Raw genomic sequence first — 72,089 nt, 5'->3', positions numbered from 1 at the left:
TTATTACATTCAAACAAACTACTTGTAGTAGATAACGTACATTATTCAAAAGTTTACATTACATTTGAATAATAACACGGGAGAAACGGAGCCTCTCTTTTCCCCTCTTCCTCCCCCTCTCTCCTGACAGCACGTCAGTTTCTCATGCAGCTCCTGCAGCTCGCTAAACAGAGGGCGGGGCTTCAGGTGATTATGCAGAGCTGCGTGTCTCGGTCAGACTCAGCAGCCGATCTGATCTCTCTCTCTCGTCCGGTTACACTTCACTCGCGTTTATGTCCATATCGATCAGATCCAGCTCTCCTGATCGGCCTTTATAGAGAGCACCGATCAAACTATTAAGAGTGAATATCGGCCGATAATGACTGACGGCCGATCGATCGGAGCCTCCCTAATTATTACCAGACATTTTGACCGGCAGGTTTTGAATTGACCGGTTTTTAATAAATTGTACCAGCTAAAAACCGATAAATACCGGCTAACGGAAACCCTGCTACAGGGGTCTCCTCTTTGTGTCCTGGCCATCCCTCCAGCACGACAGACTTAAGTGTTTGAAGACACACATCCTCCTCAGTGTGTGTCCGAATCTGTTGCCCCTTTCACACCAGCGCCTTTTCAGCTCCGGCTCGGAGCTAGAGCCTGAAAAGCGCCGGGTTTTCCAGTTCACACCGGAGCTGCGCCGGCTCTTAGCTCCGGAATCCGCTTCATTTCCAGCTCCAAAAAATTGTCGGTCCAGAGGCAAGAGCTTTGGAGCTAAGAGGTGACGTCGCTTACGTCTCTCTTACGTCGAGGCGTGCAGGAAACTAAACCCACCTCCCATGGGTCGACTGTTATGCCTGCCTACAAGCAGTAGTGCCTATAAACACACTTTATAAAGTCAGGCAACACTAACCAGGCTTCGTGTGATTCTGTTTATTTGTGCCTTACTTTGACCATCCGTTCGCTGTTATCGATCATTGTGGAGAGAGGCAGACGTGTTGTTTTGTATTATTGCAGCTATCGGATGCAAGTAGTCAGTTTAGCTTCGGTTGCTATGCCAACATCACCCGTTTGATACCAGAGAAACTTTCATAACAGCGTTGTGATACCAAACAGTGTCAATTCAGACTGACACACATTCACTTAGGCTAAGGGGAACTGGGGATATGCATCAGCTGCTTGTGTGAGTCGGACAGTGAATACTTTAGAGCGGCCGCTGCAGTGTGAGCTAACCGGGAGCTAACGGGAGAATAAACTCCCGTGGAAGAGCAGCACTGCAGCGGTCGGTAAATGCTGCAGAAACACATGAATAAACAATGAACCACGGCACTCTGGAGAAAAGTATAAGGTTGGAGAAGTCGTTATTCAATTTATTCTGGCTTCGTGTGATTAAAAGCAACACGATCATCGACCCGACGCAGTTGTTGTTGTTGTGAGCTGCCGTTGGGGGGCAAATCAGCGATGTAAACGGTGACGTCATGACGCAGCAAGGGCAGCTCTGGGGCGCCAGTGGGCGGTGTGAACAGAGCGGGAGCTGAAAAGGGAAACCGGAGCTGAACCAGAAAAGCTCCCGCTCGGAGCTAGAAACTGAAAAGCGCTGGTGTGAAAGCCGCATGTGTCAGGCGTTGGCTGCTGACATTTAAATAGTCTGCCTGCTGAATGGCCGCCGCGTCACCCTGCTCCTGCTGCATGCTGCAGACCATTTCACGTTGGTACAGTGTGTCTGTTCTCTGTGGCGGGGGGGTGGCTCTTCTGAGCGTGTCACTTATGTACATCTCAGGGCCTGGCTTGTATACCACCGCAAGGCAGTAGTTCTGAAGTGTGAGGAGCATGCTCTGAAGGCGCTTTGGCGCACTGAGGAGGGGCTTGGTGAAGATGGACACCAGCGGGCGGTGGTCGGTCTCTGCAGTCACATCACTCCTCCCATATAGGTAGTAGTGGAAGCGTTGGCAGGCGAATACGATGCTCAGGCACTCCTTTTCAATCTGTGCGTAATTTTGCTCTGTTTGGGTCAATGCCCGGGAGGCCAATGCGACAGGCTGTCCCCCTTGAAGCAAGCAGCAGCCCAGACCCGCCTGACTGGAGTCGCTCTGTACGGTGACTGGCTTGAGGACGTCATAGTACCTTAGGACTGGCACCGCCGTGACCAGTGCCTTGATTTCCTTCATGGCGGCATCATGTTTGGGCAGCCAGTGCCACATCACATCCTTGTCCAGCAGTCTCCTCAGCGGCTCACATACCGCTGACAAGCGTGGCATGAATCTGGACAGATAGTTCACAAATCCGACACACCGCTGGACCCCTTTTGCATCTGTGGGGTTTGGCATGTCCAGAACCGCCCTGACTTTTTCAGGGTCAGCCTTGAGGCCCTCCGCGGACAGTATGTGGCCGTGGAAGCGGACCTCCTTCACTCGGAACTGCAGCTTTTTCAGGCCCAGTCTCAGTTTTACTTCCCTGCATCTGTCCATCAGAGCGATGAGGTTTGTGTCATGGTCGCGATTGGCCTCATCCTCTGTGTCCCCACAGCCGACTATAAGGATGTCATCGGCTATGGGCTCAATCCCTGTCAAGCCGGCCAGCAGCTCATGCTGCTTCCTTTGATACAGCTCCGGGGCAACTGACACACCGAAAGGGAGTTTCAGCCAGCGTTTCCTACCCCACGGTGTCCAGAATGTTGTCATCAGGCTGCTTTCTTCATCCAAGCGGCACTGCAGGAATGCATCACGTGCATCCACCAGGGTGAATATACGTGCCTTCGGCAGCTTATACAACACGTCATCTAAAGTGGGCATAAGGTAGTGGGACCGTTTCAGAGCACGGTTGAGAGCCTTCGGGTCAATGCATAGTCTCAATTTGTCTGGCTTTTTCACTATGACTAGATTGCTAATCCAGTCCGTGGGTTGAGTGACTGTGGTTAAGTGTCCCTCCTCTTCATATCGATCAAGCTGAGCCTTAACAGCTGCCTTGAGGGCCACTGGAACATTCCTGGGAGCACGCTGCACCGGTGCCACAGTGCTGTCCAGCTCAAAGTGAATATCACCGGGCAGAGACTCAACAGGGCTGGTGAACACGTCGTGGTAGGTGCTGACCAGACACTCCTTGGTCAGGTCTCCCTTCCTGCAGTGCTCCACCTTATTCAGCTCCTCAGGAATGGTGAAGCGTATCAGACCAAGTCTCTCACATGTCTCACCCGAAAGCAAGGGCCTCTGGCCAGTATGCACAATCTCAAAGTCCAGTCTGTGCGTATTACCCCTAATGACGCATTGTGTGCTGTACACACCTTATGAGCTCATCCACTCACTGTTGTATAGTTTTAGTCTGGTGAGACTCTTCAGAAGAGGGGTTCTAGGCGCCAGTGTCGTCTTGTCCTTGATGCTCATCACATTGCAAGTGGCTCCAGAGTCGAGCTGGCACCTCTGAACCCCACTTTGCAGTGGCAGGTTGACAAACCACTTTTTACCTTGAGTGTTCACAGCCCCCACGCTCTCCGCTGTGTACACGTCTCTCTCATCGCTGTCCTCCAGTTCCCCTGGCAACGGCATCCACAGCATTCAACTGACGTGCCTGCTGGCCTCTTTTCATGCATACTTTTGCAAAATGGTTAGCAGTGCCACACGAGCGGCACGATTTACCAAAAGCAGGGCACAGGTCCCGCCCATGCTTGTGCCACAGTACTTGCATTCGCCAGCGTCTCTCATGCTCTGTGGTTGTGCAGATGTGTTGGTGGACTCGGATGGCCTGCTGCCAGACCTCCGTCCATATCGCTGTCCTTGTGTGGCATTAATGCTGTCCCCAGGTCCAGAGCTGCCCAGTGACATGGTTTTTAACTTGCTGTCCATGACCTCGGCTGCACGGCAAATTTTAATGGCCTCGTCTAATTTAAGGTCCTTTTCCCTTAGTAAGCGACGTCTAGCACCCTCGTCAGTTATCCCGAGAACAAGCCTGTCCCTTATGAGTTCATCTTTTATAGCTCCATATTCACAAGAGGCAGCCTTTTCCCTCAGCCTGGTAGCAAACGCATCCAATAGCTCTCCATCCTCTTGTTTAAGGTTGCCAAAAACGTACCTCTCAAAGATTACGTTCTTTGCGGGTGTGAAGTATTGCTCCAGTGCCACCAGTATAGCACCCGCATCTTTTTGTTGGTCCGCGGTGAGTCCCAGGTTGTGTTTGTAAACATGTCGGCAGTCGTTCCCCATTAGCCTCCTGCTTGTACCGGCTTTACTTTCTCGCTGAGCCCGGTCGCAAGCAGATAGTCCTCAAATTCTGCTCGAAAGCTCACCCAGTTCCCGTGGATGTCCCCCGCCATCTTCATAGGCTCCGGAGGTGGGATGCTGGATGCCATTGTTCCAACGTGACGCTAATGCTAACAGGCTAACTGAAACTGCTAAACCTCACCAAAACAAATAAACGCACTCTGTCTCAGCGACGGACAGTAGCATGCAATCCACAGCTGGGTCCTATTTGAGCTTCTGACACCATGTTTGTAGATGTATGTGCATTAATGAACAAGGCAACTCAGGCTGTGTCTCAACGCCGTGTATTCACATTGAGCAGGCAATCATACAACTGAGGTATATTCACGTGAGGCAGATATATCTATAACACAGGCACAATACGTCCACAGGGTGGAGCTGCAACCTAGCCTAAACCCAGCCTGTCCTCCTACAAAAAACGACCATATAGAGAGGCGAAGTCACGCCCATCTACTTCCGGCCCATGGGACCCCGGAAGCGAAAAATTAACATTGAATTCAATGGAGAGAGAACACGTATCTTTTGATCCCGTTTGAATTGTGCCACGAACTACACATATGATGTTTGTCAATCTTAAACAATAAGTTCCATGTCAAAAAAGTCACATTTTGTCGTAAAACTGTTGAAATATAAGACTATGAAAAATACGCGACTACAAAGACTACAAATCCCAAATCCCATTCTGGCTCGCGTAAGTGATGTCACAGGCGATAATGCTCCAAGTGGTTGCGACTCGTAATTAAAGCGAAGAAGAAGAAGAAGATCTCATAACTGATTTATTCCCTCCAATAAATAAGAGATTGCTAACAATAAATTCACTTTTACAAGATGCCTGTGTGCTTTGTACCAGGTTGTAATCACATAAGTGATCATACTTATAGATCATAGCTCGTTCTATCGCTTCCCGTCTGATGAAAGGACCAGGAGTCGTTGGACCAAACATATCAGGTAATACACATGTTGTGCATGGAACACAGTCAAGCTAGCTACATAGCTAGTAGCGAGCACGTTAGTTAGCATCACATTACTTAGCCTTGTCATTTGTATTAGCCTTAACATGAAGTGAACCCAAATGTTAAACAGTAAGAGTAGTCATGATGTTAAGTATTTTGTGAAACGTTTGAAGAGGAGCCTATCGCCAGGTGCTAAGGGGGCGGGAGGTAGGCTAACGGCAGATTAGCATCTGCGATCTTTTCTACTTAATGCTATCTGCTCAAATGGTTAACATTGAACATTAAAAGATCAGGCCGTTCAGGGAGAGTCGAAGGAAGGAAGGAAGGCAGGCAGCTTTGCATGACATGTATTTATTTATAGAAGGACCATGCATACAAAAACATTAATCTCAGCAAAGAGAAGAGATGCAATATGCCAGATTATAGCTAATAGCTAATTTCCATCTGTGGTCCATTCTTCTGGACGTGTTTCATTGTGATGATAGTGAGTCAATCTGTTTGTTGGAAAGACAGTAGTTGAGTGATTACTGATAGAACATTATTAAAAGAGATAATTATTCAAAGTGTTGTTACTTTAAAGTGTTGTTACTGACCTTTTTCTCTTTTATTTTCTTTACCTCACCTGTAACTGCTGAGACCCTGAGGAACATGCACACTGGACTGACCTGCTCTGGCAACCTGATTTCCACTGTACGTAATAGTATTTGGTTATGGTATATTATTTATATACATCAAAGGCACAATGCACCCCCCAGAGACACACATGTATTGAGTGTGATATTGTGCATAGGTCAAGTGAAATCATCTTTACATACTAGAAAACTGTAGGAGCGGCAACTTGTTTTGAAATTGAATTTTTAATATCCGATAATAAAGTTGATCTGTTTTCTTTATTCTTCTCTCTTCCCAGCTCCATCCATCACCGTGCTCTGTTCCTGCAGATCCTGCTTGCTAATCAATGCTTTATTTTTTTACACAATTACAAATAAAGTCAATGTGTTGTATGACATGAAGTTGTGCTTCATTCGGAGTCAATAATACATTCATTCTGCCTTCAACTGCACAATGATTGTGGACTGCACCGACATCCATGTAGCTGCCCCCCAGTAAGATGAACCAAGCAAAGAGGGTCAACATCATGCCCAAGGACATCCAGCCGCATCCGCGAGAGAGGGCTTAGACTGACCTGAGACCAGCACACCCAAATACAACGGCTCTTTTAAGAGCCACCTACAGTTTCAAAGAGTTGCAATCCTACGTTATTATAATTATTAAACTGGTTCATGTGTCACTTAGTTTACTGAACCGTGATGAAAGAAATGAGTGAGGTAGTGGTTTACTGAAGTTACAAAGACATTAATATATGAGTGACAGGTCAGTGTAAACACAAGCTTCTGTCAATTATGGATCACTCAAACTATTTATATAAAAATATGTAATAAAGTTCTAAAACAAGTATTCGGTATATTCCTTGATAGCTTTTGGAGAAGGTTGTTTTTAAGTTTACTGAAATCTATCGTTTCAACCGTTTCACTTTATAAAAAGGAACAGGTGAGTAGAGCATTGAGTTTCTTATTCTGTCAGTAAATTATCCAAATTAAATGTTTATCATTATTTTATTCAACCCTAAACAAATTGATTGTACCTTTTTAATAATGACCTTACATGGTTAAGTTAAATTAACTTCAGAAAATCAAATCTGTTCTGAGAAAAAACTAATAAATGTTTAAAGATAGGAACTTGCCATCCCACTGAAAAACAGTCCGTAGAGATTTAAAGGCGTAGTTGTAGTTCAGTCCAACGTTTCATTTGGATTCATTTCTCCAACAGTCAACTATTTTCATAAAGAATATATATATTTTTCAAAGTCAACTTTATTGTCAATCTTACTCAGTTTGTGTTTATAGACAGAGATCAAAAATACTTTTAAATCAAATAAAATTATACAATTTACAGATATGTATACAAATATATATATATATATCCTATATAATGATGGTGGACACTTCACCTCCAGCAGGGCAGATGGCTGCACAAGTCCATCGGGGGATGCTCCCAAAACACCGACTCACTCACAAAGAGACCAGACTCGAACACTGTCTCCTGAGAGGCCTGCACAAAAGCCTTCACCCCTTCGGCCTCGTTTAAAACCCCCCAGTTGACAGCCATGACTCCGTCCAAGTTGTACCCCCCGAGCACCCTCTTCATGAGGGACGCGCATGGAGTGGATGAAAGTCCCGACCGCAGCACAGAACCAAACTTGCTGGCTGTCAACCTGCCCCGCCTGTGTAACTGCCACTTTGTCCGCTGTCCTCCGGTGGCTGTCTGGATGGCAGCTTGCTGGTCTCTGCTCAGTCGCATTGAGGCAAGAATTGCCTCAAGCCCCCGACCCCCTTCACCAGCTCCGGCACGGTGACAATGGCCTGATGTTGAGGCCGCGGCTCTGGCTCAGGTGACAAAAGCCATGCCATGCCACACTGTGCGCCCCTCAGTGCAGACCTGAACCAGCCTACATCCTGAGTGGCGATGTCTCTGGCCAGTGGGTTGTATGTCTCCTCTCACTGTTGGTAAAGTTGAGACACCGGCTGGACTACTTTGGAAGTGCCAGGCTTCCTCCACTGGCACTCAACATCTGTGGAGCTGATCTGCCACATGGCACATATTGCCAATGCTGCAGCGTGACTGCATTTGTACATCCCCCGTGCACAATCACAGACAGCGCTCTGCATCGCGCCATCGTCTCCCATGCAGATCTGTACAAATAAAGAAAGTACCATGTTTGTTAGCATGCTATAATAGATTGAATGAGCAATAATACAAGGATGGTCCGGATCTGGGGGTGGGAGGGGTTATTTTTCCATAGTTTTGTCTGATTGTTGTTATTGTTTGTTTTTTCTGTATTTTTTGTAATGTGTGTTGTACTGGTTGTGATTGTACATTGTATTTTTCTAAATGTGTATGAATACATTTTTGAAAAACATTTGATCAACAATAAAAAAGGATTTGGTCAGGATCTAGACTCAGTGTGTAGTTTATTAATTAATCAATGCTCTCTACATTAGGAAAACACATAGCAGTGCACCAGAGGGAGTCACACACAGCTGTGCCTGGATAACCAAACAAATTGACAAGATAACCAAAACCCTTGAATCTACACACAGCAAATAAACACAAATGACACAACGAGATGTAAAAGGAGATCACACATACAGTATAGTCGATATAAAACTGGCCGTTTCAATCTAAAGAGCAACTAAAACAAAACACGGGAGTATACCTTGTTCTTGTGAACACTAATGTTATCCACAGCACCCACAGACCACGAAGTTCGAAAGGAGAACACTAGTTACTGAAACAAAACACGTTAGTGTACCTTGTTAGCTAATGTTAGCTAGCTGACATTAACGTTACACATTGCACTCATATTACTCACCAACATCTTGTAAAGCCGGTCCCGCTGCTCTTACAGAACCGACTAACTCCCCTTTCGTGTATGTACAGCTCTCAACGTGTCCAGACTTGTAGTCACCTCGTTTTATACTTTTATTCTCATTCTGAAAGAAACAGGTGACATTTGCTAACGTGACGGCCATCTTTGTGATGGTGACGCGTATTGTGCGAGACCAAGAGACCTGTAGTTCACTCAGCGGTTTCACACAAAAAAATGTGTAACTTCACAGTTTTACGACACATTTTAATTTTTTTGACTTGCAAAATATTCTTTTAAATTGACAAACATCATATGTGTCATTCATGGCACAATTCAAACGGGATCAAAAGATAACCTTTCTCTCTCCATTGACTTCAATGTATAATTTTACGCTTCCGGGGTCCCATGGAGGCTCCCGGAAAGGGAGGGACTTCGCCTCTCTATAGGTCGATTGTTCAGCAGCTAAATACGACCTAGAGACACGTTTTAAAGTGTAGCCCCTCTAGTGGTCGTGTAAGAAACAACATGCTCCTGTCGATTGCAAACGCTCCGGAGGGTCGTTTATTCACAAATAACCCTCTCTGGAAAATCCTAAATTGTGGAATAGTTTGGCCATTAAAATGCTTTTTTATTAGATTTCTAGCGAGAAGTGTATATTTTACTTTTATAATCTATGTCCAGTGGATGTGTAGGATCTACAGTTTGATAGATATACGAAGATGATTTGAGGTCTCGCCAGGAGAACGTGTACTGTATATGGGGCAACTTCCATGTAAAGTTAGCGTGGGTGAAAACAGTATTTCCGGTCTCGAAGTTTTCATAATAAAACCGGAAGTATTCCCCACACTGTCAAATGATTACGCAGTGATATCTCCATTACTTATCCACTAAAAAACATCAGTTTATCCTTGTTAAATATATACTTCTCGCTAGAAATCTAATCATAAAGCGTTTTAATGGACAAACTATCCTACAATTTAGGATTTTACAGAGAGGGTTATTTGTGAATAAACAACCCTCTGTAACGTTTGCATTCAACGGGAGCACTCGAGGCCGACAATTTTCAAACGTAATTATAGGTCGTATTAAGCGCTTCAACAAACGACATATTTGGTCGTAATAAGGGCTTAAACAATCGACCCATTTGGTCGTATGAGTTGGAGGACTTGTTGCCTAAACCACCCTGTAACACTATGTGGCTTTTATCCTGGATAAAGTGTTAAAGTCATGGATGTTTAAAGTTTAACTTCTTCATATGTCTAATATTATAGTTGACTTTTCATTCAGGAAGTATGACGCTGCGCTGTCAGTATGCTTCTCCATGTTTGTGATTGGTCGAATGCTCCAGATACCACCCCTTTCATGTGAACGCGCACTTAACTAGATAGGAAACGGCTGGCTTGAGCGATCCACTTGATAACCCGCGTCGTAGTACCGTTTAGCGAGAGCGCGTATGTTTTGGATTAGGCCAACCGGCTAACTCAAACATATCCAGGTTAGGTTGAACCAGCTTCGTAGTACAGGTCCCTGGTCTCCTTTCCAGGATGTTGTCAAGTTAAATTATAATTCACATTTTCTGTGGCTGTACTTAATTTAGAATTTGAAGTTAAAAATGTGACAAGATGCCCAGGTCCCCCCCTAAATGTTATCATTTCATTCCACTGGATATTTCAGCATGAACTGGAGCTTTAACTTTCAAATGTAAATGTGAAGCAGACCTCGAGTCTGAGCCCTCATGTTGAGGCACTCAGTCATTTTTACTTCACTACAATTTCGGGGGAAATATTGTAATTTTTACACCACTGAGTTTATTTGACAGCTTTGAAGATTCTAATTAATAATATAAAATAAACCAACACATTATTATACATTACGAAAACGTTATGGAATCATTGGAAACATTCACAAGCTCCCCAGCAGTATTGTAATACCTGTTAAAACAACACACTCTCACTCCCTAAGCGTCCAATAGCGACGTTTGGTCAGTGTCCGTGGCGTCCAATTGTGACGCTCCTAGGCTCCTTCAGCGTCATAAAGGGACGCAAATAGCTTTCAACTGATTGCAATGTATTCCCATCTGCGTCGGGATTTGACAATCATGGAAGCACGGCATTCGTTTGTGTCGGCTGCCCTTAAAGGTAATGTGAGCGTCCATTCCCATTGGATAACGGAGAATTGTACACCCGGATGTAAGTATTCCTCTTACTGTCGATTGATTTTACAGTGATATCTGCACTACTCATCGACTAAAAAGCACCAGATTATCCTTGTTAATTACACAACATTGATTGGCTTAAATTGTGTGCAATGCTTTTGTATTTTTCCCCTTCGATTCGGAGAAACAAATATTTGTTCTGAGTCAAGGATGGCAGAAGACACTACACTACCCAGAATCCCCAGCTCGTTTGGACTACACCATGTGCTCTGTTTGACAAACCCTGTGATAGTCCTCAAGCTCTGTGATTGGAGAGTGTGCTCCGAGGGTTAAGCCGATTCTCGAACAGCACTTGAAATGGGATGGAACCACGGCAGACTGTCCAAAACTGGATTTGAACGGGTCCACCGCGTCCCCCCCTCCCCCACCCTGTCCCCAGAACTACACATGCTGGCTATTCTGTTTCGCAACATGTTCTCTATGGCACGTCTCTACTGGGAGTTGTAGTTTTAAAAGACGTTTTCGTATTTCCCATAATAAGAAGTTGCCAGTATTAAACTGTGTACATCCCTGGAGGTTTAGGGGACAGGAAACACCCACATTTAAAACATATAATTAATAAATGGGTGAAAATTGCTTGTGCCCATTATGGGCAGTATTAATATATATACCCACATGCCAGCTAAGGTCAGAAGAGCTTTATTTAACAGCTGGTCTTATGTGTGTGACCCCTGTGATAACATTACATTACATTAATTGATAAGCCTGAAACATGCACTTGTCAAGGTTCAGAGGCACATTTTGCAAATATGGCAGTAGCCATCGATCAGCTTAAGATAAGATATACTTTATTGATCCCAAGTTGGAACATTTGCGTTACATCAGCATGTGTAACAGTTAAATATGCAGTTGTGTTTATTTGAAAATCATTTAGTATAATCACACAAATTCTGTGTTTTATATTCAACAATTCTGTGTTCTTTATTTATTGATTGTTCAATACCTGACAAGGCCGGAGATGAAATATCTACATACATCTTATAAGAGTATAATACATGATGTATAATATCATTTAAAATAAGTGCTTCAACATAGTTAACATTGCTGGAGGTATGCACAAATATTGATAGATGTCTTGTAATGCACTATTGAGGAACCTGCAACCCAAGTTTTTCATTCAGTGCAGAACGACACCACAGTTGTGTAGGCCTATATGATATGTCAATAAACCTTAGAAAATCTTGAAAGGGATGTGCAAAATAGTCATTATATACAGTCTTTAATTAACTATTAGTAGAGAATAACGAGTAATGAATATACTTTATAGGGATCGTATTAATATCTAATAATAAAAATAATTAAATTCAATAACATGCTTTAACCACCAGGTGTCCCTTTATATCAGCTGTGCACCTTTATGGTGTAAATACAGCCTATCTACCAATTGGATCAAATATAAAAGTGAGCCGAATTAGTGTTGATACTGCAAGGAGAAGTATTGTGTGAAAAGAAATGTAAGATGTTGTTTAATGGCTGATATATTTATGATCCACGTCACGTTTTCAGTTCCTCATGTTTGTCAAGAGGTCTTCTCATCAGGGCTCTATAAATACAGAACTACGGCAGATATGTAATATGTAATGCAGCCGAACCGTGTATTACAATGCCGTTATGTGATGACTTTCAAAGAGAAAAGCAAGCACACTTGGAATAAAGTATTATTATTATTTTTTTTAAATGTTTTCGGTCTGTTTCCGTTATTTGTTAATGACGGTGTGCTCTGAGATGTGAGACTGGAATTGCACAGGGGAAAATAACGTAGGCTATCTTTAGATGCGGATTTTGTTAAACTAATATGTTTAGGCTGTGGACCAACACTATACATTGACGGGGAAGGGTGTAGCAATAAAGATAACACCATTAAACAGTTACACAACATAACAGAAATAATATCGATAGCAGCGTCCCTAGCAACCACCTTGGTAACAATGAAAACGTCGCGATTTCCTGAAGTAATCTTCGTAATAACTAGCAAACTAAAGATCATGTACATCCACTGCACACATAATCTGAAATAACAACTCATATTTCTCGCATCAAATGACATCAAAACGCATTTTAATGGCCAAACTAACTTTAAAATAGGCATTTTCCACCTAGAATAAAACGAAGTTCGGCCATGTTTTTTTTTTCTGCAGGGAGAAATGTGAAGATCACATGACATAGACGCCAGCCATCGGAATGAATGGTGAAAAAAACGGGGTTTGTCAAACAGAGCACATGGTGTAGTCCAAACGATAGCTGGGGATTCTGGGTAGTGTAGTGTCTTCTGCCATCCTTTACTCAGAAAAAATATTTGTTTCTCCGAATCGAAGCGTAAAAATACAAAAGCATTGCACACAATTTAAGCCAATCAATGTTGTGTAATTAACAAGGATAATCTGGTGTTTTTTAGTCGATGAGTAGTGCAGATATCACTGTAAAATCAATCGACAGTAAGAGGAATTTTAAGAGCAGCCGACATAAACGAATGCTGTGCTTCCATGAGCGTCAAATCCCGACACAGATGGGAATACATTGCAATCAGTTGAAAGCTATTTGCGTCCCTTTATGACGCTGAAGGAGCCTAGGAGCGTCACAATTGGACGCCACGGACACTGACCAAACGTCGCTATTGGACGCTTAGGGAGTGAGAGTGTGTTGGTTAAAAAGTAAAACACATGCTCCAACGATAAAGTGATGAACACATTAACATAAATTATTAAAATTGATATATATAATAATAATACTATATATTTATATATGTGCTGTTCAAATACTATACATATGTACACTGTTAACAATAAATACAAACAGAGAAATGGGTAGACTTTTATAAAGTTTAAAGTTTATACTTTTATAAATGAAGAATATCCAGTTAAAATGCAACAGTTGTTCCATGTTAAACAGGTATAATTTAGATGTGTGATATTTCCGACGGTGCCTAAACGCAGCACAGGACTTTCCCTTTAAGTGAGATGATAGGTTGTGTAATGTGGGTGAAAGAGAAGGAGGAGGAGGAATAGGAGCCTAGGAGGAGTGCATGGAGTATGGAGTCAGATTTGGGTCAATATTCTCGCGCGTAAAACAAGCTACTCACGAGCGGAAAATGTGCTTTTACACGCGCATAAAATGACCCTCGCGCGCAGATTAAACCCCCGCGAGCGGCTCTGCGCTCGCTCGCGAGAGAAACAGCCTTCTTGCTCGCTCGCGGGAGTGTCAGCCTCGCGGAGTCTGTCTACGCGCGCGTGAAAAGTTTCTGGCACTTTGGGGCGGAGCCACTGGACTTTGATTGACAGCTGCAAGGAAACCCGGGGTTGCCAGGTTTGATAAATGCCTGAACTACCAAGAGCCGAGGAGAGACGGCAGCAAAATCAGTTGGACGAGATTGAATGGTAAAGTTGTCCATATGTGTATATATAAGTGTTGCATTTAAGTGATATATTGGTTGTAAAAAATTATTTGCTTGATACAAAAGGACATTCTTTATAACCAATTGCTTTATTATCACGCATTTGTAATATTTGTATGCTAGAACTTTTTGTATTCTTTTTGAAAAATAAAAAATAAATAGCTCACTTGTCATTCATTTTAATCCTTAATTATCCATCCAACACTGAAAAGGTGGTCCTTGTGAAGAGTCTCATCACTATATTCCCTCAGCTGAAAGTCATTTACAACAATAGTTTGCTGAAGATTAAGTTTGTTTTAACCAAGGTATAAGGTTTTTTTAGGTGTGATTTTATGAATGATCTATTCTGTCAACATTTGATGAATTAGAAAAATATTAATGTTTTTAAATGTTAACAATTATTTTCTTAATGACATATTGTGCTAATGAAATCCTTGTAAATAAATGTCCAATGAATTTATTCTTGCATTCAATTTTTTTGAATAAAAACCATATCCACCACCTGGTACTTCGTCATTGACACACAATGTGCAGATATAACACAATCAAATGTTAATTCTGGTTAAAGAAATATAACACAAAATGTGCAGAAATAACAAATGAGTGTGTTCATCTTGGTTACACATTTATGACACACAATGTGTAAAATGTGCACATTGTGTGTTAGGGGCATGTAACACATTTTGTGTGTAAAAATGATTTACACATAAATAAACACAACATGTGTTGTCCCTGAGCACACTCTGTAGGTGTGTTGAAATTCAACACATGTTGTGTCATATTTGACACATCCCTTCTAAGAGTGTTCAGCAGACAGTAGCTAGCAATTTTCGACAGATACAGCCCACTCAAAAATATATTGTTTTATATAAAATAATTTTTTATATATATATATATATATATATATATTAGCTGTACACTTTACGAATATAATAGTTTTTTATGGACAATTTTACCATTCAATCTCGTCCAACTGATTTTGCTGCCGTCACTCCTCGGCTCTTGGTAGTGCAGGCATTTATCAAACCTGGCAACTCCGGGTTTTCTTGCAGCTGTCAATCAAAGTCCAGTGGCTCCGCTCCAAAATCCCAGAAACTTTTCACGCGCGCGTAGACAGACTCCGCGAAGCTGACACTCCCGCGAGCGAGCAAGAAGGCTGTCTCTCTCACGAGCGAGCGCAGAGCCACTCGCGGGCGCAGAGCCGCTCGCGGGGGTTTAATCTGCGCGCGAGGGTCATTTTATGCGCGTGTAAAAGCACATTTTCAGCTCGTGAGTAGCTTGTTTTACGCGCTAGAATATTGACCCAAATCTGACTCCATACAAATCTGACTCCATAATGGAGGACGTCAGGCGGTGACAGAGCGAAGAGGACTCGGACAGGTACGGTGCTACTTCCCCTCAGGTGGTATAGACATGCTGTATGATATTAATGTTTCATATGCAGACGCTGGCTGTGTTATTCCCAGTGTTGGTTGAACCTGCATGCTGTGAACCTGTTTGAGATGTGAGGTTTTCAAAAGACACTCATAACTAGGAGACCTGTCAAATGCAATATTTCTTGCGGCTTTTCAAAAAGACAATTCATTCCCCCTACCGTGAAACCTTATGCATAAAATATAGAAATATGTATTTTGAAACTTAAAGGAAACCAGCGTTCATGTTGTTAAAGGGAAGTTCGGTCTTCCGCTACTTTACTGTACACACCGACGGGAAAAATAACTTTAAATGCCATCGTCTTTTTTGTTTGAGTTCATTTTCAAGTTGAATAAGCAATACAGTAAAACAATCAAAGCAATATATAGGTCAGTATATTTCGAGGCAAATTCACATAAAACGTGAATAATACCAGGTTAACATAAAAAAGTAACATTTTCTTAGGTAAAATCATGAAATTATGAGCAGTCTAACAACTATTAAGCTCTTCTCTTTTTGAGATTAATCTATTTTAATGCAAGGTTTTTTTTTCTAAATGCACAGAGAAGAAAATGCTTCTCGTCTGATTGCATTCAAGCTCACTTTAAACACAAGAATGTCACAACATTTGATGTGATAACAACATAGCAAAGAAACCGTAGGGTTTAGTATTGGTGCTTTCACAAAATATTTACCCAATGAGATTTTTGATAAATAAGTATCAGTAATGTGATTTTAATGATAAAGTGGGCACAGACAAACCTTTTTTTTATTTATAAAATGACATCTCCCTTCTGTTTGCAGCCTTTAGAAATCAGAAAAAGACAACACATATGTCATATTATAGTGTTTGGACATCAACAATCTAAACGATATCCAGTTTCATATAGACTGGATTACTGCAACAGCATACTTTTTGAATCACCTGCATTCACACTAAAAAAACTTCAATATGTCCAAAACTCAGCTGCCCGCTTCCTCACCTCGCACCCGACACTCCGACCACATCACCCCTATCCTCCATGACCTCCACTGGCTCCCCATCAAACACCGCATTGACTTTAAAATATTACTTTTCACTTTCAAAGCCCTCAACAACCTTGCCCCCCCCTACCTCTGTGACCTCATCCAACGACACAACCCCACCCATTGCCTCAGGTCTGCTGAAGCTAACCTACTGCAGCCCATCAGGACAAAGCTTCGGACCTGGGGTGACAAGGCCTTCGCTGCAGCCTCCCCCACACTCTGGAACTCCCTCCCCAGCCACGTCAGATCCGCCAACACTCTCACATCATTCAAACAATCCCTCAAAACTCACCTTTTCACTCTTGCCTTCAACTCCTAATCAACTAACCCCTTGCCCTTATTCCTCCTAGTTTAGCACTTTCTACTTTTGTTGTTATTTTGTTTTACTTGCTTGTAAGCGCTTTGAGCACCAGGAAAAGCGCTTTATAAATGTAATGTATTATTATTATATCATATATTGATACAATGTAGATATATTGACCAGCCCTTTCTTTAATGGTGTATAACACACACACTGGTCAATGTTTATAGAGACAGATTCATGACTTATGAGAGCCAACATGATAACTTACTGGGTTTACTGAAGTCAAATGCTTGTATTGATGATGATGTATTTTTGTGTGTTTTATTTTTGAAAGGGTGTGCAGCCATGGAGATGATAATGATATCAGGATGTATTCTGGTTCTCCCAGTCCTCGCGTTCATCTACTCCTTCATGTTCTGGCCTGGATCCCTCCTTAAAGCTTACAACTGGTAAACACACTCACACACACTGGTTAGACTGGTAATAGTCTGTTGATTGTAGGGCTGCTCGATTATGGCAACAATCATAATCTCGATTATTTGGGTCAATAATTGATATCACGATTATTAAAAACGATTATAAATTTACTTTGAAAACATGAATTTATTGGAGAAAAAAATGTGAACAGTATGTTTTTAACAGTTGATTACCCTGAACTGTAAGTATAATTCAACTGAAAAACCCATAAAAAAAAAAAATTAGAAAAAGAAAGTCATAATAAAAAAATTATCGTTTTATTAAGATTACGTTATTTTCGTAATCGTTGCAAGCCATAATCCTAATTGCGATTAAAATACGATTAATTGAGCAGCCTCTAGTTGATTGTTATGTTATTTAACTGCCTAGGGACTGCAGATGGAAATGAGCTAACAGCTAAATCTGACATAACTAAAAAGGTAAATAAGAACATTTACTCATAAAAAAACAGGATACAATTTAGACATAATGCATCTCTAAAGATTAAACCAGTGGAATAACAATTTGAGGGAAAACAAAAAGGTAAAGTTATCTAATATAAAAAGTTAAGAAAAGAAAATCAGAAACATGAATCATTTGTGTAAGAGAACTTTGTCTACAACAGTTAAATATTGCTCTATGCAACAACATTGATTATTACAAAAATAATGATATATTTATATAATAATATATTCACATGGTGGCGATTTGTTGTTGTTGCAGAATAAGTCCTTTTACTTGGGATACTTTGATCACATCTTGCTGATAATTGTGTACTTATTATATTACCCCAGTGTTTTCAACCATTTTGAAACCTAGGGAAAGCCACACTTATAATCAAAGGAGCCATTTGTTACATTTGGTTGTCTGTAGTGGCAACATATTCTCACGCGTTGTGGTTTTTGTCATAAATTTACTTTTGACACGGTGGTGGATGTTTTTCATTAGACATCCAACTTAAGTTGTCAAAGAAAAAAAGGGGAGCTAATGTTGCAGCCAAACACAGTTGGAGCAAAAAACAACAAGATGAAACTGCTTCATTCCGTATTTGTACAGGTTTTAATCAGGGGTCCTTCCAAGATCTGATAGTAACCTGAGGATCTGTTAATTTTTCCAAAACCAGCACCTCTGTGTTCGAGGGTTGCATCATTGGACACATTATGTTTAAAGGACTACCATTCCATTCTTGTGAACATAGTATCTCAGGATTGCCTTCAGGGTATTACTCACATACATCCTCTTGGACTCGAGGTCAAACTGATTAGATGTTGGCAGTGAAACGTCAAATGGCAAGGTCACTGTAACATCATAATGTTATTTAGATAAAACATCTGAATCAGAAATCATTCATTTGTCCAATAGCGGGGAGGTTGACATTGTTACAGCAATGGGGCAGCGCAAACAAAAAGCAAGTACAATTTATAAAATGAAATAAGTAAACAACCATGGTTAAAAATGAGTAGCAGTATTTAAAAAAAAGTAAGTAGCCAGTAACAACATAATACATATTTGTAAAGTATATATTGCATATAGCAGTGTTGTTACAGTAAAGTTAATTTTCTATTTGTTTTTTTTCCATTTATTTTATTTTATATACATATATAATTTTTTTTATATTACTTGTTTTTGTATTTTTCTTCGGGTAAAGAATTTCAATTTCAATGTCTATAACTCAAAGTTAATTTGTTATCAACACATCAGAGCTACAGTATGTGTAAGCATAGGTCAACCACATCTCATCCCGAGGGTAAACGTTTTCTTTCCTTCCTTGCTCAGAGGAGTTTCCAATCACCCCAAAGATACAAATTAAAACTTGAATGTTTGTGAGGTTGGCCATGGACGTGAAGCCTTCCTCTGCTCGTCTACCACAACCAGGTGATGGTGTTGCACATATCAAGCTTCGGGTGGTTGCTTCTCCTCCATGTGATAACACTCACAATCAGTCCTCAAACTTTCAAAATAGTTTCTAAGAAAAGACAGTCTGTTCCTCACTGGGATCATTCTCATCAACATAGTGACAACACACGCAATAACAATTTACATAAAATATATTAAAATACCTAATATAATAATATATTTTTAAGTTAATATTAACATTTCTCATTTGCAACATAATGAATTTTATATTTAAATAAATAACAATATGTAAAACATATTATATTATAATAGGAAAGGCAAGGCAAGTTTATTTATACAGCGGCTTTCAACACAAGGCAATTCAAAGTGCTTTACAAAAATGAAAGACATTCAGAAAATGGCATTTAAAAGCAAAGATAATAAAATAAACATTAAAAGAAAAAATACATGGATAAAAGTTACAGTGCAGTTTAAGATATGAATAGTTCAATTAAAAGCAGTGACAAAAAGAAAAGTCTTCAGCCACTAGAGTGAATCTGTCCGGATGAAGCCTCTTTTGAAAGAGCTTTTATTTTGCTTTTATTTTGAAAGAGCAGATGTTGGTGTGCCTTGGCCTATCGGACTTTGTCAAAGCTGTAAAAAAGGAAACAGAATACTTGTTGGTCGGATTGGCAGTGCTCTTTCACCCAGTTACGCACGCACGCGCGCGCGCACACACACACACACACACACACACACACAGTGCTGAGTCACAGTGATGTAATAGGGGTTTTGTTGACGTGAATCAAATGCGCGGTTACAGAAAACTGTGACATTGAATAAAATGTAATCAGGCTTTAAATTATGTAATCACAATTTGACTAACAGGAAAAACAAAAGATGATACAGGAGAAGTTTAGATTTCCTCAGAGATACGAGGTACTTGTGCATTTCTTTCTTTCTTTCTTTCTTAACTTTTTTCTAAACTCTTTGTATTTCATGTGTTCCCCCGTCACTCGTTTTCATGTGTTTTATGAGGGGTAATGTAGTTTGCTTTTTTGCTTGTGTCTTGTCCTGTTGCTGTTGTTTTCATGCTACATCAGCAGAACTAATCTCCCCTCAGGGACAAATTAAGAACTTGAACTTTGAGTTGCTGTTTACTGCTAGGTCTCCAGCTAGAGGGGCAGATTCAGATGACAGATAATCTGCCTGTGATCCTCCTCAGGTACATGCGTCGCAGGCTGGGGCTGGTGATCCGGTACTGTACGAGCGGAAGTTACCGCTTCTGTTACAGCAGCCGCGGGACGCCGGGGGGGGCCACGCCGTCGCTGCTGCTGCTGCACGGCTTCTCCGCCTCCAAGGACATGTGGCTGCCCATCGTCAAGGTATCATACACACATACAGGGACACAGTTCTTTCTCGCACACACAATACAAAAAAACAAGTGCACAGCTTTTAAAGGACCAGTGTTTTGTACTGAAAGGGATCTATTGGCAGAAATGTAATATGACAAACATAACATGCTTTCATGAATGTTTTTGTAATTTTAGTCACTTGGAAATAAGCTACTGGCCCCTTTTTTCGGCGGCAGTAGCCCTGTCTATGGGGACTAGGCTCGGAAAATCCGGAAACCTTAACACCTATAAAAAAAAAACTCAGATTAACCACATCTAGTTTTACCCCCACTTGCTCCAGTAGTTGCAGCACAGATTTGTACAATGAATTGTATTGCAGTTAAAAGGCAAAGAAAGCAAATGGCACAAACTACACGTATGGCACTGACTGGACACCACGAGACATCAGTAACAACCCACACTACCCGCTGTAACGGCACACCTGATCCATGACTAATGTTCTGCACTTGTTTGCTTTAGGTGAGGTGAAAACGGGAAAGGCATTTTGCCAAAGCATGTGTCAGTTTGTTGAAATGGTTTAGTATAGAAGTGATGGTGGACAGCCACCACTGTAGGAGCAGATGGAGCTAGCACACATTATACAGAGGGCACTCACAGAGGCTCTCCGTAACAGCGGCTTTGTAGACCCTTTAGCTACGTTTTGGAAAATTGTCAGACTTCATGCTAATAATAAAGAAATCTGAAATGTTAAAAATAAAGTAAAAATGTCCCCCAATGTCTTTTACCAGTTTGTCATGCATGACATTATTACACCATTTCTCCCCTTGTTTACTTGTATTTTGGGGGGGGGGGGCTCAATACTGTGGGCAATCCCCACAGGAGCACTTTGGAGTGAAGTGTCTCAGGGACACAACGACATGCTGACTGCATGCAGTGGGGTTTGAACCTGTGACCCTCTGATCCGAACACCAAGGCTCTACCCACTGCACCACACGCCTTCATCACAGATCATTTGTGTGATAAATGGAATTACCACGTTCACACTTGGTCAAAGAAGTTCTCTCTATGATTCATGTTAGAGAAGCAGAGATATACAAAGCATAGCTCCCGGGATAGATATTTATAACCTGGGAATAATCTAATCAAATGATGCATAATGTTTTCCTGATCTTAGTGTTTTAAACACTGCTAAACAAAGGGAATTGTCTATATGTAATTCATTCAATTGTTTGAATTGTATCTTATCTTTACATATTTGATAAATGTTTTGTCCCGTGTGCGTCTTGTTTCTGCACTCTATATTTCATTATTTATAAAGTATTATCTTTTCATTTATTTTATAATTGGGTGCGTGTGTTTTCTCTTCCAGCACCTCCCCAGAGGCCAGCATGTGGTGTGTGTGGACATGCCCGGACACGAGGGGACAACTCGCACCGGGGCCCAGGATTACTGCATTCAAGGCCAGGTCGCCAGAATCCACCAGGTGTGTGTGTGTGTGTGTGTGTGTGTGTGTGTGTGTGTGTGTGTGTGTGTGTGTGTGTGTGTGTGTGTGTGTGTGTGTGTGTGTGTGTGTGTGTGTGTGTGTGTGTGTGTGTGTGTGTGTGTGTGTGTGTGTGTGTGTGTGTGTGTGTGTGTGTGTGTGTGTGTGTGTGTGTGTGTGTGTGTGTGAGATACAACCCACCTTAATGTCATGCACAGTAAGGAACAGATACCCTTCAAGATTTACGGGAAATTAAAATAGAATGAGACGTATAGATAGATATCGACCCCTAGTTTGTGCGCCGTAGCTGGAGTCAGGACATACTGTTGTTAGCTTAGCATAACAACTAGAAGATTGGGAAAACAGCTAGCCTGGCTCTGTTATAAACAGGGCTGCACATAACCGCCAAAAAAAGAGCACCGGGTCATTTGAAAAAAGGCGCATTTGCGTACCAGAAGAGAGGAGAGAGAAGAGAGAGAAGAGAGAAGAGAGAAGAGAGGAGAGAGAGAAAGATATTTGCGAGTTGCATATGAACTCAGGGCCGGCCCGTAGCAGTGGCGTTATAGATGTTCGCTACGGTGCCAGATCTGTGGAGACGCTGACCGTTGGTGCTCATCCTAATTTTCGGCCTTGATGTAACAACATTCATAATTAAGTAAATGTAACACCCTTTTCACCCCGGTTACACGTTTCATTTGCCCTGTACGATGGGCGCTGTAAGTGATGAAAATGGGGGATGTTGGCTTATCTGGCACCCACAGCTCACAGCCAAAGCGCGAGGGAGCAAGGGAGAAAGGGAGGGTGCACCGGTACCGGCGCTGTTGTTATTAGCATCTGGTGCTAGCTGCTCTAACGGAAGAAGAAGATGTTTCTACAATAATGTGGCGGGAGAGTCCTCTCCAGTCAGACTGAGAGGCTGATAACTTCAGCTCAGTGAGGTAAAGGACTCTGAGGGTTTAGATAGTTCACTTTAGTCTAAGTTATCTCAGTGGGTCTCAAACGGTTTGGTCACAATTTATGTAAACACATATTTCCAAGGCACTCTTTTATAATTATTGGGATAAAACAGGTTTGAAATCATTCCAATGTATACTATAGAACAGTAACCAAAAATATCCTTTAAAACTGGAGATAAAAAAAAATGCATAAATGTTAAGGTAAAATAAGATATGAACAACAAAAATAAAATAAGTTACATTCATTTGTTATTGGCTATGGTAGGTTATTGGTTATGTTCACATACTTATTTGATTACATCCACTTGTCTAAGATGACAACAGAGACTTTCGACCCAAAACCAGCTGTTGTGATGACAGTTTGTAGGATTACTGGTCGTGCTAATGTTGTCTTGTGTTCACCTCTGCATGTGTGTTCTGTGTTCACCTCTGCATGTGTGTTCTGTGTTCACCTCTGCATTTGTGTTCAGCGCGTGTGTCTTCTTATCTTTCTTTCTTACAGTGCAGACGCTTTTCTGCTTGCTCCTGCCTCTGCTTACTTTTTATGCTGATTTTCCTATTCTTATTCTCTGAAAACTTCGAGCAGCGGCTCCTGGACATTAACTTATCACTGGGACAGTTCATCTTCGTAAATAGATGGAGGATCTCAGCCATATTTCAATTTTTTTTACGACGACCTCAGTCTTACAGTAGCGTGGCCTAGCAACAGCTAAAGCCTGGTAGGCTACTGCATGCTATTTAGCTTAAGCTAGTTGGTAGCAAAATGCCTCCGTTCTCTACAGATGACTTCCACAAACTTCTACAGAAGATGGATGTGTTGGAAATGAAAATGCAACGGTTGGAAGTTAACGTGGAAGTGAATGGACTATGTTGTGGGAATGACACCACTTTACCAGTGTTGCAAAATAATGAAAAAGGGTATGCTAACTCACAGCTAGTTAGCAGCTACAAGGATTCCAAGGAACAGGAGGGCTGTGTACTGGGTAATAAATCTACAAGTAGTAGTCCTCCCTGGAACTCTCTGGGTGCAAAGCCTAAGAGTAAATCATTTTCATGGGATTTGGGAGGACGAATAACAGGCAGAGCCCAGTGCTCAGAGATCTGTGATGCGACCGGCTGGCCTGCATTGGTATCACCCAGGAAGAGCGCCTCGTCAACCCCTATTCATACTAGGAAACAGCCGTGGACAGCTGCTAAAGGGAGAACTACAAAAAATCCTCTTAAACCACCGAGTGTGCCAATCCAGAACAGATACGCTCCGCTGACCGAGAGCCGGAGATCTCTTTCTGATGACCTGGATAACCTGTCCTCTTCACACAGCAGGGTAAGGACCAATAGCTACTCCAAAAGTAAAAGGCTAGAGGGAAAGCTAACGACTGGGCCTGAAACTCTGATTGTGGGTGACTCTGCTGTAAGAGATGTAAAAGGTCTGTGTAGTAAGAACACCAAAGTACTCTGTTTTCCCAAGGATATGGTCTCTGACTTGGCTGAGAAGATCCTGTATATTGGGGCTGAACATCCGACAGTGAAGAATGTGGTCCTGCACATTGGAACAAATGATGTTGTGAAACAACAGTCAGAAGTGCTGAAAAAATACTTTAAATGTTTGTTGGAAACTGTTCATCAGTGGCCCTCTACCGCCAGTCAGAAGAGGAGTGGAGAGATTCAGAAGATTGTTTGCACTGAACACCTGGCTTTCAACTGCCTGTACTGACCATTCTGTTCATTTTATTGACAATTTTAACTTTTTCTAGGACCGCAGACATCTTTTTAAGGCAAATGGAGTTTGCCTGAACAAGTCAGGAGTGAAATTGTTTATCTCTAAGATATTCAACTGCCTGCGTCATCAATCTGTTCCCTCTGCCAAGGACAAGCGGCAAGAGGAATCAAAACAGGAGAAAGACACAACACATCGCGCAGAAAACCCTGAAGAAGTATCACTGCACCCGCCTGAGGAATGTTCTGATTATGGGAGACCTATGAAACACACGGAGGAGTCTCCACCGCCCGTCACCCCCCCCCCCCTGTCAATGCCTTTGAGGATACTCCGTTCCTGGAGTTCAAAGACCAAACTAAGGCGATACGCAGGGCTGGCACCATGTCCTTTACCCCCGCTCCTCAACGACGCCCACCAAAATCACCGCGGAGACGCGCACCATCTCCTCCGTCTTCATCACCGCGCCTACGTCAACCACCTCCCCACCCTTCAAGAAAGCATCTGCCGTCTCCAAAGACTGATAAGGATGTGTGTGTACAAAACACAACAAACTCTCACTGATATGTGTGGGGTCCAGGCTCAAGGGCGTATGGCACTCTCAACTCTTTCCAGGACATGCCGGGGCCCTGCCTGCCTGTAGCTTTGCCGATATCTGTGTTGATAGGTAATAGATTAAGAGCGGTGAATCATCTTAGAAACAGGAAGCGCCCAAACGTTTGTGTGAGTTTATCTAATTTAGCAGTGATTCCATGTCAGCCACAGCTTGTTACAAAAAACATGACTGATCGTGTGTTTAACAAACTTAAACTAGCTTTATTAAATGTCAGGTCTTTAGCAGGAAAAACATTTTTAATCAATGATTTTATCACTGAGCACAATCTTGATTTTATGTTTTTAACGGAAACTTGGATTGAACAAAATAACAGTGCAGCTGTTCTTATCGAATCAACCCCTCCCAACTTTAGTTTTATGAGTCAGGAAAGAATGCATAAGAAAGGGGGTGGAGTTGCTATTCTGTTCAATGATTCCCTTCAATGCAGGAAGACATCGTATGGAAACTTTGATTCTTTTGAATATGTGGCCCTTCAGCTGAAATGCTCCTCTCGAGCTCTGTTCCTAAATATCTATAGACCACCCAAATACTGTGCAAGCTTTTTTTGATGACTTTACTGAACTGCTGTCGATAGTGTGTATTGACTTTGACCGTCTAGTCATTGTTGGTGATTTTAACATCCATGTTGACAACCCCCAGGACAGAGGGGCTAAAGAACTGTTTTGTGTTCTTGATAACTATGGACTGACTCAGCATGTGACGGAGCCCACGCACAATAAGGGGCACACTCTGGACTTAATTATCTCAAAGGGTCTGAATATCTTTAAGGTTGTGGTGACTGATGTTGCACTGTCTGACCATTCCTGTGTTTTCTTTGAGAGCTCTATTTCTGTTCACAAAAATGTTCAAAAAGAGGTAACCACAAAGCGATATTTAACTGAAAATACTAGGGAAATGTTTACTCAGAATTTTTCTTCCACACTTGCCCCTGCTAACATCTCAGTAAATGAGCTAGTAGATAATTTTAATTCAAAAATTAAAAATGTTATAGATGCCATTGCTCCAATTAAGGTAAAGGAAGTGACTGGGAAGAAAATATCTCCATGGAGAAAGGCCATGACCGTTAAAACAGAAAAAAGAGAATGTCGAAAAGCTGAACGCAGGTGGCGAAAAACAAATCTCCAGGTTCACTTTGACATTTATAAAGAGAGACTTGGCCTTTATAATTTGGAATTGAAAAACGCACGACAATCGTTCTTCTCTGACATCATTACCAAAAACAAAAACAACGCACGTGCCTTGTTTGCTACCGTCGACAGACTAACTAACCCCCCAGTGTCAGTAGCCTCTGAATTTCTATCCACCAGGGCGTGCAATGATTTTGCCTCTTTTTTCACTGACAAAATTCATAAAATCAGACAAGCAGTCAGTGCCTCTGCATCAGGAACAGCAAATGTGTTGTCTCTGTGTCCACTTAATATCAATTCAGACATCATGACACAATTCCATCAGATTAATGATAAAAACCTTGAGGAAATTATACAACTTCTGAAATCCTCCTCCTGCTGCCTTGATATTATTCCAACAGGATTTTTCAAAGATGTTTTGCCTTGCATGGCCTCAGATCTACTTCATATAGTAAACAAGTCTCTTCACTCAGGTATTTTTCCACAGGCCCTGAAAACTGCAGTCATTAAACCACTCTTAAAAAAGAATAATCTAGATGCTTCAGTAATGAACAATTACAGGCCCATATCAAACCTCCCATTTCTAGGTAAAATCATTGAAAAAGTTGTTTTTCAACAGTTGAGTAATTTCTTGCATTTAAATAACTGTTTCGATGTGTTCCAGTCAGGCTTTCGTCCAAACCACAGCACTGAGACTGCTCTTGTAAAGGTCTTTAATGACATCCACTTAAACACAGACAGTGGCAGAACTTCAGTGTTAGTATTATTAGATCTCAGTGTTGCGTTTGACACTGTTGACCACAGCATATTACTAGACCGACTGGAAAACTGGGTGGAACTTTCGGAAAAAGTTCTAAATTGGTTTAAATCCTACTTAAAGGATAGAAACAACTTTGTTTCTATAGGTAAATACAAATCTGAGTTGACAAATATGACATGTGGGGTTCCTCAAGGCTCCATCTTGGGGCCTCTTCTCTTTAACGTCTACATGCTACCACTGGCTCAGATAATGAAGAACAACAAAATAAGTTACCATAGCTATGCAGATGACACACAAATATACGTAACAATTTCACCAGGAGACTATGCTCCAATTCAAACACTGAGTAAGTGCATTGAACAAATCAATGACTGGATGTGTCAGAATCTTTCTCCAATTAAACAAAGATAAAACTGAGGTAATGGTTTTTGGAGCCAAGGCAAAACGTTTAAAAGTTAGCGCTGAGCTTCAGTCTGCAATGTTCAAACCAACAGATAAAGCCAGAAATCTAGGTGTAGTCATGGACTCTGACCTGAGCTTCAACAGTCACATTAAAACAGTTACTAAATCAGCCTACTATCACCTAAAGAATATATCTAGGATTAAAAGACTAATGTCACAGCAGGATTTGGAAAAACTTGTCCATGCCTTTACCTTCAGTAGACTCGACTACTGCAATGGTGTCTTCACAGGTCTCACTAAAAAATCTATTAGAAAGCTGCAGCTGATTCAGAACGCCGCTGCTCGAGTCCTCACTAACACTAAGAAAGTGGATCACATCACTCCTGTTCTGAAGTCTTTACACTGGCTTCCTGTGTGTCAAAGAATAGATTTAAATACTGCTGCTGGTTTATAAAGCACTGAATGGTTTAGGCCCAAAATACATTTCTGACCTCCTGCTAAATTATGATCCAGATCTCTCAGGTCTTCAGGGACTGGTCAGCTTTCTGTCCCCAGAGTCAGAACTAAACATGGTAAAGCAGCGTTCAGTTATTATGCTCCAAACATCTGGAACCAACTCCCAGAAACCTGCAGGTCCGCTGCAACTCTGACTACTTTTAAATCCAGGCTGAGGACTTTTCTTCTTGTCGCTGCTTTTAATTGAACTATTCATATTTTAAACTGCACTGTAACTTTTTTCCATGTATTTTTCCTTTTAATGTTTATTTTATTAGCTTTTCTTTTTTAATGCTTAATGTCTTTCATTTTTTGTAAAGCACTTTGAATTGCCTTGCGTTGAAAAGTGCTATATAAATAAACTTGCCTTGGCAAATAAAGTCAAGACCCCCTCAAAAGTTACGGTTTATTAGGATGAGCACCAAGCAACATCTCCAGGTGCTCCTTTGAGAACCAGGGCAAAAAAGTTATGTGCACCCCTGGTTATAAAGATACACCTATCAACACTAAAAGTCACTAATAATCAGATATGGTCTTCCACGTGGTGTTTCCCCATGCTATATGTGTTCATTTGGCTCTTCCTCTTAGATATGGGCTTGCAATCTGGCATCTGATCACAACGTTTTTATATAGTTTAATGCCCAGAAATGGGGCGAAGCCTGCGAGCTACTTCAGGCAGTCAACTCGAGCACTTATGCTGCATTCATACATAACGCCCCCTTGCCACTCTACAACCAACCAAACAGAGTCTCCTTAATACGCCGCTCTATTTAACCTGCCATATCTCTCTCCATGCATTGCTTGCTGCTGCTATTGCTGCAGCTACCTCTACGTCGCTGCTGCTCGCTGCCCCACCACCACCCCAGCTTCCACCTGTAGGCTCGGGGGTTAGTTATTTAATCATCACTCATCGTGCTATGTATATCTATGGAGTGATGATGCCCGAGCCTAGTCACCAAACTTAACTATATGCTGCTTCTAAATAAACATGTTAAAGAAACACGTGAGTTGTCTGACTGAAATGTCCTAAACAAAGCAAAATGGACTACAGGGAATAATATCTCTTCAAATGGCTTCATAGAATCTTAATCTGTAATAGAACATACATTATAGTCCATATATTTGTCTTCTAAATTGCACATTTTGAACATGTAAAGTGGCACATTTCTATTGCATTAAAAGAGAAGACAATTAATGATAAGGTATTCTTCTTTATTACTGTTTTCATCCACTTCACACCTGTGCCCACTCTCTGTGTCCAGATGTAGAAGCTGCACAGAGGCACTGAGCAGACAGTGATCCCCTCTGTCTTTGTGTCTCTCCCTGTGCAGTTTGTGAAGAGTATTGGTTTGGACAAAAGACCCTTCCACCTGGTGGGGACGTCGATGGGGGGGAACGTCGCTGGAGTGTACGCTGCCCATCACCCTGCTCACCTGTCCCGCGTCACCCTGATGTGTCCGGCAGGTAAACTCAGCACACATCTGATCTGTGTGATGTCTCCAGGATTCAAACCCCATACTGATCGGTGTATGTGAGTGACAGAAGCTCTCCTCCTCTCTGTCCTGCAGGTCTGGTTTTCCCCACAGAGTCTGAGTTCATCGTTCGCCTGAGGGAGATGGAGAAGACTCAGCAGCAGGGGTCCATCCCTCTGATCCCCACTACTACTCAAGAGCTGGAGTCCATGTTGAAGCTCTGCTGCTACACCCCCATCAGCCTCCCCAAGCAGGTACAGAGACAGCCCTAGGTCCTCAGTCCAGATGTGCACAACAACAGTTGCTATAGATCTCTACAACTATTACTATTGCTGCTGCAGTATACAGTGTCTACCAAGACAGAAAAAGAAGATTGGATTTGAAAGTGTGTGTGTGTTTTATAAGTAAACTGTGGCAACAAAAGTTGATGATTCTGGCAACTTGTCTTCTTTATCAAGAATTTTATGAAAACCTAACCTCCTGTTTCCTCAATCTCAATGACGTTCATTTATTTATCCCCTCTATTTATAACATATCAGTACACCCTGCGAATCTAAACAAAGCAGTCCAATGGAGGTGTTTCAGCCAGGGGGGGGGGGGGGGGGGGTGAGAGAGACTCCCTCTGGAGGGAACACAGGGATTGTAGCCTTTGCAGACCGTTTACATGCACACAAACCTGTAGAACACTGCAGGGAAGGGAGAACCCCCCAAAGCATAATAGGGCCCCTTTAAACACTAAAGGGCTGTTGAGTAGAGGAGTCTCTGTCTTCAGCTTTGCGACAGACTTTTCATTTTTTTGTTGCAAACATGCTTTTTCATATCTGGCGTAAAGGAACCATTAGCACAGCGCACTGTGTACCCATTGATGCGTGTTTGTGTCTCTTTTTAATTGTGTGTGTGTGTTTTAACAGCTCCTGCGAGGTCTCCTTGACAACAGGGTGCCCAACAACGATTTCTACAAAGAAGGTCAGTCTGCTCCTCTCTGAACTCCTTCTCTCCTCCTCCACTAAGCACTGCACGTTTGAAAAGAGTCTTAAAAAGAGTCATATTCCAACTTAGGAAATGCTTAATTCCCTTCTTTTTGCATTACAACGACACACATTTGTTTCTGATTTGCAAATTCTGAATACCGTGCTTCTTCCCATTTATTGCTGGTCAAATGAACCGTAACACTTCCTGCAAAGGTTGTTTCACATTCAAGGCAGCTCTAGAAAAGAATCCTTCCCATCTCCATGGGGATCCAAATAAAGAATACCAAGTTTGGAGTTTTATTGACAACATTTTTTTATTTTTCACCCAGGATTATTTGATGTCCTAAGTCTTTAATTATTGTTGTTTCATGTGTTTTTGTAATTTGCTCCTTTTTAATGATTTTGTGTGTGTGTGTGTGTGTGTGTGTGTGTGTGTGTGTGTGTGTGTGTTCAGTGTTCATGGAGATCGTTGGGGAGAAGTCTCGCCACTCGCTGCAGGAACGCTTGCACCTGATCACATCCCCGGTGCAGGTGATCTGGGGGAAGGAGGATCAGGTACACATGAATCATTTGGAGCCTCGGACTCACCGACTGATCTTAAAACGCTCCTCCCTGCCTCTCCTCTGCATCCTGTTTTATAGGATTTTATTTTCAACTCTTGGCCCTACATATTTGATCTCTTATGTGTTTAACTTTAAACGGTCTATGTTTCTTTGATCTAAAGCGCTCTAATAGAGTTAGCTGTTTTTTTAAGTTTATTTATATATCACTCTGGGTGGCGATAGCTCAGGGACTTGGCGCAGGAGCCAGTGGGTCTCTGGTTCAAGTCCCAGAACGGACCAAGGACAGAGAAGCTGGTACTTTGCAGAGCACTAGCCAGTAGCCACTGCTTCTTTCCATATGCAAAATAGCTACACAGTAGTAGATGGCAATGAACATGTTAAGTCCTAGGCTCGTCCAACAATGCAACAAACAGCTGACTTGAGGTCAGGTGAGGGGTGTCCGGCACACATTTCCAAAAAGCATGTGCTGAGATGTTTAGTTAAACAAAACAAATGTAAACATCAACTTGACTTTCCAGAAATGTAAATCATAATCCATAATCCAAATACAACGTCAACAGAATTTGTGATCTAATGTCTAATGATGTGATCGGAAATGAGTTTTTTCTCCGGCATGCAAGCAAACAAAACCACTCCCTTGTCTATATATAAAGCCCATGTATCCGCAGTTCCATTATGAAAACATGATTATAAAAAATGTAATTACAAAAAGCAGATTTCCAGTTATAAATGATCAGACATTTTAGAATCAATATACTTTAGTTATTAATTCATTTGTTTTCATTAAGATATTTGGTAATTAGTTATTTTATTTATTTATCCCTGGGAAAATGGTGTTTCGTGACAGTTGCTTCTTAATAATGATCTATTAGATTTAATTTGACTAAAGTCTCTAAATGGCACAACCAACCATGAGGAGCTGCTGATGGGCCTGCTTCTCCTCCAGGTGGTGGACGTGTCGGGGGCGGCGGTGCTGCAGGCGGCGCTGCCAAACTGTCAGGTGGAGTTGATAGAAAACTGTGGTCACTCTGTGGCGTTGGAGCGGCCCAGGAAATCTGCCAATCTCATCATGGACTTCCTGTCTAAGAAGGAAGTCAACGGTGGAAACGCTAAGAAACTTTCCTGAAGCAAACTTTATAACCCTATGACCTCAGAATGGACGATGAAGGCTGTGAATTTGGTTTGATGCTCTTTTTTAGTTTGGTATAAGAGTTTTGCTATGACAGAGTTTATATCTGTAACATTTTAATATTCCAAATATTCCTGAAGTTTTTAGACACGCAGCACCAAGCAGCAAGCTGTAGTCTCTATTTTAGATAAGTGTTGAAAGAAAACATTCCGCTTTGGGATTTTTCACATTTCTCTTTCAGAAACCATGTTTCTCAGTGTCTTGTTTCACGTGAAAAAACGTTTTTTTGTGTGCGTGCTGCAGAATTTAACCTCATGAAAATCATTCATTTGGAAATCACAATACAATTGCACTGAAAGTGAATCGAATTTGATAGATGAGGAGATGGAGTGATGCCAGCTCATGTAAAAATAGATTGGGAATACAGAAATAAATATTCTGCAGGAAAAATATCTTGTTTTATTGAATTTTTGGAAACTCCTCTGCTCTTTTTTTGTTTTTGCATGTAACTCATAAACTGACCGCTGGGGGGCAACACATCTTTACAGCGTTACCATTTCTGTCAAAGAGTAGATAATGTATTCAAGATACCACTCCTGACTCCAGAGCAGAAATCCATTTGGTGTGCACATTATTATATTTGCTGAGAAGAATTACACAAGTAACTTGACATTTGCAACAAAAACATGAAGATAACATAATGTAAGGATACATAATACTGATTGTTGATCATTTTCAGATTGTTTTCATGTATATTTTGGCTTGGGGTATATTTCGGTCAAATTAAAGTTATTATTGTTGACTCAATGTATGCCTATTGTTAGATTATTGAAATTCTGCACTTTCTGAGATTAAAACATCATATTTGTATTTCTCATGTAAGCATTGTTTTACATGTATTTAACACCATGCCGGAATTTTTGTTGGTTTTTATTAGATTTATTTCTAGATAGTCATCTCTACTATCGAATTTTCTTTCACAATATCATAAATGGATCGCAAATGTAAAAAAATTATATGATAGCCATTGTACTATTTCTTAAACTATCAGCACTTTTTTTAGTATACCTGACATTTATCACCTTTATTGTATATTTTGCGATTCCTGGATTTTGGACGGAGTGAACCGTCTTACTATTGTGTACTCTTTGAGATATTCGTCTGTGATGACTGCGCATGCGCTGACTCCAGGGGCATGCTACACTTCACAACACGCTGAACTCTCAATGTGGATGTAGTCGGTGAGTTAAATGCTTAACAACTGAATTCTTAATAAACATTTATCAAACCAGAAACTGCATTTACTTTACTCTTAGGTGTTTTCAGCTGTCAGTGTAGCAGCTAGAAACTAGAGTAGACTTAAAAGCCAGTTCACCTAGTTTAGCTACTGTTTGACCTCCTGTAAGCTAGTTCTAGATTCAGGTTGTTGTTCTTTATACATATTGTTTAAATGTCTATAATTGCATTCATGTTCCTGACATTTTCGTGACGAAAAGGTTGTCTGTCAGACTTTAAATGCAAGGGTTATTTATTATGTCAGATGTTTCGTTTAATGTAACAGCAAGTTTTAATTGTGGCTTAGCGGTTAGCTGGCTATGTTGTTAGCTAAGTTTATTATTTGTTTGTGTGAAAAAACATGCTTGCTATAAGAGTGCAGGAACACCATTCTAAACGTTTTTTTAAACAATATATTGTGCCCCTTTGTTGCATTACAACGAAAACCGGGGCTTTTATAAATCTCTTTCAGCCTCCTGACCTTCATAACCTAACATATGAAAACAGAGATATATGTAGGTGGGGTATGTAATTTATTTCAGAAACACTGTTTGTTATATTCCATGGAATGCTCTTAACGTCCCGATAGCAATGAATATCTTAAGTGCTTTGACAACAAATCCATAAAAAAATGTCTGTGGAAGCCGTAATACTGTAAAAAGCACGACCAATAATTGTAGCCGTCCCGGCTAAAATAACTGGATGGCCTACCTGCCTGTCAGCCTTCCATCTGTGCACAAATTTATCTCGTGCCCTCGTTGGTCATGTGCGCGTTGGAGGAAGGGCTCTGTAAGGAAGTGGCAGATTTTTTTCTGGTTGTGTATTTTCAAATTCTAGCGCACTCGAGCTGGTTTCTCCAAAATGACCTATGCTACCTTTAATTGATCCTAAAGAGGGAGATTATTGTGTTACAACATGCATTTACACTGGAGTAAAAACTACACAATAAATATATGGAATATCTGATAAACTATATATAAATATAAAGAAATAAGTTGGAATGCACTATAATATCAAACTAGTACTCTACATTGAGGTAGAGAGTAAGATGGAGCTAAACGAGTAAAGTCTGTTTAAAAAAGAGAGAGGACAAAATACGAGTTTAGTAATAGGGATGCACTGTTTTACCCTTTTCACCTAAATAATACATTTTATTTTATTTAAATACCAAACTTAAAGGTGGGGTAGGTAAGTTTGAGAAACCGGCTCGAGATCGCTAGAATTTGAAAATACACAACCGGAGAAAATCTGCCACTTCCTTATAGAGCCCCTCCCCCAACACACACGAACGCGCAAATGACCAATGAGGGCACGAGATAAGTTTGTGCCCCGATGGAAGGCTGACAGGCAGGTAGGCCAATCCGTTTAGCCGGCCCCGGCTAAACGGATTGGTTGTACTTTTTACAGTATTACGGCTTCTACAGATGACATTTTTTTATGGATTTTTTGTCAAAGCACTTAAGATATTCATTGCTATCGGAAGAGCATTCCATGGAATATAACAAAAAGTGTATCTCGAGCCGGTTTCTGAAATGTACCTACCCCACCTTTAAGGTACCAGCCAGTATTGATCCTATACCAGTTATTACAAACTTCAATCTGGTGTGTTACTGGCAAACTTTTTGCAAATATAGTTGAATTTCTTAAGAACAGCATGTCACTGTAGTTGAATCAAACCTTTTTCACACCAGGACGTATAGCTTTAGTTGGGGACTATTTCCAGCTGTGGATTTAACCACACATGGTTCCCTCGTGAGCTTTTCCAGAAGTCACAGTCTCCAAAGTGAAATGCATACATTTCTTTTAAATAAATCATGTTGAGTTTAGTTGATGACTTTTTATTCTTGAATGATTTGCTTTTATAGTCTGAGCTGATTACTATCTGTTGGAGTTCCCTGATGTTCCCTGATGCTTTAATATAATGAGCTGCGCTGACACAAAGGACAAACCTGCGCTCTATCAACGGGTCGTGTTGAAGAACGCCTCGCCGTACCACTACATGAAGGTCTGCCTGTAAGTCTCTCTATCTCTTTTTTGATACTGTTTATAAATACCAATTTATTGTTTTGTTAATTGGCTCTTCGTTAACTCTTTAAAAATGATCTTATTTATTTTTGTTTTAGGGTGCATTTACTGCATTAGGCTCAGGTAAAACAAAAAGTTTACAATTGGAAGCTGGGAAAAGGGGGTACAATTTACAAGATAACATTTATGAGAAATAAACTCAAATATTATTTGAGATTAAAGTTCTAAATTAATAAGGAAATATTTCAAATGTACAGGTAAAAGAAAATTATGAAATGACAGTCACTAATTTACAAAAGAAACATTGCAAGGTCGGATCAACCTCACCACACTGCGAGAGATTTTATACAAATAAAGAATCTGTTAAAGAGTAAATAAAGAATACATATATTAAAATAAGATGAAGTGCAATATAAGGTATAAAACATGTATTTTTATAAATTATAAAAACAATATACCACAATTTACTACTTTTATCTTTATGGTTAATTAAGTGGGAATGCTGATACAGCACAAAATTCTTTATTATTCTGCCGGGATATTTTGCGCTTCTTCTCCCACATTCCACATCGCAGAAACTCCGTTCAAACATCAAAACGTTCAGCTCGGTCAGGAATCGATGTCTATTACTTTTCTTATTCATAACTTTCACAATTCCAGAGATACATCCCATAATTCATCAAATGTTTAACATGGAAGTCAATGGAGAAACTCTTCAGACTTGAACAATCTTCATGCAACTTCAACTGCTAACTGCTCCTTCATACTTTCACTCAGAAACCTCATTCCAACTTTAAAATGTTACACAGCAGCAGCTGCACACCTTTAGTTAATCTGCCAAAAAGGCCACATTATTAACCTGAAAGTACACAAAAAGCACACTTCAGATGCTCAAGGTCCTTGAGATGCTTCACACGTTGAAATTTCACCGATATCTGTTACGGTTCTTCAACAAAACGTTCACATGTAAGAGGTGTATCTCATTCAGAACAATGCAAATGCTCTCCTCTCACTGATTACTGCACATCACTATGGAAACCTTTGATCTCTGCACACCTCGTTAGCTCAAATATAAACACCTGTGTCATGGAGCATGATAATGTCATCACTCCAACTGACATGCTCAGAGCAGCAGACTTCAGATAATGGTTAACACAGCTCTACATCAAATCTGATGTTACGTAATGTGGTGTTACTATGGCAACGCATCCCTCGCCATAAAACAGCAGCAGACTTCAGATAATGGTTAACGGTCCTGCCCTCAACAGCTCTACGTCAATTATGGGTTGACATAAAACACGATGTCTCTTTAACTCCTATGAAAATGTTCAAAAAGTGCTCAAACTTCACATGTGTGCTAACAGTCCAGCCGTGAAGACATCTACGGGACAGTTTTGAGATTTCTTCAAATGCTGTTGCCATGGCAAGACAATTCTCACCATGAAACATGGTTTTCTCATGACTTCGGTGAAAATGCTCCAAACGGCCCAAAACTTCACAGGTTTGGTAACGATGCTGCCATCAACGCATCTAAGCGTATTATGGAGTGTCATCAAATGCAGTTGGCATGGCGACAGATCATTCACCATCAAGTTAGTTCAAAAGTTTCCAGTTTCCAAGCCTTTTTACTTTCTTTTCTTCTCTCATCACACATTCAAGCCCCCAGTGTTCATGTATCATTTCAATCTAAATTCTTCACTTTCTTCTTACACATTACATTTTAGCATAGCAGTTTAGCGTCAGCTTTTCAGAATAAAGCATTCCCACTAGCAATTTCTTCAGGAATTGCATTCTCTAGTTGCACTTATTGTTAGATGCTTTGGATTAAACGGTGTCTAATATTGTGGTGTCTACAACATGATAATATAGTTGCATCTTTACCCATTAAATCTGTACCCTGATCCACATGATGTTTCTGTGTGTAGCGTTCTGGAGGATGAGTCTACCCGACTGAATGCGGTCGATCTGAAGCAGTTCATCATCTCAGGGCTGGACAGTCTGTATGGAGAGGTGAGCTCACCAACACTGGGTCGATGGTTCAATTCCCACAGCGGGATCTGCTCTGATAATCCATTAAATGCTGGTTCAAGTTTAAATGTACTTGACAAACTTTCTTTAATTTGGTTATTTGTAGATGACTACCAGTTAACCTCAGGAAATTATAATGGGTGTTTTCACTATTTACATTTTAAAATAATCATTTATCAAAAAAAGGTTTGGGAGGTTTGTCTTAATGAAAAATACCTCTGAAGATATATAATATAATTTATACAGATGTAGAATAAATACAATACTCAGTTTTAAGTAGAAGGCCTGTATTAACTTTTTTACTCAAGTCATATTACAAAAATATATTTATTATAGTACCAACAAGAGTACTCATTATACAGAATGCCCCATTTCAGAGTCATAATTAATATATATTACTTGATTTATAGTTAGTGATATACACATTTGTATGATTTTCATATTGTAGATAAAGGTGGAGCTAATAATTATTTTTTAATTAACATATAACCAGGGCAATAAATGTAAGTAGTAACTAATAATGTAGTATATAAATAAATATAATAAACAGTGCAATATTGGCTTCCAACATGTAGTATAAAGTTAAGTACCTCAAAACTGTACTGAAGTGCAGTATTAGAGTAACTATACCTATTTAGCTTTTGTGTATGTGTTCCAGGTGGGAGCAGCGTTGAACTTTGACCTGTTGAAGTATGATGAAGACACGCTCACTGCCTTTCTGCGTGTTTACAGCAAGTGAGTTCAGCAGCAGCACAATGGAAAACACATTTTCACTCCTTCTACACAAGATGTTTTTTTATATCTATATTTACGTGTGTGTGTGTGTGTGTGTGTGTGTGTGTGTGTGTGTGTGTGTGTGTGTGTGTGTGTGTGTGTGTGTGTGTGTGTGTGTGTGTGTGTGTGTGTGTGTGTGTGTGTGTGTGTGTGTGTGTGTGTGTGTGTGTGTGTGTGTGTGTGTGTGTGTGTGTGTGTGTGTGTGTGTGTGTGTGTGTGTGTGTGTGTGTGTGTGTGTGTGTGTGTGTGTGTGTGTGTGTGTGTGTGTGTGTGTGTGTGTGTGTGTGTGTGTGTGTGTGTGGTTTTTTTTCTCTCAGGGGCTTGGTGAAGCTGTGGAGCTCCCTGACTCTGCTGGGCTCGTACCAGAAACAAGCCTGTGCCTTCAGAGTGCTGCAGGTCAGCACATCCACTCCAAATCAGTGTGCAAAAAGGACCTTTATGTTGTGCATTAGCTGCTTAGAGGCAGTTAGATATCTGAGTCGAAGTTAAAATGATACATCTTGGGCTGCACAGTAAGCTCTAGTAGAGAGCTAATAGTACTGAGGCTCCTTATGGCAGTGGATAAGGGTTCAAATCTGATCCGCAAACCTTACCAGTCCCTCTGTAATAAGGGCAAAACAGACAAAGAAAAAAATAAGAGGACGCAGCCTTGGATTCACCTTTATACTGTACACCTTTGTGTATTTTGAATGTTGATTTGTTTAAAAATACAGAACCATCAATGCAATATAAAGAGACCTTCTTCTTCACTGACATCTACTCGGGGATGAACCCCAATGTTCATATTATACGGCAAGCAAAACAATGTGTGATCACGTATTGTCGATTTATTTGTGCAAGCTTTATTCAAGACTGCTTTCTTCTCAAGACAAGAATCTCGATTTGAGCCATTGCATAGTAGGTTTTCAAATGAAAGGAATTTGATTGGTGTATAATGCTGCATAGATGAACACAGTAGGAGAAATTCAAATGTTAAAAAATATAAAATACAAAAAAGGTAATATATAATAAGTATATCACAAATGACTGTGTATCGCGTACAGTACAATTTGGAAAGTGGTAGTATTGTGCGGAAATGTGCTAAATTGTCTTAGGAATGGGTAAAAAAATATATATATATTCAAAAACACAATTATCTTTATCTGTGCATCTGTTAACTTTAACCTACTCTTTGTTTTACTTAATTCTATTGTTGTAAATGTTATGTATACTGTCACTATTCATATTTTATTCATCTTCGATTCAACTCTTGCCTGTCCTTTCCTGTGTATCACTCTTATAGATATATAGATGGATGGATGGATGGATAGATGGATGGATGGATGGATAGATGGATGGATGGATAGATAGATGGATGGATGGATGGATGGATGGATAGATACTTTATTGATCTCACTTTTGGAAATTCGTGCTGTTACTGCTCTGACACCTGAATTTCCCTACAGGTATTAATATATTTTTAATTAGGGAACCTGAAGTGGGAAAATAGGAACTATTTTTGTGTTTTAGGGCTCATTTCTCAACCTTATATCTTTTGTTTTGACTCCAGGTGTCTCCGTTCTTGCTGGCGCTGACAGGAAACAGTCGGGAGCTGCAGCTGGACTGACGGAGGATGAGTTTCCTGTGGAGCAGATTCTTTATTAACCCGAGGCGGCGGCGCTGCCTCTCTCCTCCCTCCTGTCGTCTGCTCCACGTCGGCCAGAAAGCCTCCCTCACCAAAGCGTTCTCTGCCCGAGATGTGCAGCTGTTCGCCGAGCTGACTGGTGACAACAACCCGGTCCACCTGGACCCCGTCTACGCCAGCACCACCGCCTTCGAGGCGCCCATCGTCCACGGCGTCCTCATCAACGGTCTGATCTCGGCCGTGCTCGGGACCAGGATGCCGGGCCGCGGCTGCATCTTCCTGTACCAGGAGATCCGCTTCCCCGCGCCGCTCTACATCGGAGAGGAGGTGCTGGCCGAGGCCGAGATTCGCAAGATCAAGATGTCGTTCGCCTTCATCGCCGTGACGTGCTCTGTGAAGGACAAGGTGGTGATGGAGGGGGAGGTGATGGTGATGATGCCTGAGGAGCAGCAGAAGAAGGAGTGAGAGGAGGAAGAACATTATGTTATTTGCAGTGAATAAATAAAGTCTCCATTGCAGCACAAACAGTGCAGCCCGACTTCCCGAAATATTTTAGTTGCAGCAGTATTTTTTCATGACAGAATCCCCTCCCTTTTGTTTTTGTGTTGTAATTGATGTTTTTTTTTTATCATGTGCACAGCAGGAAGTGCATTTGGATAGAGCAGCTAGAAGAAAGAGGCGTCAGTCGTTTCATTACATTTTTTGATGTTTAATCTGCTCTTTATTTTGTGTGAGATATTCTGTGTGGAATAAAAACTAAATCTTTTTTTATGACAAAGTTATCTTTGAATTTTGGAGTAATTACGACCCCCTTTTTAAAAACAGACTGGGAAAACAATGAACACAAACAATATACTGCACAGCACAGAATTAAAACGTTTCAAGAATCATGAAAAACATTTAATAAAGTATTTATATAGTGTCTCAGATATTTTCTTTGTTTTTTCTCGTTCAGGACCTACACATTTTGTTGTATATATTCAATACTGCTTAGACCATAAATCGATGCATAACGATCACAAATTGGTACAACATTCTAATGAAAATAGGTGATTATGTTCCCCCCATAGAAAGCTTATTAAGCAAGACATTTATACAAATAAAAAAAAACGTTTAATCAAACTCCGTGTTTTGTTCAGTTATGGGGGTTAGGGTCAACTTCATAATTGTGTAATAGTTCATGATCGGCATTTCCCTTTGCAGTTCTCCCTCCGGACCAGCAGGGGGCACTGACGCTCCGTGACGTTGGTTGCGTAGCAGCGTTTCTTGGTTACGGTAAAGCTAAGCTAACAGCTAGTTTGCATCTCTTGCTGTTTCCTGCTCGGCTCAGCGGGGCTCCTCCTCAGTGTCTTCCCGGCGTTTTCAGTCAGTGACACACGGACGTTTACATCAGACTTTCACCGTTTATCCTCCGGGAATGTCTTACCTGGAGAAGCCGGCCCCCGGCAGGCTGCTGCTGGACGACACCGTGCCGCTGTCTGCGGTGATCGAAGCCAGCCAGAACCTGCAGTCCCACACGGTGAGTGTTTATCGGGAATAAAACGGCAGGTAACCGTTAACAACATGTAGGTTTAACGGTAACAGCTTATTTAAATGGTTAATTAGTGGTAGATGTTAATGTCTGGTTATTGGTGAGTTTACAAATATAGCTAAGTTGATTTACAAGTGGGCGTTTGAGCCTCTCGCTGCGTCACCGGTTCCTTTATCGGACACAGATGTGAAAGCTTTATTTCGTATCCTTTCCTGTACATCGTTACACTAACCACCAACCGTCGTTCACAACTAAATACATAATAGTTTTAAAACAGAACAATCAACTCAAACAATACGTGTATAGTCAAATTGTAAGCATCAGTGTTGTAACATAGATCCATTATCGGACAGACAGGCAGCTGACCCTGGCTCTGTGTCGCTGTCACTGATTAAGCAATTTCCTGGAAACTCTCTGCAAACTGCTGATATACAGGCTTTTGGAGTGGAGCACGGACACTGACTGGATGAAGGACCAGGAGCTGAGACAGTGCCAGTGATAGCCCGAGAACAGCCGCTGATCTAAAGCACATTAAACCGGTTAAAGTGTTGCGTTGTATAAATTCCTCTTAGTTCTGACCCACCAACACTCTCTAAAACACAAACTATGGTCGGGTCGAATGTGTAATGGTCTGTTGCAACATAACATTTAAATACGTATGTTACATGATTTATCCCTTTTACATCCTGCTCAGAACATTGTATCAAGACCACACGCATTTTACAGATGTAAAACATTCATAATTTACAAGTGCTAAATGATGTATGTTATCTATGGTGAATTCAAGATGGAGTGGGTTGTATAACCTTTTATAAACAACAAACAATTAAGTATTTTTCCTCTAAAGGAGCGTGGCATCTTCAACCAACATTACAATTCCATCATGCTGGGAGTAGCCAATGATCAGCATTACTTTGAACTGAAATGTGTACCTTAAATTCGTGTGTGCAATACAAAAAAGACGTTAATAACAATGGAACTAGCCTTGTTAATATTAATGCAGGACATGTGGTCTGTCCGATAACGGACGCATGTGCGGTTGTTTGTTGTTGTCAGTCCGACAGGGATCAGCTGAGCCAGCCGGTTAACCAGGCGTGCTAATGTCAGGCATCTGATCATTGTTGGTGTTAATGTTAGTAAAAGAAAACCATAAACACATAGGAGAGACTAATAATGTTGGACGTAATCATTATATTCATGTATTTATTTGTATCAAAAACATTGCCTTCTCCTCATTGCTATAGACTTTTTTCTATTAATCCTCATTGAAAATCAACCAAAACAGCCACATTTCTGTTATTCAGATTCCAGATTTCCTTGAGGCTGGATCTGTCAGATGACCTCTGAATTTCCCAATATAAGCGGCTGAAATGAATGCAACACTGTGAGGCCAGGCCCCTGCTCACTGTTGCACTGTGCTGGGGAAACCCTCATTTAAAGTCACACACAGACATTTGTATTGACACAAATTGCTAAGTGAGTGCTGGATAATAACCTTGTCGTTAGGTCAACTACATTTGTTCTAGATTGCAAATACAAGCATAATATTATTGTTAAAAGGATAATACTCCAACTCGGTGAATCTGCTGATACTACTGCACTGATTTTCAGCTCGGCGGGACTGCATGCCTGTGGCAGGGGAAAGGCCGCTGATTACCCTACATATAAAACAAAAGAAGCACATGACTGCTACAGGAAACATCAACAACACATTATACAACAATCAGGCGAAGGGCGTTAACATAAAGAACATCAACTGAAAGAAAACACATGCATTCACACTGCTCTGTCAGTCAAACGATTCAAATTGGTTTAACGGGATTAGCTTGTCTAATTTAACAAGCTTTTGCAGATTGTTTCAATTGTGTATGGTATAGTATTAAAGCGCTAGTTTCCCCATCTCAGTATTAACATGATTAATTTCAAAGGGCAACTATTTTTGGAAGCGAATTAACTTTGAATTTGATTGATAGTTAAAAAGACCGAGAAGATATTGGGTAATTTGTCACGAAGAGCTTTGTAAATGTCACCCAATATTTTTTAGAAAGTCAGATGCTGAATCATGTTCCAGCGTATTGCAGCATCCCTATTTTTAAAATACTTTTGTTTTTAACGGCTTCCACACGCCCAAGATGATTGCAGATTAAAGGTCAGCCTTACAGACTCACGAGTGGAGAGTTATGAGGATAGCAAGAAGGCAGGTTTATTATAACTGCACTATTAAAAAAACAAACAAGGCAATTCAAAGTACTTTGCATAATGGATTTTAGTTCATATCGGCTGGTTTATTTATGTAGCACATTTCAATGAGGCAATTCAATGTGCTTTACATACAAACACAATAAAAGCATTAAGATAAAGTGCTAAAGAAAAGCATTATGAAACAACGTCCTGTAAAAACATTACATTGCATTTAGCTGACGCTTTTATCCAAAGCGACTTACAGTAAGTACATTCGACCAGGAAGACACAACCTTGAAGAAGACAGAATCATAAAGTACATCAGGTTTCATAGAGCCAAGCATTTCAAGTGCTACTCAACTGGCTTTAGGTAAGTCAGCCCTTTATTAGTATATAAGTGCTTTGTTAATAGTTCTATCGCTCGAAGTGGAGTCGAAAGAGATGAGTTTTCAGTCTGCGCCGGAAGGTGTGTAAGCTTTCTGCTGTCCTCATTTCAATGGGGAGCTCATTCTACCATTTTGGAGCCAGGATAGCAAAGCCACGTGTTTCTGCTGATGGGAACGTGGGTCCCCTTTTACATACTTAAAAAAGCCACAAATAACATAATGAATACAAAGTTGCAGTGCAGGGTAAGACATGGAGAATGATTTGATTGAGTAAAAGGCAGAGGCACAGATCTTCTGCAGTTAACAAAAGATATGTGAAAGACTTGGAAAGACGTCACAAAAGTGAAATGGTGATATCCATTGAGTAAGCTGTCTGAAATGCTTTCCCTGAGCATTTTTGATTTCAATGCATTTGTTGTTGTTGAAACTCATGGTTGCTGCTATCTTTGAGCCAGGTTGTCTTTATAAAAGCGTTACCTGATCTCAGTGAGACTAATCTCATAAAGAGATGGTTTTGATAGCCTATAATAGACACTGTGATGCTGGAAACCCGTTGTTGTTGTTGTTGTTGTTGTCATGCTAAATGTTGTTTAAAGTCCCATTACAAAGCCTGAGTTGTGAAGCTGCTCACATGTCACCTCAGAGCAGGAAATGAACTGTACGAAGGATCAGATTGAAGAAGAACAACAGACTAATACCATGGTTGTTGTTCTCGTACTGAAGCTCCTCAGGTTCTCCCCTGCACGATGTTATGTAAAGCGTTTATTTGGAAATGAAACCAAGTGAACACACCCATGATCGAAAACCTGTTTGATCCACGTGGCATTTTCTGTTCTTGTGACCTGTTGAAACTACGAGTCTCTTCATCATAAAACCATGACCTTAATCTAATGATAAAGACTTACTTACATATTTCGACTTCATCTTTTTGCGTAGTTAAAATTGTATATATCTTAATGACAATTTTTTTTAATAATACTACAACTTAGTTTTTTATACCGAGTTATATAGAGTTATTTTATGAAGTCATTCTTATTTAAACACTGACTGAACTGTGTATGTGTAATGTTATCACTTAAAACGTTCCCAAATTCCATCGTAAAACTTCCTTTCTTTGATAATAATAATAATGTGTATATTTTTCACATAAATTAAATCCTTGTTTAAATATTAAAATTAAATATTCCCTCTCTCTAAAATATCACTTTTTATTTTCTTGAATGACCTTTTCAAATGTTTGCTGAATGTCAGAGACGCACACAGACACAGATGTTTGAAATGTCAAGGTTTATTTCACATTTGTCACCTCTATCCTTCGCCCCGTGTTTCATAAACGTATATTTCTACTGATAAAACAATAAAGTGCTATATTTTCTCTCGTCTCTCAGGAGTACATCGTCAGGGTCCAGAGGGGCGTGTCTGCAGAGAACAGCTGGCAGGTAAATTACAATCACTGGGAGTGAATATCACCACTCTAAACACAGGGTTCGTACGGTCATTGAAAACCTGGAAAAGTCATGGATATTGAAAAAGCTAATTCCAGGCCCTGGAGAAGTTCTGGAAAACATTATTTTTCTTAAAGTTTTGGAAAAGTCATGGAAATGTAACTAAAGTTGCATCAAATATAATTTATATTTTATCTAATCGCCGAAATAGTAATACTATAATGATAATACATACTGTATCTTATAGTAATGAAACGTAAAATGGCATTTAGCTGATGAGGTGTTTTGCTGGTGAGAGATTTTAGTGGCTTTAGCGCGTGGAAGCCAGTAAGCCTATTTGATTTGTTTTAGATGGGCACGACATGTTTCAGATGCAGACCTTATTTTCCTGGTCTATGTTAAAATAAACCATTTTCAGTGGTTCCGCTGAGAAAGGGTCATTCTTTTGGTCATGGGAAATGAGGTAAAGGTCATGGAGAAGTCAGTGGTGAAAAGTGTATGAACCCTGTAAAAAGCCAATTAGGGAATTAGTTTGGCAGTAAAATGAACCTTCAATACTGTGCTTGTTTAATCATAACACCATCAAATGATGAATGGACTGATGTGTGTGTGTGTGTGTGTGTGTGTGTGTGTGTGTGTGTTGCAGGTTATTCGGCGCTACAGTGACTTTGATGTTCTTAACAGCAACCTGATGGTGAGTTTAACATCTTTAGAGGGGCCCTGCTATGCTGTTGGGGGCTTCCCCTTTCCTGTGGTGTGTTATATATGTTTTTGTAAATCGAAATAGTCTGCAAAGGCTACAAATCCATGGGTTCCCTCCAGAAGGAGTTTCTCTCCTACACTCCCCCCATCTGTAAGCCGTTGACCAATCACAACAGAGCCGGGTAGCTAACCAATAAGAACAGACTGGGCTCTGGTTTCAGACAGAGGGTAAACATTGAAAGAAAATGAGGATAAGATCTCCCCGTTAAAGTTGACCTGATATTGCAATTCCAATATGACTGAGGATATTGGAAGGAATGATATATTGTACATAATTTATCTCATTATCATTGAAAGGAACACACACACACACACACACACACACACACACACACACACACACACACACACACACACACACACACACACACACACACACACACACACACACACACACACACACACACACACACACACACACACACACACACACGGTTCATCTTAGCCAACCGCCTTCCTGTTTGGAAACGCTACATGGCGGAGTGTTACAACATGTTTAAGACTTTGCTGTTGTGTAAAGATTACCCACAAGCCTGACACACAGTTGGCTCTACTTGTGTTGTGTGGCAGGTTATCCCGGCTGTGACTTGTCTTCTCTTCAGGTCAAAAGATTCTTGGATAAAAGGAAGTTAGCAGCAGTTTTTTCTGCTGAGGTTTCTCCTGCTCATTTCCTTTGGGGGTCTCAAACTGACCCTGATCCTCAGTCAGCAAGCAGAACTGAGTGAACCCTGGTGTTGTACACAAACAGTCTATAGTGGATAACGCAAAAGACCTTTGATGTTGATAAGAAAACGCGCCTCTCCGTCTTTCTCTGCAGGTTTGTGGCATCAGTCTCCCTCTGCCTCCAAAGAAGTTAATTGGGAACATGGACAGGGAGTTCATTGCAGAGAGGCAGAGAGGACTGCAGGCCTTTCTGGACTCCATTACCCAGCATCCCATGCTTTCCTGCTCCTTGACTGTAAAGAAGTTTCTGGACCCAAACAACTATTCTGCCAACTACACAGGTTTGTTTCTTATCTTCTTATTCAGAGGTGGACAGTAATATCAAGTACTTTACTTAAGTACACGTTTAGGTACATTAATGTTGCTTTTTTCTACTCACTACACATGTAATGTGTACTTATTAGCCAACTACATTTACCTCATTAAGTTTAATATAATGACTTGCTTTTCAGATTAGATTTTACATTTAAAAATACTAATTAATGTAGTAATTGATCAGGTTTAACCAGCAGAAGTGATTAAAGGGACCACATGTGAATAAAGCTTTTTCTAGACCCATAAATAAATAATGAATAATAAAATGTTTATATTTTAATATAATAATATGATTTGTTCAAAGATGTTGGCTTTAGGGACATAATAACAAGGCAAAGACAGTCGGACCAGTCATTGTTATCAATCACCAGGAAACACCTTTCTATTGTCTCAAGCTAATGTAAGTGTTCTCTCTCTCTGTGTGTCAGAGATCGCCCTGCAGCAGGTCTCCATGTTCTTCAGGTCGGACCCAAAGTGGGAGGTTCTAGAGCCGCTCAAAGACAACGGTAAGAATGGGACTAATGTCATCTGTTTAACATTAAACCGTTTGTGGTGCTAATGCTAACCGCAGGTTCCACATGCTGATGCTTGCTTTGTTATCATTGTATTCATATTTGCGTTAAAAGGCTGCAACTATTGATACTTTTTACTATTATAATTATGTTTAATTGATTGTATAGGAACTTAAAGAATAGTGAACAATGGCTTGATTGAAAAGGTGTATACAGAAATACTAAGCTTACTTTAAATCCCAAGATGATCAAACTGCTGTAACAGTTCTAAGCTAAATATATGTAGTTTACTTTGATGGATAACAGGAAAAGAAGCAGATCCTCACATTTAGGAGCTGGAACTCGTTTTTGATGAATTATTAAAATAGTTATTATCTTTTCTTTTGATGGACTAACCAACAGTTGCCGAAGTGTTTCAGGTGTACTTGATGTATACGTTATGCAGGGGTTTTTCTAGAAAAATATAGTAACGAGGTTCAATACTGTGTCGATGAGGGAAACACCGTTTATGCTGCGGACGTAAACAACAACGCAAGATCGGAGCTCCGTACACAACAAAACAACAAACAACAAAGCTATCTATGCCGACAGACGATTTTCATATTTTCCGAGTAATTATACAGTTTTTGGCAAACCGACATTTTGTTTTCTCGCATCACTTTCACGGGGAGAATCAGCGTTTTGGTATGAGGGGGCAAGCCGGAAGTAACAGGGTGCATAACCCCTGGTACCCGGTTTAGAATAGAGCCTGCATTATGTACGTCAAGTTGTCCCCTTTAACCCGTTAACAGTAAACAGACTTCATTCAGGAGAAGAGTCATTTATTTACTGATGACTGTTTCACTCTCTGTACTGATTTCCATTCCAGACGAGTTTCATTGAGCCCTCACAATGATCCTGAAATACAAATAAAAGTATAATACAGCACATAAAAAGTTTCCAGTACATTTTGAAGACTGCATTTATTTGATGATGTAATGCTTGGACGAGGAGGAGTTGCTTTCATACTTGATGAGTTGAGTGACATGCTGACTGTTTTTCAGGATGGAGGATCAGGAAGAAATACTTTTTAATCAAAAACAAAGAGCAGCCCAAAGAGCGGTATCTGCTGAGCTGGGTGAGTGACAGGAATCAAAGCATGTGACACCTTGGTCTCCTTTTGACTTTAATCCTCATTGATCGAATTCACTGATTAAACCCACATGTGTACACATACTACATATATCATCCAGAAATGTAATACAAGTGCAACATGAGTTTTATCTGAGTCTTTACAAAATGAATTTAGATCATCCGAGTTATTTTTTAAATGTTTATGAAGTTCCAAACATGTGTAATAACAAGCCCCATCATTTGTAATGCATGCCTTTATGCACTGCGTGTATATAACGTTTTGATTTTTGGAAATATTTATTTTTTATATCAAATTTTAAGTTTTGTTTATTTGGATGATATTTATTGTATTTTGAACCAGATTATGCCGCTTTTTCTCCGACTGCTGTAAAATCCCAACTTCCTACTGCTTGCAGTCTGGTGATGTCTTCATGTCGTGCTCCGTCTGTCTGCAAACATCTGACATGTGTAATAGAAAAGCGTTTAAGGAAGAAGTAACACGTGGAAAGTTTTACTATATATATTCGTACTTGTCTTTCTCTTTCGAGGGAGAAAGCAGAAAAAGGAAGAGTGTTCCTCTTTCACTTCCATGTATCACATACTCAAAGATTTCCCACAGTCCAGAAGATTGAATTTATGCTGATTTAAACTCAATAAAATGTTATTAAGTGATGTGTAGTTTCAGTCCGAAGCAACAGATATCATGCAGTCTGTAAACAGTCTGGTTAGAAGTGACTGTTTTAGTTTTTACTGAAAATGTTTTAAAGGAAACAGATTTAAAGGAATTCCTTCAGGGCCTTTTAATGCACTTAAGGATTGAATCTGATCTATTAAACGGTCTACATGACTTAAACGACATTTGCTTTTAGAAGGAAATCGGAATAAAACATAAAAATCCAGAATAACTAATAACCGTGTGCGTGTGTGTGTGTGTTAGGTGGACCTGGGTCCTGATAAGGTCCTGTCTGACAAAGACCTGCAGTCAGCCATGAAGCTGCTGACCAGCCTCTCGGTACGTGAACATCAAACACAGTAACTTCACAACACACAGAGCTGAAGACCTTAATCTGACTTTCTTTCATGTGCTTTATATGTTTGCATAATAAACAAACATTAATATGCTACAGAAGAGTAAAGTGTGTTTCTGAATTTGCAATAACAACAAAAATGAGCCAATATGTTGTTACATTACAAGGTCATTAACATGCATCACCATCCTGTACATTTGACAAAGATTATCTTTAAATTATATTAAAAATGATTAAATACTGAAGACAGCCCTAGCTAGTAATAGAAAATGATACTATTTAGATTTTAATACAATTATTGAATCCAGGGATGGATTTGTTTCTACTTGAATAGCTGCTATAAATAATCTTCCCCCCGCTGCAGGTCCCATACCTCTGTCCCCTGCTGTTCTCCAGCACCAGCGAGTCCTCAGCGCTGCTCATCCGGCCGTTCAGTGAGAGAGGCTCCCTGAGAGACCACATCTGCAAGGTAAGTGTGTGTCCTAGCATTACTATACTTGTGGGGACCTACATCTGTTTACAGTCACGTGTGGGGACTCGCCTCCCTTATGGGGACAAAATGGAGGTCCCCATAAGGGGAATCATTAATTTTAGGGTGAAGATTCCACAGTGTAGAAAAAGTAGATACTTAAAAGTACTCATTATGCAGAATGAAATGCTTAAAAGTAATTTGTGTCATACTTGTGGTTCATAATTTGTGGCTGCATCAATATGTTGCAGGTGGGGATAATCGCACTACTTAAAGTACTGCCTGGTTACTTTATCCATAACAAGAAATGCTCATTAAAAAGGCTATCCCACTGTTCTGAGGCAAGTGACATTTTAAAGTAAATCACCTCACAGGGAAGAGTTGATGTTGTAAGTAGCTATGGAGGTAACTATCTCACTTCCTTATCTCTGTTCAGAGTTGCTGATGCGGCAGCAAAACTGTCTTTGTTTTGATTTTATTACCACTATGAATAAATATATAAAAACTTTTTGTCAAGGGTCAAGTAATAATTACATTTGGCCAAGTAGCTCTCTTACTGACTTGCGTAAAACATTTTTATGAGTTGCTTTATTTATTTTTTTGAAATCAAAAATCTTTTTATTTAGTTTCGACAATCAATAAGCAGTGTTTGTCATGTAGTAATGGTAAACATAATATATGCCAATGCAAATGAGCGATTGGTCTGTGCTGATTGTATGTACAAAAGGACGAATAAAAAACAAAACAAGAAACACAAACAAACAATAACAACGACTAAAGTAATCCCCTGTCACTGCCAGTGATCCTTACACACACGAATATATGCCAGACATATTGTTTGATGAGTATATATGCATGTCAAACAAATGCATATACACACATGCAACCTACGCATACACATTTGCTGTATACATACACATATATACATACATACACATACATACTTAAGCTAAACCAAAATGTGCTGTTTGAGTATAGAAGTGAGTATCTGATCTTTTCAAGTTTCATACAGGACATAACATCTGTCAACCACTGAGTGGGCGGGAAACTGTCTGTCCGTCTAAGCAGGATGGCTCGACGAGCTAAGAGGAGAGCACAAGACAGATAGCCGCCGTTCTGCAGTTAAACGCATCTCCTTTCCCATTACCTCAAATAGGGCAGCCAGAGGCTTTAATGTTTTTTATCAACAATCTGAACAGTACCTTGTAACTAATGTACAAAAAAGTAGTCCCAGCTGTGTTGCCTGGTGGAAAATGAGAACTGTTGACCCTCTGTGTGCAGGCGAAGCCCAGAGAGAGCTACCTGAAGAAGTACTGCAACCCCAAGAAGAGTCAGGGTCTGGAACTGCAGCACATCAAACTGTACGGCCGTCAGATCCTCGAGGTACGTACACACACACACACACACACACACACACCCCCCCCCCCCCCCAGTGTTTTTCATTATTAAAAAGTAACTGTGTTTGTGTGTCAGGGTCTGAAGCTCCTCCACGATGGCGGCCTGTTTTTCGGACACCTGCAGGCGTCCAACGTAATTGTGGATGACGGTGTGTGTCGACTGATGGATGTAGAGAACGGCATGCTGGGAGTTCCCTCAGCGCTGCGACCGGCCTTCATCCAGCTCAGGAAGATCAATGTACGTCAATATTGACCAATTCTAATACATGGGGATTTTTGGTTTAGAAACCTATCCTTATTAATAATTGTAATAAGAGCAAAGACAATTCAAATGCAATACATTTAACAAACAAACAGACCATAATATTAGGCAATGACAAGACAGTAGATGACACAAATTAAAAACAGAGACCATGAAAACTAAAAACTAGTTCATGCTCGCGTTCACACCAAAAAGAGCCGGTAGGCTACTAAAAGTAGTTCATGCGAACCTTTTTACCCCCTCGAAAGTCCCTGCTAGAGAGCAGGGACTTTCGAGCGGCTCTTTTTTGAGAAAAGAGCTATATTTCTGATTGGCTGGGCGGATTGCAAACCACGCCCCGTAAAACTCCCAAAAAGTTTTGTGAAGCCGCCATTTTATTATCCTCGCATTAGCATTATTAGCATTAGCATTAGCCCAGCGCAGAAACGCAGAGAGACTAACTTATGGCAACACAAAATAAAACATGGGAGCGGGGGAGATGAGGAGGTGTCGGCGTTCTGGCGATTTACTCGGAAGGCTTCAGTAGAAGCTGCTGGGAGTCCCAGCAGCTTCTACTGAAGCCAGTCCCCAACTCCGGGGACTTCCGGCCGGGGACTTTGGGCGGCAGTATACGCCGTGAAGTGATTTGCGGCCTGCCAGTAAACCCAAAACAGAAGAAGAAGTGACGTCAGCGGCTTCATTTGCCTAATCCACCCCCAGGGACTTTTTCTGGTGTGAACGCGAACTAAAGAGTTCGCATGAACCTTTGTGGGAAAAGTGCCGCAGTGTGAACGCGGCTAATGTTTTTAACTTCATCTGTAATAGCGTTTGCAAGAGTATTCCATCATTTTCTTGTGTAGTTAAAAAAAACAACCGACTCTGCTTCTTTCTTATCGGATTACATAAAACCATTCCCATCAAAGTAACACACTTACTACATCTCTCTTTCATTTAGCTTGTAATTGTTCATTTAATTAGATGATTATTAGCCAGTACATTATTTTATTGTCTGAAATGGACACGATTTAAAAAATAAAAAATATTTGAAGGTGATAAATGGAGAGGAAAGAAATATTGATAAATGAGCCCGCTTTTCTATGAACAACATGGTACAAATCTACATAGGCCAAGTGTGTGTGTGTGTGTGTGTGTGTGTGTGTGTGTGTGTGTGTGTGTGTGTGTGTGTGTGTGTGTGTGTGTGTGTGTGTGTGTGTGTGTGTGTGTGTGTGTGTGTGTGTGTCTGCAGACCACAGAGAGCATCGACGTCTTCTGCTTTGGACATTTACTCTACGAGATGACGTACGGCCGACCGCCGGACAGCGTCCCCGTCGAACAATACCCCGATGTCCCCTACACTGCTGTGGGTGAGTATATTTAAACACACACACACACACACACACACACACACACACACACACACACACACACACACACACACACACACACACACACACACACACACACACACACACACACACAGATGCTGTCACATGTCAATGTGTTCCTCCTGACATTTAAACCTGAACCATAGTTTACTCCAATGCCCCATTGAACTATTGTGCTTTGTTGATTTCATTTCTGTGTGTGTGTGTTCAGTGTCAGTGCTGCAGTCCATTTTGTCCGCAGAGGCCTGTAAGAGCGGGATGCCAAGAGTGTCGGCGCTCATGCAGACACCGTGAGTCCACATGTCGTCAGTCTACTCACATGTTGAGCGATGACACACATACAGTCTGTCAGCCTATTTTATTTACATGAATCCACGACATGTTGACAGATCTGCTCGGGGAACAAGTTGGTATCAGTGTAAATGACAGTCTGACAACATCTCGATCCAACACAGGGAATGTAGCCTTTGCAGACCATTTACATGCACTCAAACCTTTATCACACACTACAGGAAAGGGAGAACCCTGAAAGCCAGATCGGGTCGCTTTAAGACAAACACATATCTGGAATGTGTGCTCTGAAATGAAAAGGAACCGTATCATATTTTCCTTTTGGTTGCTTTTGAGTCCCAGTGTTTGTTTCGCAGGCTGTTCAGTGACGTCCAGCTCCAACACTCAGAAAAACTCCAGATCAAGGTGAGGGGCTCCGTTTGACCTCTGACAGTTAGTCCATGCACACACAAGTTTCCTTCAGGATGTTGGATTGATCTCATTCCCAAATGTATTCAGATATCACTAAACATCAACTTCATCTTTCTTTATAAAACAAAACACGGCCAGCTCTCCCTCAGGTTTCACGGTTTGCAGATAAGAAATGCTTAAGCACCCGGGTGTTTTAATATTTATTTATTTATATATTTATTTATTTTTTCCTGTCTTTTTTAATCTATTTGTTTTATTTTATTTATTATTATCTTCTGGTTCGTTTTTTGCTTTTTTAACCTTCTACTAAATCATGTAAGCATAGTTTTCTCGCCTTATCTTGTTTCTTTCCTTTTTTTTCTTTCGTTCTAAGCAAATAAATACAAAATAGAGATCAATATTTCCTGAGATTAAAACAACAAAGATGAAGATGACCTTTGACCCCCCCTCCTCTCCTGCAGGTTCCCAGCAGGCTAAAGGAGGCGCTGAAGACGGCGAAGGAGAGTCTGGAGAGGAGGCTGCAGGAGGAGCAGAGAGTGGTTCGTCTCTCGTTCATTTGTTTATTTATTTTCCCTCTGCTCCCTTTATGCGGCTTCACTGGAGACATCTTGGAGGTCGTGTCCTTCGTGTCAAATCTCTATATTTTAAATACATCGGTGATAAGGTGGGAACGATGCCTGAGGGCTCATGTGACTTTAAAGACTTTGGAAAAACATTGCAATATCATTTCCCACAACCTTTTCATGTTGCAAAAACAAAAGCTCGACTGACACTAATGAGGATTATTTCAAGACGAACTTCCTGTTCTAGCTAGAAAATACAAAGTGACTTCATGCAGCCATTTCATATTTTCTAGTCAAATTACATTCGGACACATAAGGATTGTTATCCCTGTTCCTAAAAATAAACTGATATCATTTCTCAGAACTTGTCCGTGCATACAAGTATACAAGGTTTCCTTCAGAATATTTAATTCCAAAAATAATGTGTACTATATTGACCATCTTTATGTTCCTTTTATAAAACAAAATATGGCCAGTCCTTCCTAAAAGATTGTTTGTCCTCAGCACGGGTGTCCAAACTACGGCCCAAGGGCCAAATGCAGCCTGTTGTCTATTTCTAATTGGCCCTCAGCAAATTCAAAAAGTAATCTTTTCTTATATTGTACTCCTTAAATACATGTCTAAACATATAGTACACAGTAGTGTTCATGTGTTAATTAGCCCACTTAATAAGAGAACATTTCCTAACAAATCTTAGCTTAGCTGCCTACACTTGCATTTACATTTTATTTTTTATTTAACCAGATAAAAGCATTGAGATAAAATCTCATATGCAATGCTGACCTGGCCAAGAAGGCAGCAACGTTACACATGTTTACACATAACACAGACATGTAAAATACAAAGAACACAACTAGGTAAACAAAAGACGAAAAGCAGTCGCTACATTGTGCACATTTGGGACAGTAAGGTACACTACTCATTATAATATATTATAATGAATAAGTGAAACCCTACGGAGAGCTGTGATGTAGGCTGTTTGTATTCTCAAAGCAGATTCAAGCATAATGTACCAACATTTGATTGATTTAGCTAACTCATAACCAGAGTTGGGTGTAACTGTATTACTGTTGTCGGTAACGGAGTAGTGTAACGCGTTACTTTTATAATTCAGTAATCACACTACAGTTACTAACATTGCCCCGACACGCGTTACTTCGTTACTTTTATAAAATAATCACACTCACTGACAGACAAGAGGGGTTTCCGCCGCAGGTTTATATACATGTAGGCCTGTGTAATCTGAGACCACATCTCCACGTGCCGTGCTGCAGAAACATGGCTGAGTCTTTTCATCTGTAAACTCCCTCAACGGGCCGCTCGCTCTCTTTTGTTGATCACCCTCTCACCGGTGAACAGTTCAATGTCCCGCTTCATTGTAGGAATTCTGCCATGTCTCTACCACTTTAGTTTGACCATCTCTGTTACTAAGTTATGGAATACTAAATAAACAAGTAATTAGATACCTTACCGTTACTGCGCTCATAAAGAATGATAAGAATAATGCCTCTTGAACTGGTTTCATTAATTAGTGTCTTGACGTTTTACAGACTGTTAGCTTGTTGAGGTAGGCTGGTAGCCTATTTTAGAGCATATAGAAAGAAAGACTTGTGTTATGTCTTCCTTAATGCAATAGTAATTGGGGGTGCAAGTGGAGTCTCGCAGAGGCAAAACTGTGGCGCACTTACACTGTAGGTGCGCCGCAGTCTGCGTGATCTGCCTGTAGGGAGGGGTGGGCCGGCCCTGCGAGTAAAGCAACGAGTTACTTTATGTAGAGAGTAACGAAGTAGTGTAATATATTACTTTTTTTTTTTTAAAGTAATATGTAATATATTACTTTTTTTTAGTAACGACCCCATCTCTGCTCATAACTTCACTTATAAGGCAATACACCTCAGCTCTCGTGAGGGGCCCAGGCCTTTGTATGCTTTTCTATGTGGCCCTCAATAATGTTGTCATATTTGTATTTGAAGTGCCACCAACACAGAAGGCTGACCCGAGCGAAGTCTCACCACGGCTCAGAGGAGGAGAAGAAGAGGAGGAAGATTCTGGCGAGGAAGGTAGGCAACAAAATGTAGCACCAACTGCACAACAGAATAACATCTGACCATCCACACAAACAATACAACAGCTACAAATAATCTTTACAGTGACTCTGGTGCTAAGAACCATGGGATATGTTGTTTTCTTTTTTCAGAAACCTACAGGAACAACTTTAGAAATGACAAATGTATATTTTATGTTTGAGTTTAGTGGTTGTACTTTGGGGAAGTGTAAATGGTGCTTGTTAGTGATGTTACATGAAAAGTGAAATGTAATGTTTTTTTTTTCTTATTTGCAGAAGTCACGACAGTCGGCTTTTGAAAATGAAGAAGACGTCTCTGTCAGAAACAACAATAACTCTGGTAGATCACTGCTGTTCATAAACTCAACAAATACTCAATTTATGTTTTAGGTTTTTAAGGTGCTTGGATGTCCTTTCGTGGACACAAATGTTCGCACGACGTCATACTAAATAAGCCAACAACTTGATTCAAAATATTGATTTTAAAATGCTTTTATTAATTTAAAAATTAATAGGGGGGGAGGGGGTGCTAGTGACTTACCGCAGAGGTTGACATTAAGGGTAAAATGGACTTGTATTATCACTGGCCCCACCATTGTAACCACTGGCCCGGAGCATTCGTCCAAAGAAAATCGACTAATAATGAAGAAAATTAACACATTTGTTGCAATAGTAATTTATGCACTAAATACATTACTACTTGTACTCATACTTGCCAAGCCTCCCGATTTCATTGCCCTCTCCCGGGGTCATATTTCTCTCGCATTTCTGACAAAATCAGATTTACTCAGGACTGTTTCCACTCGGACTTTAATACAGCTACACCATTGTTTGGTTTCCGTGGTAGCGCGTCTCTTTAGTCACAGAAAACAGAACAAGCGACAACTCTACCCTCTGCTCACTCCTTTCCTGGTTTTGAAATGCTCCCGATTTCTGAGGTCTCAAGGTTGGCAAGTATGCTTGTACTACAACATTTGAATCATCAGTTCTTCCTCATTTTCCTCAATTGTTCATATTTGTTTTATTAAAATAATGATATTGTGGTCATTGTTAAAAAATGTCTGCTATTATTATGAGTATTATTATTTGTACTTTGTAGAAATGCACTTTCTGCCTTCCTGTCATTAGGAGTAGTTACTGTAGAAATGTAATGGCTATGTAATAGATTAGATTAGATCCTTCATTATCCTAAACTGCTGGGATATTTCCCTTTAGCCAATACCTTTATATTGTCTACTCTTCACTTACTGTCAGCATAGGTCGGCATTGATGTACAGAGCCGACAGAAGACCTTGTTTATATTGGCATCATATTGAGAGGTGCAGCCAGTGACGCGTCCTGAAACCAGGAAGTAAGCTGCTGGTTCCCTCCACAAAAAGCAATGTGATTTCTCCACAGGGTTTTGGAAAATAGCTGGAAATAAGGTCTGTGGAAAACAAACCTGTTTGATAAATGCACGTTTTGTTCAGCCGGATAATCTCCACATGTCTACCCTACTTTTATAATTTTCTAATCATAAATCTAATCGATAGATTATAAAAGGGTTTTAGGACGCGGCACTGCACCACTCTATAGAAGTCAACTCCATCGATCAAGCTGGCTGAGACTTTCTCTCCCTCTTCTTCTCATGCTCCCTGTCACTCTCCTTTTAACTCCTCCGGTGACTTTCTTTTATTTGACGATAGTTTTTTGCACGGCGCTTGGCCGGTTACCGCTGGTATTAAAAACATGTTGGCGAATGGTTGGGTGGCGCGATACTCTGTAGTGAAGGAGCGCGCTCACGGGAGCCCGCTCGCGCTCACGGGAGCCTGCTCCGCAGCAAACAGCTGTTTGCTTTTCCCCCAACAACGACAACCGACTCACGGAACGCTGTTGTAGCGTTGATAAACGAAACAATTTAACTAAATTGCTAGTCAAAATACCAATACCACAGGACAATTTTTTTAAAGCAATATTTGTAGTGGCCCGAGCGGGCAAGTGGAAAGTACGTTATGCTGGCCCGAGGTGTCTAAATAGTGCTTCCGTGCCAACGGGCCATTTAATGTCGAGCCCTGCCGGTTACCGGCCGGCCCACATCGTCCGACCGGCCCACTTCAGTACCGGCCCACCGGGATTCGCCCCGAACGTCCCGATGGCCAGTCCGCCCCTGTCCAGCACTCTCTTTCCTTGCACTGTTTTTCTTTTCTTGACTGGGGACAGTTAAGAATCCAAAGTTTCATGCTCTCCACAAATATAAACAAAAGTATTCCACAGTGTTTTCTGACAGATGAAACTAATGTTTGTTGTCCACAGCTGACGTTAAATTGTCTGCACTCCTTTCTGCGGATTGATATGACTGCACACAGTCTCTTTATCCTCCTAAGCACGTTCTGTTCTCCTTAGCAGCGCCTGTTGTACAACAATAACAGACCTCTTGAATGTCTGAATTGACCAATCAGATTAGAATATTGACCTAAGCCTTGTAATAATTGGTGTTTACCGTCTGCACAAACCTCGTCATGGATTGAAATGTGGATAGTTATCCATTGTCTGTCTCTTGATCTGTCACGTTAAAGCTTTATCTGTAGATTGAAGGGATCCTTTGTAGTTTTTTTATAAACAAAGTTACATTTAGTGTCGACACACTGTAACCTTAATATCATTTATCTGTGCACGCAATTTCTTTTTTTTTATTCAGATTTTTGCTAAATATAATAATTTGTGTTTTTTTATTCTTTCTCTCTTTAGGTTCTGGAGCCAGTTCACCTCCCACATGCCCCTCCTCGCCCACCCCCCCACCCACCACAGGTAGGCCTGCCTGTCTGTCTGTGTCTCTCTGTCTCTCTCTGTCTGTCTAAGTATGAAACAGATTCCAGCGCCCCCTTGTGGTGAGGACATGCTGTGATGTGTCGGCATGTTACTCAGAATAATAACGTGTTCCTATTAACCCAGAAATTCCCCCCATTCCTTTTCATGAGAGATGTGCATATGTAAAAATGAAGACTTAAAGTTGACTCTGTCTGTCTGTCTCTTCACCTCTTCTCTCATGATAATCACAGGTATTCTTTTCTTCTATAGTAGGTTGTATTATACACTTTGTGTCTTTAGCTAGCCTCACTCAGGCTAGGAAACACTAATGTTTACATGTATACGTTAAAGTGTGAGTCTGGTGATTAGGGATGTAAGAAAAATATTGACATATGATTGTTTGTCAATAACAATGCATGACTTTTAAATTCATTGTTTGTAAAGCTCAATGTCAGAAAGTGGCTCAGATTGCCCAAAGAGCTACGATGCAGCCGATGGCCATCTTTGAAATTGGCCTTCATTTAGCCGTCAAGTACACTTCAGTAACGTTTGTGACTGCATCTTTCACAGTTGCGAGTCTGTGCACATGCTGACCAGGTTAAACCAAAGTTAGAAATGCGTCCACCAGTAGAGGTTTCCATCATTGCACCTATTATTACGGGACTTGTGATTTTTGCAAGATTTTACAATATTGCATATCCAGCTGCAGTGCAAAGCAACACATGGAGGAGAAGAGTGACACGATAAAGTCAAGACGAGGGAGAGCTCTTGTTACACGATTATTGCACTGCAGTTTATTTTGACACCGTCAGCTTTTTGAAGGGAAAGATGATACAAACAATGTTTATTGTTATGCTGCTTGATTTTCAAATATCACGCCAGCATTAATATAAACTGTTAACCCTAAAACAAGAAACTACATTTTTGTTCTACGGTACCTTACACCTCATACATTTATTCATTTTTTGTTTTACTAGTTTGAACCTTAAGTGATGCAAAAAAGAATCAAATGTGAGGAAGTATAGTATTATAAAACACTTTTGAAATGTAATTTGTAGACCATTACAATATTGTGATATAAAGTACATTCACTTAGATTTTGAAATATTTCCACCCGTACCAACGCCGACAGAATATCACCAGACTCAACATTTACATTTCCACAACAATGACATTAATACGACATCAGTCTCCTACCCTGATGTTAGTGTCTCCTTTCCTTATTTCCTCTCCTCCTCTCCTCGTTGTCCTGGTGATTCTGTGTAAATGCTGATTGGTTCACTGAACAGATAATTGTCATCTCCCTCTCTTCTTCCCGTGCTGTCTCCACCGTAGAGCATGCTCCATTCTGACCGTGTCGTTGGGTAAAGTAAAGATTTAAAATGTCGCTGCTGCTGCTGATGATGATGATGATGAAGGTCACTGGTGTTTTTTTTAAAGCCGTCGTACACCCTGGCTTCCCAGCAAGCTCAGAGGTCTGCCTCATAATTGTGATCTCAAGTTAAAGAAACTCAAGAGTAGAATAGACTTCACTCATGTTAAAGTCGGACAGAGCGGGATCACGAGTGTGGATCTAATGCAGTGAGCAGCAGGTTAAGATCAGAGACTTATAAAGTAAAGCTGAAATCCAGGATTTGGTTGGTCTGGGGAAGTGTTAAAACTTCTTAAAGGTCCCATGTCATGCTTTTCCCCGTGTGTGTTATGAAGGTTTTTCTGCATGTAAACGGTCTGCAGAGTCACACACCCTCAGAGTGCACCCTGTAGCGAGTACAACTCTAGGCCAGAGAACACCCGTCTGTGCTGCCCCAGAACGCCTGGCTTTTATTTTTCCATTTGTTTCTTCCGGGAACCAAAATGGACCAATCCACGGAGCTCCTCACACACCAGGATCCCTTGGCGTCACTATCAAAATATTTCTCATTGACTTGCATAGAGCTCCCTGAACGCTGGACGAGTTGGGGTCGCGGAGAAATGCTCCCCGCGACCCATTCTCACATCGTTATTATAAACCTTTTTCTTACTCAATATCAAGCCACACTTATTGTTACTACTTCGGCTGTGAGTGTGTGTGTGCTCAGGATGAGTTTCACGCTGTATCGCCGACCCGGAAACCACACCAGTAAGCCAGCTCACTGAGCAACGAGCCTCGCAACGTCCCGACCAATCAGAGCACACTGGGCTCACAGGGGGGGGGGGGGGGGCAGGAGCTCCAGCAAGGTGTGTAGGACAGAGAGTGATACACATACTTTACAGAGATGCTGTGAGAAACCAATGTGAGTTTGGAACACTGAACAATGTGAATCTATTCTAGTGGACCTCAACCATGATGATCAGTAGAAAGGGCCATGACATGGAACCTTTAAAACTTGATACTGGGTTTTGTGGCAGATACTAATATTGATAAATCAGATATCATTATTTAAATTGATATCATTCTTATTATTTTTTAAATAAAGGCATTATGTTTGCGTATAATCTTAAGCTTTGGTTTCTAAAGAATCTGATTGTTATTTAAATGATCCATGTGATTTAATGGGCTTAGTTGGATTGGGACCACGGTGAAAATGTTTTTGGAAGGCTTGATACTGAAGCAGATTAGTTTGATAACAAATCTATCAATCTCCTGACTTTACAGCACTGTGAAGTTATTGAAATGTTTAGTCAAACAATCTAAGTTAGCAACCACTAATTCTACAAATACATTAATACTACTACTAAGCATTAGAGCATGGAGACATGTCCCAGTAGAGACTCTAAACACTAATATGATCCTGAATGAGCTGAATCCGGCCCCTTCTAGGAATCAGCCAGGGGAGAGGGACCTGATGAGATGAAGTAAAGCATCAATAAAGCATTGCTTGTCTAGAACAGGGTGTACGCACATCTTTATAAAAACTTCACAATCTGCAATGATCTCCAAAGCTCACACAGTCACCCACTGGTTCAGAAGTTCTCATTGGAGATTGTGATGTGTCAGTTACAGCATGTCCGCCCGTCTGTCTCTGTTTCTGTTGTTCTGTTTGCTCGTGTGTCTGTCTGTTGGGGACGGGGTGTCACGGTGAATACGGTTCAGAAACATTTGTTTTTGGTCAAAAATGTATTTAAGTTACGATAACTTCTTTGTGCTGCTATTAGCTTTTTCATTTGTTGTGCCCATGCTGCAGGTTGCCCCCAGTCGCATGGAGCTGCTGACCCTTCAGTGAATCTTTTATAAGGATTTTCATTTGTGTTGATTAATATTCAGATAATACTTGGTCCTAACACATCTTTAACCAGACTATTTTGCTTTGTATATCTTTTTTACACTGTAATTGATGTGCCTAAACATTGAAAAAAACTACCAATGTGAATATTTAACATCCATCTTGAACATTTTGAAGATCTGTGCCCGTATCTATCAAGCCTCTGACGACAGGAAATCAATCCTGAAGAGTGAAACAAAATCTCAGTGACACGCTTTAATCCTACTTTTAGGACTACAAGTAAAAGCATATTAGCAACTTCTTAGGCAAAGAAAAAGACTGCCAAGTCTGCTGATATTTTAGAGAGTTCCTAACCCAGGAGTCGCCAGAAGAAGGCTTTCAGGCGATTCAGTTTGGTTAATACGTTGGTATTAATATGTAATAACAAAGAACATGCAGTACTAAACAAACGTTGGTAACTCTTACATTGCCAAATGTCATACAAAGTATTTTTTATTGATTTACACTTACTCTATGTTGACAAGGTATTTAATTCTAACAGGAATTGGACATAACATTTAATGTTCTCCATCATTATCACTGTGTGTGAAATACTGCAAGATACACACTAAATATGTCCCACAGCTCAGAGTCAAACTTCCTGTATGTATTTATGTTGGGTATGGGACTGTGTTACAGCTTACTATGTGAATGGTTGTGGCAAAGCTATGCATCTATTTTCACATTATAATATTGCATATGCATAGAATAGAATATATCTTTATTGTCATCACACATCAGTGCAACGACATTCAGTTGGCATCTCTCAATGCAATACATAACATAAATAAGAACACATCCATACAAACAGTGATAAAGCAGAGATAGTAGCAATAATAATCAGGGTCATCATATGCACTTTACCAGAATGTTAAAATATATAAAGCTACAATGTTTAAATATTCTTGGGTATTGGTCAATTTGCCCAAACACAAAAACCCTCTCACAAAGATTGTTGCACGACTTTGAAGAGACGCTTGATAAATACGGGACTACTTAACTTGCAGAGATTAAAAACATAATGCAGATAATTTAAAAATGTTTGAATACATTTTCAAACCTCCATGGTGGCGTGTACTGAGGACACCGCCTGTATTAGTCTGTTGAAACTCTGCCAGCATGTGAACTCAGAGCTGAGGCCAGATTTCATATTAAATCAGGTGAATTATGAAACGTTGACACATCTGATCACAGAGGTCTCACTGCAAGTGTAACTGAAGAATCGTCTGAATATTACGTGGGGAAAAACAACGCTAAAGGTCACTGTTGCTGCTATATTGATGAAAGTCAGCTTGGAGATAATCCGCCCCTGCAGGCATTAGTGGCTCTACAATATTTTACCTATTTGTTATGTTTCCGCTCTTCACCACAGCCAAACAACGTATACTCCACTAAAGATATGATCTTACAGCATGTTATCGTCTCCTGCAGTGGCGAGTTTCTCCAGGTGTGGTTAGCATCTGTCTGACTGACAGATGTCCTTTCATTACGCCACAGATAGTTCACTGTTTAGTCAAACAGGAAGGTGGGGTCTGTGGGCTTAACACAGCTTCAGGCTCTGCTTCACCTCTACATGCTGGAGCGCTCTTTTGATTTGCTTTTTTCTTCCCTGTAATCCCTGGGTTCTGTATAACGCGGCACACGTGTCGGAGGATGTACCAAATGTATGTTCAATTTACCATCAGTGCACTGCGTTAATCAAAGCAAGAAAAAGACTGAACACACAGGGGCAGTACCTACTTTAGCACAACAAGGATGTAAAGCCACAACTAGTTTAGAACAAAACTCCCAGAAGGCATTTATGAAAGAATCATCCAATAAGAAGGCCTCAGACGGTTGCCGTGACGGTGAGGTGAAGTTGAGCCTTGTTGGATGAATTCAAGTTTAGCTTTGATCTGAATATTCCAAAAACTATGATTTAATTTAGTCTCCATAGAGAGGCATCCCTCCCCTTTCTGGCGTTCCTTCATGGGATATGATTTTTAAGAACATATGTGCGGTAGTTATGGCAACTCATCAAAGAACAATCATTTTTAGATTGCGTTTGAATTGTGGCATGAAAACACATGTTTTTCAATTCAAAGATCATTTTGCGAGTCAAGTAAGTCTCCGTTTGTTGTAGTATAATGTCCTCACTGACACGAGCCAGCTAGATAACTTCGCTTTGTTCCAGAAGTGAATCCAAGTTCAAAACACTCTGACGTCGTAGCTTCAGAGCTGGAAAGCTAATGAAGTGTTTACCAATGAACTGGGACATATTAGGGTCCCATAGTGGTCCACTGGGAACTGCCCTTTTAGAATGAATACACCCCACAAGAAAGATGAAGCCTCTGCAACTGGGAACTTGAACATAACTTGGAGTATTAGTTCAGGAACCACAGGGCCACGGATTTTCTTGAACAATATTTTTGTGTAACTGACCAGCATCTGTTTGGAGAGTCAAAACATGTTGGATTAGCTGAACTGAAGGTTGGGTTTAAACTGATGGTGGATTGAATTCAGGCTGGAATCTGCAGACGCTGGTTACACAAAGATACTCGAATAACAATTACCACTTTGTATTTGGTCTTTATAAAGGGTTCATTGGTTCTATTTAATGATCAATACACATTTGACTAATGCTTCATAAATTGGTTAGAAGCCATAAAATATAACAGATGTTTTCAAACTCTGAAACGCGCGTGTGGCTTTCTGAGGATATCTCCAGAGCTAGCCTGAGAATCAGAATCAGTGATACAGTGATACTTGTCTGTAAAATCACGAGTATATTGCAAAAATAATTTGGAAATGGCTAATACAGAATACTTTTGTTGCAAGTTTTCCCAAATGTAAACCGATATCAGCTAATGTTAGGGTTTTGAGGTTTTAAAATACCTATTTTTTTCATCACCGATCAGACGGAGCACCTTACGCTGGTTGAAAACCACTGCCTGTAATGTTGAAGCCTACCATTTCTTTAGCCAACCACAGATTAGATGCGAACGTTATTTTATCACAAACCATGAACTGAGATAAAATAGCAAATAAGAAGTCAGGTCATTATTTCATAGACTTGTATACATTCAGACTTCTTTATGCAACATTTGGAGTCACCCCCTGCTGGACATTATAGAGAATGCAGGTAAAAGCCACTTTCACATTGGTTTATCTTAGTTTAGTCTCGGAATCTGAAAAGTAAAGCCAGACCAGTTTAAACCAGTTTATTTTATCTCTGTGTAACCAGCCTCTGGGGAAACTAAATGGCAGAAGTTAATCGTTTTGTTTTCTCACGCTCTCTCCCTTCATTCTCTCCTTTATCCAGGAGCCCTGCCTGCTCCTCCCCCGCCTCCTCCTCCTCCCCCTCCTGCACTGGACTCTCCCTCCTCTCGTCCTCCTCCTCTCTCCTCTGATGGAGCGGGAGGAGGTCGCACCGCCTTGCTGAGCTCCATCCAGGGCTTCAGTAAGGGAAAACTGAAGAAGTCTGAGAGCGTCGACCACAGCAAACCCATTACCTGACCCCCCCCGCCTCCACCTCCTGTCCTCCACCAGGAGACCCCCGTCACCACCACGACGCCGCCGACCCCCTGGTTCTGCACTGTGGTCCATGTGGTTCATTTTTGTTTTTATCGCTACTCCTGCTTTTTCAGCTTTTACATTTTAAAATGTGTGGTGGGAGAGAGTAGAGGGGAAGTCTGTCCTTTCAGGAACTGAACAATCATCTGAAGGTTTGTCCACTTTGACTGCATTCTCACGAGGAGACACCGGGCTCCAGATAGAAACGCTGGTAAACTGGGTGGAGTTGGGTATTTGCTGCTGCTGCTTCTTTTCTGCTTGTAAACGTGGTGGGATTTGAACATTTTGGAACCACTATGGATGCTTCATTTCATGGAGTGGAAACTCTAAATCAGTGCTCTGATACTGTGGCGCTGCACTGCTTCTGTATCTGGTCCAAACACAAGAAAGTTGGTCCACACCTTTCCTCATTTGCAGTCATCTCAAAATATCCAAATTCGAGTAGACTGCCTCACTGCAGGAAGTCCGTATGGCTGCACAGCTAAATGTAATTCCTGTCTTTAAATATTTTTATTTTCCTAAAATAAATGGGGGAAAAAAACCTTTTAGTGCAAAATATTCAACTTCTCTGTTAGATTTTTCTAAAAATGCATGTTGATTTGAAGTGAGAAAAAAATATTTACATAAAAGATGATTTTCATCAGAAGCAAGTGGGAAATGAAAGCCCAGATGTATTTCCACTTGTTTTAGGAGTATAAAACTCAAGTTACAGACAAAGGACTTGATACAAGGATGTTTGCTGCAGTGCGTCTGTCTGAAAGTCAAGCTGGGATCACACCTGGTTTTGTTTGATCTGAATGAGAGTGAGAGATTTGTTTGACTTTGTTGCTTTTTGAGATTCTTACAGTGAGAGCATCTTTGTTAAAACCATGACATGGATGCTCTGCAGTGTTTGTACTTCTAAAGAAACCCCACATCATTCTGTTCAGCTCTAAGAAAGAGATCGCCATCATACTGTAACATCTGCCACACGTCACTAAGAGATGTCTGGCCGATAACGTGGCAGAGTATAAAGGTAGTGTGTGCCACTACTATTGCTTGTGCAGCTGCTCCCTCCATTGGAAATAATGGCTTTGCTCTACACAATGTCAAACTTGCACTTTTTGGTGTGAAAGACCGAGATACAGGTCAGACATCTGCTCTGTCAGAGAAACATGGATCCACAGCTGTGATTGTTTTTAGGGTCTGAAATTAATCTTAAATACTTTTTCTTCACCCAGATCACTAACAATGTGTCATATTTTTATATTATTTTGCCTCTTTGCATGACAATAAATTCCTACTATTTCACATTTCTGACCCATACTGCTGCTTGTCCGTTAACTTGACGTCACTGTTGACCTTATCCCAAATGATCCATCATTCTGTAGATTTCCTTCCTTCATGTTTGAGTAATCGATCCAAAATCAAATTGCAGAGACGAGCTACTGAGAGAAAATCCACCGGAGTCAATATTTACTGACGTTTAGTTTGACTTTATCACTTCATAGCCATGTGGTGTCACAAAGTTGTAATAAAAAGAATAACCCAACTTCAAATTGGGATTCAAGCAGCATCGTTGCTCATCCTGCAGAATTTGGATTTGAATTTCATATTAACTAATGCAACACATTTTGAAATAAGTAATCAAGCTATAGGTCAAAATTGGGTTTGGAAAATGTTGATTTAGGAAAAGCCTGATTGGTTTATCAGTATCGATTTATTTGATTATCTATTGATGCATCACCAAGGAAAGATGTAAAAGCTAGAGGTGGATGTTACTTATTTCTTTATAGAAATAACCTGAAGGAAGGAAATCGGTCCTTGTTTTCGTTTGATTTGATCATTTGACCTTCACTGTCGGTGCAAATAGTTTTTGTTAATCATCTCTGCTGACAGCATTGTAACCTTTTACCTTCATTTCTTTCATTGAGGCTTAATTTCCGACCCTTAAAGTGCTGATTCCTGGTATTCTAAGTCTTTTATTGCATCTGTTTATATTCTGTTGTATTTTATTATGTGTTGTCACAGAGCTGAGATTATTTTATCGTCCCATATGGATGCTTGTGCCTATGGAAATATGAATGTTTTCTTTTAAGATACAAGTGATAATATCCTATATACCAGATGATCTGTTTGTACAAAGTTCTGTCTTCAGGTTAGGCGATGTTCATTCAGATGGACGTTGAATTGCATCAGTATGTTTGTCTGCAGCACTTTATCTACGAGGGGTGAGAGACAAGAGGTGTATTCTTTTTATTCTTTGAAACAATTAAAAGCCCCAGAGCGGTCCTGGATTACAAGTCAAATGGTATGAAAACCACTCTTCAATCTCCAGTAGGTAAATGTATCCACTGTTTTGCCTTGTCGTCGCCTTCAAAATCAACAATATCTCCTCGGCATTACATGCATCTGCAAAATAACCCTCCTCATCATCTATATTTACATTTAAACACAAAAGCTAGCAAGCCTGTTGTCATGAAAACTATTTGAATAAAAAGTGTTTCAGTCAAATTGAGAGCAAGTTGCGATTTTTGCAAATGCTTGTGATGAACTGTGTTTTTAACACACCTAAAAAAGTGTTTTAATAAACAAAGATTAAAGTTTTTATTTAGTATTTTTTTTTAATTAGATTGTGTGCTGAAGCTCAATTTCAATGTCGGAACAACATGTCCCTCTTATAAACCTGTGCTTGATTTAGATCAGAATGTTTTTCTTCTGAATTAACTCAGAGATTATGGAGTGCCATAAAAAAGAATAAAACTGTAATGAATCCTTAAATATAAAACTAAAATGACTTCTCAGCATTTTAAATGAATTTTCTTCTGTATTTATATATTTTTAAAAATAAAAGATTTATATCAAATGTATTACTTTTAAAGAAATAATAATAAAGAAATAAATGTGAATATTAATGAAAATTATTATTATAATTGTAGTTATTTGTCTTTTTCCACGTTCACTCCTCTGACTCCATAAAGTTGCAGCGAAAGAGCTCAACACTTTTTCACATGACATTGCAAGCATACGTGTTAATAAAATTAATTATGCTCCCGTTCTGTCGGTATCCAGTTAGACAGCATGCACATAACACACCTCTCACGAATGTTATTAATTACAGCTGTGTGTGATAACGCTGCGAAGACCCTGCTGAGGAAAGGTGCGACACATTGTAATTTGGATTTTAGCCACTCAAAAGCTGTATTTACAGTGCAGGATCGTTGCCTCAATTATAAATCTATATTTTATGTGCACTATCACTGAGTCTACAATCAAAAGCTTTGTTATTTTTAAAGTCAGGAACAAAGGAATCAATGAAAGGACTCAAACTCGTGTTTGTCTTTAACCCATATCCCCCTTTTTGTATGCAAGGAAAGGAGGACACAATGAAAGTGATACAGTAGAACAGCATGCCGTTAAGGACTGAGTTTGAGCTCAGTCTTCACTGTAAGTCTAAGATAGCTAAGATTAAGCTAGGATCTTATAACACTTGTCCTGATCAAACATAGGAACATATCCTATCACAGGCAGCTGTATGTGAACAAATAAGATCAAGAGTTGTAAAGCTGAACTGATGTGTGTCTTCAACATCAACCCCTCTAAAGCTTACTGTTTCACATGTGTTTTCTTGTTATCTGTTCACAAACTGAAAATGGAAAGCTCGAGGTATGTGCTGGATGTACACATGCACTTGGCAAATGAATAATAATAATATATGCATAATTGCATATAAACATTGTGAACACTTATTTTCAAGTGACTTTTTTTACATTCATATGTTCACGCTGTGGTTTGGAACTGCTTTTGAATGTTATTAGGCATTTTGTTATGGAAAATGTTGTGCATAATCAGTACTGTTTTAAGCTGTACTATCTCAACACATTTTAATAGATTGAGTTTTTTTTTAAATATGGGAGTTGTGTGTTCATATTTACCAACACCACAGACTGTTCGTAATACTTTTTTGGGATGTTATTATTTTTTGTAGATTTGTTGAGTACGTGTTTCCCCATATATTTCGGAGCAGTAGTAAAGGTAAGGGAGAAATAGACTGTTATAAAGAGTATCTTTTCTTCAAGAATGTTCTTAGTATGATTCAAAATACCTATTGTTTTTGACAGTTTAGTCTGTACATAATTTATATAGTGCTTCCAATTGAGTTTTTCGTCAACAAGCAGTCCTGAACATGTACATGCACCAACTTTTTCTATCTCAGTATTGCAAATCTGTATAATGCAGTCATTTCTACTCTCAGACTTTGTATTGAATAACATGTCATTTGTTTTGGCCACATTAAGGGATAATTTATTAACTGCAAACCAGTTACATAGTATGTTTAATTCTGCATTCACAATGTTAACAAGATCGCCAAGATTATGATGGGAGCAGAGAATTCAAAGTTCAGGTTCAGCCTCAATATATTTGGGGAGAATTAAAATGAGCCATCTTTATTTGTAGACAACCAAGCCCCCTCCTGTGAGTATTCGGTGAAGCATTATATGCTTACAAATCCAATGTAGGATATAAACACGACTAAACTGCAATGATAGCAAAGATGTGTCTTGGGTTTTTGGGGTAATAAAGTCCAAATCATCGTTGGGCTGACAGTTGAGAAAATGCTGCATCTCTTGCATTTATTGACATAGAGGAGCCTTATTGTTTACCTTTTTAATATCATTTTTTGTCATTTTCAATTGCTTGGTTTTCGTGAAATTAGCCTGTTTTCCTATTAAAGTGTAATAATGTAAGTGTGAAAAAAACACAATTGGGTAAAGCCCCGTGAGTGGAGATCTGTCTCGGGTCGCGCGTGTGTGTGTGCGTGTGTGTGTGTGTCAGTATGCTTCTGCATGTTTGTGATTGGTCGAATGCTCCAAATACCACCCCTTTCATGTGAACGCGCACCTAACTAGATAGGACACGGCTGGCTTGAGCGATCCACTTGATAACCCGCGTCGTAGTACAGTTTAGCGAGAGCGCGTATGTTTTGGATTAGGCCAACCGGCTAACTCAAACATATCCAGGTTAGGTTGAACCAGCTTCGTAGTACAGGCCTCAGATGGAACCAGGCCCGGTTCCAGAACAAAATGACTCAGGGTGCATCTGAGATTAGAGAGGGTGCAGTGGTAAAGTGCTATTTTTACAAGTGGGGAGTGGACCTAACACCCTCTAGCGGGGACCTCACCTCCTCTAGGGGGGGAAGATTTTTTTTTAAATATTGAAGTTAAAAGCATCAATCTGGTGCACTTTGGGAGCAAAATGAAGAGATCTATGGATACATCTCAACACCCATATGAAACAGAACTGTAAACAGATTTACTATTTCTTTATAGATATTTTACAAATCACTCCCCTTTTCAGACCGAAATGTCTACATGCAAAGCAGAAGATGGCATCTTGTTTACAGGAATATTCCAGCCAATCTCTGTTTTTAAACCATGAGCTGCAAAATGAGTGCCTTACCCCACTGTACAGGCGAGTTGGGTACTTTTTTAAATATACCTGTGCAGGCTCTGTTTTGCTGGCTGCTCCGCCTCCGTGGGCGAGGCGGGCAAAGCCAGTGAGTCGGGCGTTAGTGTCCACGACAGTGGCCGCAGGTAACGTAATGTCCCCATGATCTGAACTGTTATTACCTGCAGTATATGCAGTGTTACTGCTGTCGATAAGGGCAGTGGCGGAGCCAGGATATTTTCAG

The 72,089-nt window shown here is 40.4% G+C and overlaps 3 protein-coding genes and 1 long non-coding RNA gene across 6 annotated transcripts; all 4 read left to right on the top strand.

Annotated features, from left to right (window-relative positions):
• The first annotated feature begins 5,672 nt into the window (after positions 1–5,672).
• On the top strand, positions 5,673–6,189 carry LOC139433893 (uncharacterized). Its single transcript, XR_011643287.1, has 2 exons — positions 5,673–5,872; positions 6,093–6,189. It is a non-coding gene; the product is annotated as an uncharacterized lncRNA (long non-coding RNA).
• A 9,144-nt stretch (positions 6,190–15,333) lies between these two features.
• On the top strand, positions 15,334–33,100 carry LOC117446516 (monoacylglycerol lipase abhd6-B-like). Of its 2 annotated transcripts, XM_034082717.2 has the most exons (9): positions 15,334–15,598; positions 17,296–17,410; positions 20,479–20,638; positions 21,978–22,091; positions 29,490–29,622; positions 29,727–29,884; positions 30,542–30,596; positions 31,056–31,156; positions 32,111–33,100. In XM_034082717.2, the coding sequence occupies exons 2-9, from the start codon at positions 17,307–17,309 to the stop codon at positions 32,288–32,290; spliced, it is 1,005 nt and encodes a 334-aa protein (XP_033938608.1). In that variant the 5' UTR covers positions 15,334–15,598; positions 17,296–17,306; the 3' UTR covers positions 32,291–33,100. The 2 variants fall into 2 exon arrangements, with proteins under 2 accessions (XP_033938608.1, XP_033938609.1); XM_034082718.2 differs by lacking the exons at positions 15,334–15,598; positions 17,296–17,410 and adding an exon at positions 20,026–20,192.
• Positions 33,101–33,309: 209 nt separating this feature from the next.
• Positions 33,310–41,141, top strand: rpp14 (ribonuclease P/MRP 14 subunit). 2 transcript variants are annotated; one of them, XM_034082720.2, is made up of 6 exons: positions 33,310–33,534; positions 35,434–35,581; positions 37,519–37,603; positions 38,280–38,356; positions 38,713–38,791; positions 39,945–40,092. In XM_034082720.2, the coding sequence occupies exons 2-6, from the start codon at positions 35,490–35,492 to the stop codon at positions 39,999–40,001; spliced, it is 390 nt and encodes a 129-aa protein (XP_033938611.1). In that variant the 5' UTR covers positions 33,310–33,534; positions 35,434–35,489; the 3' UTR covers positions 40,002–40,092. The 2 variants fall into 2 exon arrangements, with proteins under 2 accessions (XP_033938611.1, XP_033938610.1); XM_034082719.2 differs by lacking the exons at positions 33,310–33,534; positions 35,434–35,581; positions 37,519–37,603; positions 38,280–38,356 and having other exon boundaries at positions 39,945–41,141.
• Positions 41,142–41,259: 118 nt separating this feature from the next.
• Positions 41,260–69,004, top strand: pxk (PX domain containing serine/threonine kinase). The gene is made up of 18 exons (XM_071203212.1): positions 41,260–41,538; positions 45,506–45,556; positions 46,209–46,256; positions 47,142–47,328; positions 47,791–47,868; positions 48,918–48,991; positions 49,925–49,999; positions 50,380–50,484; positions 51,766–51,867; positions 51,958–52,119; positions 53,369–53,486; positions 53,719–53,797; positions 54,155–54,203; positions 54,671–54,748; positions 56,746–56,832; positions 57,114–57,177; positions 59,565–59,624; positions 66,168–69,004. The coding sequence occupies exons 1-18, from the start codon at positions 41,437–41,439 to the stop codon at positions 66,359–66,361; spliced, it is 1,713 nt and encodes a 570-aa protein (XP_071059313.1). The 5' UTR covers positions 41,260–41,436; the 3' UTR covers positions 66,362–69,004.
• The last annotated feature ends 3,085 nt before the right edge of the window (positions 69,005–72,089 follow it).

This window comes from Pseudochaenichthys georgianus, chromosome 5 (assembly GCF_902827115.2).
Source record: "Pseudochaenichthys georgianus chromosome 5, fPseGeo1.2, whole genome shotgun sequence".
Taxonomy (NCBI): Eukaryota; Metazoa; Chordata; class Actinopteri; order Perciformes; family Channichthyidae; genus Pseudochaenichthys; species Pseudochaenichthys georgianus.
This window is presented reverse-complemented; position numbering and strand designations above follow the sequence as displayed.

Excerpts from the sequence above, each read along its gene's own strand:
- LOC117446516 (XM_034082717.2), top strand. The coding sequence starts at position 17,307 with ATGGAGATGATAATGATATCAGGATGTATTCTGGTTCTCCCAGTCCTC. Across the intron at positions 20,639-21,977 it reads TGTGGCTGCCCATCGTCAAG|CACCTCCCCAGAGGCCAGCA; the intron begins GTATCATACACA and ends TTTCTCTTCCAG. Across the intron at positions 22,092-29,489 it reads AGGTCGCCAGAATCCACCAG|TTTGTGAAGAGTATTGGTTT; the intron begins GTGTGTGTGTGT and ends CTCCCTGTGCAG.
- rpp14 (XM_034082719.2), top strand. The coding sequence starts at position 40,008 with ATGAGTTTCCTGTGGAGCAGATTCTTTATTAACCCGAGGCGGCGGCGC.
- pxk (XM_071203212.1), top strand. The coding sequence starts at position 41,437 with ATGTCTTACCTGGAGAAGCCGGCCCCCGGCAGGCTGCTGCTGGACGAC. Across the intron at positions 47,329-47,790 it reads CTATTCTGCCAACTACACAG|AGATCGCCCTGCAGCAGGTC; the intron begins GTTTGTTTCTTA and ends TCTGTGTGTCAG. Across the intron at positions 47,869-48,917 it reads AGAGCCGCTCAAAGACAACG|GATGGAGGATCAGGAAGAAA; the intron begins GTAAGAATGGGA and ends ACTGTTTTTCAG.